The sequence below is a fragment of the Aegilops tauschii genome, chromosome 7 (assembly GCF_002575655.3).
Source record: "Aegilops tauschii subsp. strangulata cultivar AL8/78 chromosome 7, Aet v6.0, whole genome shotgun sequence".
Lineage (NCBI taxonomy): Eukaryota > Viridiplantae > Streptophyta > Magnoliopsida > Poales > Poaceae > Aegilops > Aegilops tauschii.
In genome coordinates this window covers 215,694,390-215,766,478 of record NC_053041.3, presented here as the reverse complement: position 1 = coordinate 215,766,478, position 72,089 = coordinate 215,694,390, and the positions used below count along the sequence as shown (strand labels likewise).

The following is a 72,089-nucleotide window of genomic DNA, read 5'->3' as shown; positions in this document are numbered from 1 at the left end:
GCGGTACTGCATTATGCATACCTCAAGCTCAAAATGCCAGGACCTCGCGGAGTTATAACAGTTAATGGAAACACCGAACGCTCGCTCCGCACGGGGGAGCACACTGCAGCCCTCGCAGCGGAAGCACAAAGCAGCCTTCTGAGGCCAACTGCCAATTCGGCAAAAAGGAACCCAGACACCTTCAAGCGAGTCCGAAGTAACCTGCAACAGGATCACCAGGCACGTTCAGAGCTCGGGTAGCAATTCGGCCTCCGTCATAGTCCCAGTCAAGCGGCGAAATTTGTGCCGCGCGTACATAACTACGCACTCAAGATACCATGGGCATAGGTGGAGGCACGACTATGGCACGACCCACAATGCGGCTCAACCGCCCCAGGGACCGTATACCTTTATAATTTTCTCTCTTTCAGGACCTTATTCTCTGGAAGCCCTTTCCGGCAGTCTGATCGTCGGACCCATTACGGGAAGGAAATACCAAGGAAGCAAGAAGCTCTGACGTACAACGGAATTCCCAGGTGGTCTCTGATAAACGATCGATGTACCTGTTTTTACATACCCATACGCAGCTTGCCTTGGATAGAACATGTCAAATAGTCCTATTTTTTGCTTATTACACTACTTGTATACGTATGCTTTGACGTATTATTTAAATAACAATGAATAGCGTTAGCCTATTATTGCATTTCTTTTTTTCCTTGTTTGCTTATTTACGACAAGTGGCACTCGTACATTCTGGTACGACCAGCGCGCCAGGGGCTTCAGTGTACCCCATAACACGGCATGAAAAGTCTGAACACTTTCGACAGTGCGGCACCCCGAACTTATAGCATTTTATGCATCAGCTTCGAATCATGTCTTGGGTCAATAGTTGGGTTTGCCCGGCTCCCAGGTTTTGGTACCTTACGTTCCGCTATATCGACTAAGGTAGCACTGGGAGAACTACTGCGATTGTGTCCCGGTTCTTCCGGACGAGCACCTCAGTAGAGAAAGCCGAAAACTGACTGTCATCATGCGGCGAGAGCTGGTCGCTGTTCGAGAGGTCTCAAATCCTTAAAGATTTTTCCGCTTCGGGCGAGGAGTCGGCCTTGTCCGATTTAGGCGTATATAGCGCCCCAAATTCGGCCTTCCGAATACTAGGGGCTTCGCTAAAATTTAAAATTGTAGACTTCTATGGCTAAGTGAGAGTGATAAAGCTTTATAGTACGATTGCCTGGTTCGTTGTGCTGAATACCTCCTTCGAAGGACCCAAAAAGTGGGATAAAGAGTGATCAGGTTTATCCCGAACACCCCAGTACTAACTACACGAGGGCAGAAGCCGACGACTGGCCAACTCTCAGATTTTATAAATGGCCGCACAGAAGGTAATATTTTAAATTAACAAGCGTTGCATAGCGCAGATGAACTCATTTCATATTACAGGATCACATGAGTACATTCATTCAAATATTACATCCTTAGAACATTCCTCTGCCACAAGGCGAGCACCCTTCAGGACACTGTCATAATAATTCTCGGGGTGGCGATGCTCCTTGCCCTCCGGCGGCCCCTCCTTCACCAGCTTTTCGGCATCCATCTTCGCCCAGTGCACTTTCGCCCAGGCAAAGGCCCTGCGCGCACCCTCAATGCAGACGGACCGCTTGATGACTTCAAGCCGTGGGCAGGCATTAACATGCCGCCTTACCAGTCCAAAGTAGCTGCCAGGTAGGGGCTCGCCAGGCCACATCCGGACCATGAGGCCCTTCATGGCCTGTTCGGCCGCCTTGTGAAGTTCGACCAGTTGCTTCAACTGGTCGCTCAAGGGCATCGGATGTTCGGTCCCAGTGTACTGAGACCAGAACAACTTCTCCGTCGAGCTCCCATCCTCGGCCTGGTAGAATTCCGCGGCATCCGACACACTGCAGGGTAGATCTGCGAACGCTCCTGGAGTGCCCCGAACTCGGGTAAGTAAAAGGAAAGTTTCCTTCACATGCTTGCTTTGCATAATGAATGCCTTACCCGCCGCTATCTTCTTAACCGCCTGAATCTCCTGGAGGGCCTTTTGGGCTTCGGCCTTGGCATTTTGTGTGTTCTCGAGGGCCTTCGCAAGCTCGGACCCTTGCATCTTAGAGTCACGCTCCAAGGACTCGTATTTCTTGACGAAATCCTGGAGCTCTTGCTGAACCTCGCCAACTCGGTCCTCGTGCCTCTCGCGCTCAGTGCGCTCCTTGGCCGCTTTGTCTTTGGCCTCGGACAGTGCCTTCTTCAGGGCCGCCACTTCGGTCGTGGCCCCTAGCAAAATTCATGACGATCCTATTATTTAAACCACATTTTTTTTATCAATATACAGACGGGGTATCACTTACCTTTGTTCTCTTCGAGCTGCCTGTTGGTAAGGCCGAGCTCTTCCTTCGACCGCTCAAGGTCCCGCTTCAATGCGGCGACCTCCGCGGTACAAGCGGCAGCGGCCAGCAGTGAAGCATGCTTATTCACATAGACATACTCTGATTAGACTCATGTGATTGTTATTCGATCCTCTATTTGGCCTTTCTTTACGAACGCCAAACAGAGCATCAGGGGCTACTATGTATGCTGTGACATTTTCTTATAATTTGACTACTTACCTCAAAGCCTGTTAGGAGGCTCGCACAGGCTTCAGTCAGTCCGCTTTTGGCAGACTGAACCTTCTTGACCACCGCACTCATGATAGTGCGATGCTCTTCATCAATGGAAGTGTCGCGTGTAAGTGCATCTAGCGCCCCTTAGTGATTTTTGTATATTGAAGACTTATAGGTTAAGGGACTAATGCGTTTGTGAGTGTACACAGGTCTATAAGTCTATGAGGAGTTTGATATCTACAGAGAAAGTCGACCACTACAAATGAAGTTCTTCGACTGAAGACTTTGGTATTTCTGAAGACTTTCTGAAGACTTTGAAAGTGAAGAAATTGGTGTGACCTTGAAGACTTGGTATTCATTCGAGGAACATGAAGCGTGAAGACTTTTGTTTTCGTAGTTTCAGTTTCTCTTTCTTGAGTCATAGGAAACACCGTACTGTTAAAGGGGGTCGAGGAAATACTAGGAAAAATTTCCATGTGATGCTCAACTCAAAATCCTACACCTACCAATCCCTTCGAGTGAAGCCATTGGAAATCTCATACAATACAGTCAATTTCTTCAGTGACAGAGACGAAGTTCTTCTGGCCACTGAAGAATTTGTTCTGACTGAGGAGTTAGGAATTCGCCAGTGCGGATTGCCTACACAGTGAGGAACATGATAGCCCTGAGGAATTTGAGCCTCAAATTTCCGACCGTTGCTGTGCTACGCGCCAGCTGTCCCAAAATATCTACCCACCTAACGGTCATATCATTGAAGGGCATTTATGTCTTATCATATCGGGCTGCTCCCTAGGCTATAAATAGCCGCCCCCTACAACCACTAGCTGGTTGGCTGCTCCAAGAGAAACTGACACTTGTCAATTGGGAGCATCCCATCCTCCGAGGACTTTGAGCGAAAATCATCAAGTGAGGAAAACCCAAACCCAAAAACCTACAAACCGCAAGTGATTGAGCATCACTGAAGAGATTGATCCTGCGTGGATCCGACGCTTGTTACCTTTGAAGATTGTGCTTCTTCCAGACGGTTAGGCGTAATGGTCTAGAGCATCCAAGAGGAAATTGTGGATCGCCGAGTGACCGAGTTTGTGAAGGTTTGGAAGTCACCTGAAGACTTACCACGAGTGATTGGGCGAGGTCTGTGTGACCTTAGTTCAAGGAGAATACGGTGAGGACTGTGTGTCCGGGACTGTGTGTCCTCAGGTTTAAATACCTAGCCGCTCCAACCAGACGTACAACTGAGACAGTAGTTGGAACTGGTCTACCAAATCATTGTCTTCACCAAGCCTACTGGTTCTATTTCCTCAACTCTTTCATTTCCTCATTACTATGTTGTATGCTTGTTCATATCTGTGTTTGAAGACTTTGGCTGAAGACTTTCTCAATTTCTTCAGTCTATTTGTCTTCATCCTGTGTTATCCTGTGTTTACGCTTTCTGTACTCCGTGCTTGTCTTCATTTCATCATGATGACTATGCTTGTGTTCTGCTATGCATACTTTTGAGTACTTATTCCGCTGCAAGTAGTTCTTCGCTAAGGAATTTCCTCACCCACAAATTCCTCAGTGAAGAATTCATAAAAATCGCCTATTCACCCCCCCCCCCTCTAGTCGATATAACGCACTTTCAATTGGTATCAGAGCAAGGTACTCCCTTGTTATGTGTGATTTTGGTTTAACCTCCTGGAGTTTTAGTTATGTCGACCGCAGGTATGAAGAAAGTGACATGTCCCATCTTTGACGGTCATGATTATCCCAAGTGGAAGGCCATGATGAAGAAGCGCCTCATGGCGATGAACAGCGAACTGTGGACCGTCACTGAGATTGGTCTTACCGATCTGTGCAAGACGGCGGAAGCTGATGACATTCGCAAGTACACTCTTCTCAACCTCACGGCGAAGGGCGTCATCTGCTCCTGTCTGTCTCAAAATCAGTTCAAGAACGTTATGCATCTCGATCATGTGAAGCTTATCTGGGACCGTCTTTCTGATGTCTATGAAGGTCATCGAACCTGTCATGATCCTTGGTTTGAGGACTTCAAGGAATCTCTCAAATCAATGACATTCGAACCAGAATCATCATCCTCCTCACCATGCCTTATGGCAGATGGTGAAAAGGTAACTGAATGCTATCTGTCTGAATCTAGTGATGATGAATCTGATGATGAATTAGGACCCATTTATGTCAAACTTGTTTCCCTTGCCGCTAAACAACAAAGAGCTTTGGAAAAGGTTCAAAACATGCTTAGTAAGAGCGATGATATGTTGGGTGAAGAAATGGATTAGTCAAAAGCTTTGGCTAAAAGTCTTCAGAGACTTCATACTAAGTATGACACCCTTCAAGATCAACATAACACTCTCTTATTTGATCATGAGAAGCTTTCTTATGAATTTCTTCAAAGAAAGCAAGATCTTGAGAAGCTAAAAGTGAGTTATGAAGATCTTTAGAAGGAGCGTGATTCATTACTTGCTCAATAAATCAGCGCTGCTCAGGAAGAATTTGTTCCTCCATGTTTGAAATGCATTGAACGTGAATCTGCTAATTCTTCACCTGAATGTTCAAATGCTTCTGATGCTACAAATTCCTCAACTGTCTCTGCTATCATAATTCCTCATCCGAGGACATTGCTAGTATCACTAACGATGCAGGGCTGAAGGAATTGTACATGACAGGCATGTACAAAAGCCTCAAAGGGCATCAGACTCTTTGTGATGTGCTTAAAAAGTAGATCCTCAACAGGAACCCTAGGAAAGAGGGTATTGCCTTTGAGAGGAAACTCAATGCTGATGGTACATATTGGAAGCCTGAGCAGTACCCCAAAACCTCATGGGTTGCTGCAAAGGGACCTCCAGTTGATCCATCTAATTTATCTGGCTTTACATGTGAATCTTCTCATTCTTCTGATGAGTCATTTGACTCCAACTACAAACTGTTTAAAACTCAGAATGGTGAAGTATTTGCTAGATATGTTGGCACTAACTGCAGGAACGGTTCCCCTATGAAGAAAATCTGGGTTCCCAAAAGGTGCCTTGAAAGTCTTCAGGTGAATGTCCTCATGACACCACCTGTGAAGATTAGGAACCCCAGATCAAATTATTCATATGGACCAAATTCTTCACATGGATCCAAGTCCTCATACGGACCAAATTCCTCACATGGATCATATTCCTCAAGAGGATCAAAGTCCTCATATGAACATCATCGTGCTAACAACTCTGTTTCGCAGGGAAGAGCTAAGGGCTATGAATATGAGCATTATTCTTCTAATCATTATGTTCATAAGTCCTCGAAGAATTTCTCTACTTATTCATATGCTTACCCTAACTCCTCTTATGTGAAACAAAATGGATTGGCTTCTATGCCACCTTTCTCATATGGAGCTCGCAGAGTGATGAACTCTTTGCCACCCCTTCAAATGTGGGTGGTGAAGAAAAAGAACTAATCTTTTATGCAGGGTCAGGTCTCCAGACGTACTTTAACGTCTGAAGAATTTGCTAGAGACCTGAAGAGTGCCTGAAAGGACGCAGGCTAATCATGAAGAAATGAACCTTCATTTCACATGTCCTCATACTGTTTTAACTGTTGCATTGCTTGATGAAATTCATCTGATGAATTGTGATGTCATATTCTTCACTGATGAAGTATATGAAGTTCGTAAGCTGCACTAATTCATCTGCAGGATGATCAACCCAAAGCCACTGAGTGGGTCCTCGATAGTGGATGTACAAATCACATGACTGGTGACAAGAATCTATTGATGGATGCACCTTTTTCACCATCGCATCTGAAGCATATCATCTTCACTGACAAAGGCAAAAGTCGGGTATTGGGTCTAGGTAAGGTTGCGATCACAAAGGATCGACACATGGACAAAGTCATGCTTGTCGAGTCCTTAGGACACAATCTTATGTCTGTCTCAATGCTTTGTGATCTTGATATGGTAGTTGTCTTTGGCAAGTATCGTTGTGTTGTGGTTATGGAAACTGACAATTCCAAAGTCTTCGAAGGCTTTAGGAGAGGAGACTTGTATATTGTTGATTTCTCTATAGGACCGCAACCAGCCGTGTGCCTGCTTGCAAAAGCCTCAGAAGGGTGGCTATGGCATCGTCGACTTGGTCATGCAGGCATGAGGAATTTGCACACGCTTGCGAAGAAGAAGCATGTCATTGGCATTGAGAATGTCAAATTCCTCAAGGATCACTTGTGTGGAGCTTGTGAAGCTGGAAAGATGACCAAGGCTAAGCATCCAGCGAAGACTATTATGACCACTACTCGACCATTCGAATTGCTTCACATGGACCTCATTGGTCCTAACCATTACTCAGCTGTCACAAATGACGCATCCCTCTATGGTCTTGTTATTGTTGATGATTACTCTCGTTACACATGGGTACACATTGTCACTTAAAAACATGAAGTGCAGGAAGTCTTCAAACGATTTTCCTCGAGGGCTTCAACCAACTTTGGTGTGAAGATCAAGCACATCAGAAGTGACAATGGAACTGAGTTCAAGAATTCTGGTCTTGATGACTATCTTGATGAACTTGGTATTACTCATGAGTTATCTGCTCCTGATACTCCTCAGCAGAATGGCGTCGTGGAGCACAAGAACAGAACTCTTGTTGAGATGGCTCGCACTATGCTTGATGAGTACAAGCCGCCTCGTCACTTCTGGATTGAGGCAATTTATACTGCGTGCCACATCATCAACAGGGTATATCTTCACAAATTCTTCAAGAAAACTGCCTATGAACACCTCACTGACAAGAAACCCAATGTGAGTTATTTCAAAGTCTTTGGTGCTAAATGTTGGATTAGAGATCCTCATCACAATGCCAAATTTGCACCGAAAGCACATGAAGGTTTTATGCTTGGTTACGGAAAGGACTCGCACACCTACAGAGTCTTCAACACCGTTCTTCACAAGGTTGTTGAAACTGTAGATGTGCGGTTCGATGAAACTAATGGCTCGCAAAGAGAGCACCTACCCTCTGTGATAGATGAACCAGCACCTGAGGAAACTATCAAGTTCAAGGCTACTGAGGATGTCATTCCTACCGAAGAATCAGCTAAAGAATTCATTCCAGAACGTGAAGAACGTCGAGCTAATGCACTTGAAGAAATTGCTGAAGAAAATACTGATCAAATTCCTCGACGACAACCTACTCATCCTCGCGTTGCAAAAGAAGTGCAAGTTGAGAAGATCATCGATGACATTGAAGCACCGGGTCCTCTCACACGCTCAAAAGCTTCACATTTATCTAACTTTTGTGGGCACTATGCTTTTGTCTCTATCACAGAGCCCACTAAGGTAGATGAAGCATTTCTAGAGCCTGAGTGGATTCAGGCCATGCAAGAAGAATTACATCAATTCGAGCTCAACAACGTCTGGGAACTGGTCAATCGTCCATATCCTCGCAAACACAATATCATTAGCACAAAGTGGATCTACCGCAACAAGCAAGATGAAAATGGCCTTGTGGTGAGGAATAAGGCATGGCTTGTAGCTCAAGGCTACACACAGGTTGAAGGAATTGATTTCGATGAAACTTTTGCACCTGTTGCTAGACTTTAAGCTATTCTCATATTACTTGCTTATGCTAACCATCATGATATCACTTTATATCAAATGATGTGAAAAGTGCATTCCTCAATGGTAAGCTTGAGGAAGAAGTATATGTTGCTCAACCCCCAGGTTTTGAAGATCCTAAGCATCCTGGCAAAGTCTTCAGACTCAATAAGGCCCTCTATGGCCTCAAGTAGGCCCCTCGGGCGTGGTATGATACTTTGAAGGAATTCCTCATGAAGAAAGGCTTCAAACCCGGTTCACTCGACCCTACTCTTTTCACTAAATCATATGATGATGAATTATTTGTATGCCAAATATATGTTGATGATATCATCTTTGGTTGTACTGACCAACGTTATAGTGATGAATTTGCCTATATGATGAGTGAAGAATATCAAATGCCTATGATGGGAGAGTTGAAATTCTTCTTAGGTATTCAAATTCGTCAACAGCACAATGGCATATTCATATCTCAGGAGAAATACCTCAAGGATGTACTGAGGAAATTCGGCATGCAAGATATCAAAGGTGTCAAAATTCCGATGCCCACAAATGGCCATCTGTGCACTGATGAAAATGGTATTGACTTCGATCAAAAGGTATACCGCTCCATGATTGGTTCTTTATTGTACTTATGTGCATCTAGGCCAGATATTATGCTTAGTGTTTGCATGTGTGCCCGATTTCAAGCTACACCGAAGGAATCATAGCATAAGGCTGTGAAACATATTCTTCGATATCTAGCTCACACACCAACACTAGGATTATGGTACCCCAAGGGCTCGGCTTTTGATCTCGTTGGATATTCTGACTCTAACTATGCCAGTGATCGTGTGGATCGCAAGTCAACATCTGGTACATGTCATTTCCTTGGACGATCTTTGGTCTGTTGGTCCTCGAAGAAGCAGAACTGCGTATCACTGTCTACTGCTGAAGCTGAGTACATTGCTGTTGGTTCTTGCTGCGCTCAATTGCTGTGGATGAAGCAAACTCTCAAGGACTACGGTGTCAACGTGAAGAATGTGCCTCTCTTCTGTGACAATGAGAGTGCCATCAAGATTGCTCACAACCCAGTTCAGCACTCGAAGACAAAGCACATTCAGATTCGTCATTATTTTCTCCGCGATCATGTGTTGAAGGGCGACATTTCTATGGAGCATGTGAAGACTGAAGAACAGCTAGCCGATATCTTCACAAAGCCCTTGGATGAGAAGACATTTAGCAAGTTGCGGTGTGAGCTAAATATCTTAGAATCTTCGAATGTTCTTTGAAGAGGACACTCATCCTAACACTTATGCAAAATTGATGACTTAGATGTGCAACACATGAAGAAACGTTTTTCTTCAATCAATGAAGAATAACACTCTAAGTGTGAAGAAATTAATGAACAATTTGATTCTCACAACCCTACGACAATTGTACGCGGTGTCTGAAATCATCATTCTTATACGGTGGGTCACGCCACCACAAAAGTTGAAAATCTTCAAATTGAGTTTTTCCTCACTTTTTGAAATTCCTCAGTTGTTCATATTCTTCAACTTTGCAAAATCTTCACTGTTTTCGTCGTTTTTCTTCATTGGCTATATATATATATATATATATATATATATATATATATATATATATATATATATATATATATATAAAAGTTTATGTCCTCTACAGCATTCACTTATGGCTAATTCTTCAAGTTGGTTTTTCTGTGAAGTGAATGTGATCGGACCCTTCCCCCTCTATGCTATACTCAACCCAATCTATTCAAAAATTCTTCATGTGCGTTCTATTTGAAACTCGTTCATAATCTTCACTGTGTCCTTGTCAGCTGAAGAATTTGCGAACGGGACTTTTAACTTATCTTATCCAAATTTTCGGTTTTGCCGCTCAAACCGTTCCGCTTCCCACGATATACTTATCTATTCACCCATGATCTAACACGATCTCCACTTCTCAGTACGTGGGTGACACATGTCAAGCGAATGAGAAGGGTCAGGGGCACGTTCGTCCAATTTCTTCGGGCGAACAGTTTTTTCACCGTGGCTATAAATACCCCCTCTCCCCTTCCTCACTTCTTTTACTCCGCCCGACCTCTCTCCAGCTCGAGCTTCTCAAACCCTAGCACCGCCGCTACATCATCGTCGCAGGTGAGGAAGAGCTTCACTGCCTCGACCTCGTCGCCGCCGTACTCGCGCCGGCCGCGGAAATCTTCACTCCGCCGCCGCCGTAGCCGTCTTCCTCCGCCGAGTTAGGGCATGGAAGATCTGCACAGACGAGCTTCACTTCTCCACATCCCAGTTTGTCGTGTTCTTCATTCACGGTAATTAAAAGTTACTTTTACTGCCCTCTTTGATTCAAATGATTTCTACAAAATCTTCAAAGGTGTTTATTCCTCAAAATTTGCACACACTGAACACCTCACTTGTCATCTGTTCTTGATTCGTTTCTCTAAGCATCATTTTTCTTCAAGATTCCTCAATTGTGTGGATCTTCAATCTATACAACTCTGGAACCTAAGACAAAGAACGCTTAGTGAAATTCTTCAAGACTCATCTGGTCAAATTCCTCAAACTTGTTCTTTTTGGAAAAACCTTCTAAGAACGCATATGACCTCTCCAAATTCCTCGCAACTATACTCTGTTCACAGGTACTCATGTCCGCTGCTGAATCACTAGGTTCTCATCAACTTAACTCATTTGCAGCGTTCCTTGAAGAAAAGTTGCATACTTCTTCAGAGAGTTCAATTGTTCAAATTCCTCAACCGAAGAAAATGGCTAATGAAAAGAAGCCACAGAAAGGAGGAAAGAGGCCTGAGGTCAATACTGCCTTTGAAATCCCTGAGGACATTTATGCTGGGTACTGCACACCCCCTGGGGAAGATAAGAATCAGCGCAAGGTGCGCATTCAGAGGATAGAAAGGAGATGGGCAAAAGAGTGGAGGGAGTACAGGTATGTGACTCCAAAATACATGAAGAAATTCGCTGTTACTCCTCCATGCTCAAGACCACCATTGGCACCTGGCCAAGAGGCAGATCCCACTAGCATCAAGCGCGATGAGGATTTTCCTGAAGAATGGGCCAAGCGCCAGGCCAAGTTGGCCAAACAGGCAAAAGATGCAGTGAAGAAATTCAACGAAGATTCCACTGCTGTTGCTGTTGAGGCCTTTGTAAGGCCGAAGAAATCCATGGCAAAGAAGTCTGCGCACAAGCCAAGTGCCTCTTCTTCAATGCCCTCACGGCCAGTTTCCTCAGCTCAGCCCTCACGGCCAATTCCTCAAGCCGCTCCTGCTCCTCCAAAGTCCTCAGCTGCTCCGACAAAATCCTCAGCACCTGTGCATCTCGCCACGTGCCAAAGGACTACAGGCATCTCTATTGCCTCAGGAGCCTCGGCTAGTTCCTCAGTCGCACCAAATTCTTCAACAGGACCCTCTCTGCTGAAGACAAAGACCACTGCTGGACGAGGCTCTCGCCCAAGTCCTCACAAGAAGCAGGTCGCCTTCCAAGTGCCGTCTGAAGAAGACGAAGCTAATGATGAAGAATTTGCTGAGATCATCAGAGATAGGCAAGTCAGGGCCGCTAGAGCCAAGGGCACAAATGTGCCACTGCTTTTGGATCCAAGGTTGATCCTCGACTATATTGATCTCTGGCACAAGGACCCAAACACTCCTATGCCTGATTTCAAGTTGACACCTGGCCAAAGTCACATGCTGACCCATTTCATCCAAGAAGAAAAATGGAAATATGAAAAGGCCAGGCATATCAAGAAAGCGCAATATAAGAAGGAGAAATTTCTGAAGAACAACGTTGTCACTATGACAACTGATGAACTTGTAAAGATTCAGTCTGAAATCAAAGTCCTCAGCGATGATTTCAATGCTTACTATGCTGATTGGCAAGGAGCCAAGGTCAGGTTTGTTAAACTGACTGAGAAGTTCACCACCAATGTTGCAGCCCCATCGCAACAAGAAATTCCTCAGGCTGAAGAAATTGCTTAGCCTACTGAAGAACATGCCAGCACCGCTGATGACAATCAGGCTGCTGAAGAAAATGTGAGTTCCAAGGCTGATGACTGCATTCCAGCCACTGAAGAAATTGCCAGGGCACCCACTAGTGGTGCGCCTGAAGAAAATGAAGAGGTCAGGGCAACTGCATCAGTTGTGCCTGAAGAAAATCAACCACATTCCTCTGCTCCTCCTGTGCCTACTCCAACTCCAATCCTTCCATCTGCATCAGATGTAAAGAATACCAAGGTTGCAGAGCGTGCAGCAGTGAAGAAAAGGAAAGCATCAGCTCCTTCAGATTCTTCACCACCGAAGAAGATGAAGAAATTGACAAGCTCATTTGCTCATCCAATTGATGATGTTCCAGTTTCCTCCATGCCATCAAAGGAAATCATCCCTTTTGATGAAGAATATGAGATCCCTAGCGGATCTAATGAAGAAAATCCTTCTGCTGCTTCGTCAGAGCAGATGGATGAAGAAATTGAAGCGGATCAAATCCCTTCAACACCAGTTGTTTCCTCGTCTATGCCTCAGTTCACAGCTGAAGAGGCTGGCGTTGAAGAAATTGAAGATGAAGATGTGGACATTGGCTGTACCACACCAGTGATGAATGATGACTTTTGGGAAAGTCAGCACCCCAATTCTCCACTCTTCACTCCACTGCAGCAAATTCCTCAGTCCCCAGTCACTACAGTTCAAATGGGATCTGATGAAGCTCATGAAGACATTCCAGCCGCTAGTGCTGAAGAAAATGAAAATGAAGAATTCAAGAACCAGGCTGCCACTGAAGAGGAACCAGAAATTCCTCAGCCTGAAGAACCTGAGATTGCGATTCCTGAGGTCATCATGCAACTGACTGACACTCCACTGCCCAAGCCAAAGGATCCATTCTCAAGGAAGCAAAAATTCAAGGTTGATGCCTTCTTTGGCGAGCACGTATTCTTCACCGAGTACAACCCTTATGACTCTGCTCACATAAGGAAGAGGCGTTTCTGGACTGCCAGCCATGCAAATTTCTATTCCTCAGTGCTGTTCAACAAAGACAAAGTCTTCGATCATGAGCACATTCCTCATGTGGATATGGAATCTATGCCGTGCTTCGAGCCAGTCCTCAGTGTTCTTCACGACGCTGGATTGTTAAATTTCTGCACTGACATCTGTGATTGGAATGAAGAACTTATTCTTTAATTTTATGCGACGCTGCACATCACCGGAAACTCTGAAGATGTGAATTCATGGGTGCTGGACTGGATGTCTGAAAACACTCACTACAAAGCACCAGGTACTGAATTGCTTCGTGCTTTGCCTCTCAGTCCGCCCCTTGAAGGTGCTTGTTGCGTCTACAATGAACCTGAGCTTACCGATCACTACATGCAAGTGCTGATGAAGCCTTTGAAGCCAGGTCAGGCCCCAATAACAACATTCCTTGTGAAGGAATTACTGTATGTGCCTCGGACTGTCTATCGCATTTTGACGAAGACATTGAGTCCTATCAAGGGCCACGACTCAAATGAAGAAGAAGTCGTTGGCATCATGAAGAATCTGCTTTTCAATATTATTCATGGCGTTCCCGTCAACTTCCATGATTTCTTCATGAGGACTCTGGCCAATGTCGCAATGTCACCATTTGAGTTGAAGCCTTATGCTCCATGGATTATGAGATTCATCAGAACAAGGTCTTCACTCAACTACAAAGCTGATACACTGAACCATTGCAGCTACCTGCCCCCGATTGAAGTCCTCAAACGGACATATTCCTCAGCTGATGAAAAGGGCAAGGCTACTGCTGTCATTGATGAAGGCATTCGTCCATTGGATGGTCAATTTCGCAAGGCTGCATCCTACTCCACCAATGATGACTCTGCCACCCATGACTCTGCCGCCAACGCACCCAAGCAAAATCCTCAAGGCACAGCTCCCAGGGTGATGACTGACCGTGAGCTTCTCCTCAGTCTTCATCAGAAGGTTGATCGCAATCATAAATGGGTCAAGCGTCAGTTTGGTTCAATTCTTCACAACATGACTGCTACCCCCAATGCAGTGAAGAAAAACCACTACTAACTTCATGAAACCCTCAACCGCACCTGGGCTGTTCTGTCTCAAGTCTATAGTGAAAAAGATCTGAAGAAAATGGGTCTCAAGGAATATCTTGACTGGGTTGCACCTCCTCCGAAGAAGTACAAGAAGGTCAAGGTTCCTTCCTTGGTGGCCAGCTCCTATTCTTCATCACGTGACACTAATGAACATGAAGGCTTGGACGACACTGCGGCAGGCCCAACATCAACAAACGACCCCAACAACACTGGCGCTCCTTCATCAACTTGATATTCTTCAGGGGCGTTAGTCCTCATTTTCGATCCTTTTGGTCATTCGATGACAAAGGGGGAGAAATTTGAGTTAGTCTTCAAGCGGGTCTATTATATGGGCATTTTTTCTAAGTTACAACTCTCGTTCTTCTGATGACTTTGCTGGATCGAGTTGTAAACTTAAACTCTATGGTGACCTGATACTTTTGTTGTGTTCTTCTGCATGCTTATTCCTCGTTAATGTTATTGCACGCATGCTGAATTACATCAGTCACCATATTTCATCATGCATTTCAAATTCTTCATATTATATGTCAAATGCGTGTATGAATTACAAGATATAGGGGGAGATCTCCATGATTCAATTCTTTAAAGTGTGCATTGCTTCAAAAGCAAATTCCTCACTATGCACATCTTCAGGGGGAGTTCTTCTATATCTTGCAATCAAATTCCTCAATATCTGTATTTACACTTCATATGTTTATCCCCGCTGAAAACTTAACCTATATTGTCATCAATCACCAAAAAGGGGGAGATTGTAAGTGCATCTAGTGCCCCTTAGTGATTTTGGTGTATTGAAGACTTATAGGTTAAGGGACTAATGCGTTTGTGAGTGTACATAGGTCTATAAGTCTATGAGGAGTTTGATATCTACAGAGAAAGTCGGCCCCTAAAAATGAAGTTCTTCGACTGAAGACTTTGGTATTTCTGAAGACTTTCTGAAGACTTTGAAAGTGAAGAAATTGGTGTGACCTTGAAGACTTGGTATTCATTTGAGGAACATGAAGCTTGAAGAATTTTGTTTTCGTAGTTTCAGTTTCTCTTTCTTGAGTCATAGGAAACATCGTACTGTTAAAGGGGGTCGAGGAAATACTAAGGAAAAATTTCCATGTGATGCTCAACTCAAAATCCTACACCTACCAATCCCTTCGAGTGAAGCCATTGGAAATCTCATACAGTACAGTCAATTTCTTCAGTGACAGAGACGAAGTTCTTCTGGCCACTGAAGAATTTGTTCTGACTGAGGAGTTAGGAATTCGCCAGTGTGGATTGCCTACACAGTGAGGAACATGATAGCCCTGAGGAATTTGAGCCTCAAATTTCTGACTGTTGCTGTGCTACGCGCCGGCTGTCCCAAAATATCTACCCACCTAACGGTCATATCATTGAAGGGCATTTATGTCTTATCATGTCGGGCTGCTCCCTAGGCTATAAATAGCCGCCCCGTACAACCACTAGCTAGTTGGCTGCTCCGAGAGAAACTGACACTTGTCAATTGAGAGCATCCCATCCTCCGAGGACTTTGAGCGAAAATCATCAAGTGAGGAAAACCCAAACCCAAACACCTACAAACCCCAAGTGATTGAGCATCACTGAAGAGATTGATCCTGCGTGGATCCGACGCTTGTTACCTTTGAAGACTGTGCTTCTTCCAGACGGTTAGGCATCATGGTCTAGAGCATCCAAGAGGAAATTGTGGATCACCGAGTGACCGAATTTGTGAAGGTTTGGAAGTCACCTGAAGACTTACCATGAGTGATTGGGCGAGGTCTGTGTGACCTTAGTTCAAGGAGAATACGGTGAGGACTGTGTGTCCGGGACTGTTTGTCCTCAGGTTTAAATACCTAGCCGCTCCAACCAGACGTACAACTGAGACAGTAGTTGGAACTGGTCTACCAAATCATTGTCTTCACCAAGCCTACTGGTTCTATTTCCTCAACTCTTTCATTTCCTCATTACTATGTTGTATGCTTGTTCATATCTGTGTTTGAAGACTTTGGCTGAAGACTTTCTCAATTTCCTCAGATCAATTTCTTCAGTCTATTTGTCGTCATCCTGTGTTATCCTGTGTTTACGCTTTCTGTACTCCGTGCTTGTCTTCATTTCATCATGATGACTATGCTTGTGTTCTGCTATGCATACTTTTGAGTACTTATTCCGCTGCAAGTAGTTCTTCGCTAAGGAATTTCCTCACCCACAAATTCCTCAGTGAAGAATTCATAAAAATTGCCTATTCACCCCTCCTCTAGTCGATATAACGCACTTTCACCGCGAAGCGCTTCCAGCAAGTTGTCTGATGCCTCTGGATGGACAGAGGTCATCAGCGCAGACGGCTCGCCCCCCTTAGTGAGGGGTCGCCTGACAGAATCCGGAACCACTGGAGGTTCCGGCGCAGTATTCGGCTAGGGGCTAGACTTGCTGCCCCCGGCATTAGTGCCCATGGAAGTCTTGCCCCTCATGCGCCTAGAGTCCGGGATGTCGCCTTGGGGCGCCTCCAGGACTATCTCCCCTTGGATCAATACCCTTTGAGACAACACCTCGGCATCGTTCGTAGGGCGGGGAGAGGTGGCAGTCGGGAGTGAATCGCTGTTCATCGCCGACGGGCCCAAAGACCCATCCGAAGAGGATACGTCGATATGGCCTTTGGAGGGACTGCATGATCATGTTCGGCATTATGAGAAGCAACACAACAGAACATACCAGGGCTATTGTGGTATCCGAATACTTATGACTTCGCCAGGGGCTTGTCCCTGGGCAACCACTCCTCGTCGCTGTAAGCGGCCGTTGTGGAGTAGGCCGGAAGGAGGGTCCTCCCCTTCTTGGACCCTTCGGCCTCCCCTGATGGGGCGGCCTTCCTTTTCCTGTCCCCCCCCCCCCCGGCCGGGGGGGGGGGGGGGACTTTCCTCTTCCTCCTCCTCGTTTTCATGGGAGGAGTGCGCCTTGGTGTTTTCGGACGATGAGTCCAATATAACCTTGCGCCGGAGACCTTTCCTGGTCCCCGTGGCCTTCTTCTTGGCCTTCTTCTCCGGCGCCTCATAAGGCGCTGGAACCAGCATCTCCGTTAGGTGAGCATCTGCTGGATCTTTGGGCAGGGGGCTGGACAATCGATCTGCTCCGCTGTCGCTACCCAGACCTGTTAAAATGGCGGGGAAGCTTAGATCCCCCACATGATTTTACTGGGGGAAAAGAACATCTTGTGAGATGTAAAAGACTTACCGGATTGGCAGGGCGCTTTGCGCTGAGTCCGCGATCCTCGGTAAGAGGGGAGGCACCTCGACGCCCTTGAACAGCACCTTCCAGACGTCTTTGTGCATCGTGTCGAAGAGCTCTCGCAGCGTCTGGTGCTCGGCCGGGTCGAACTCCCACATATTGAATGCCCGTCTTTGACACGGGAGGATCCGGTGGAAGAGCATGACCTGGACCATGTTGACGAGCTTGATTTTCTTGCTCATCATGTTTTTGATACATTTCTGGAGTCCGATCAGCTCCACCAACGAGCCCCAGGATAGGCCCTTCTCTTTCCAGGAGGTGAGCCGCATGGGGATGCCGGATCGAAATTTGGGGACCGCCACCCAGTTGGTATCGCGCGGCTCGGTGATGTAGAACCACCCCGATTGCCACCCCTTCACGGTCTCCACATAGGAGCCTTCGAGCTAGGTGACGTTGGGCATTTTGCCCACCATGGCGCATCCGCACTCCGCCTGCTGACCAACTACCACCTTTGGCTTCACGTTGAAGGTCTTCAGCCATAGGCCGAAGTGGGGCTTGATGCGAAGGAAGGCCTCGTACACGACGATAAACGCTGAGATGTTGAGGATGAAGTTAGGAGCCAGATCATGGAAGTCCAGCCCATAGTAAAACATGAGCCCGCGGACAAACGGGTGGAGGGGAAATCCCAGTCCACGGATGAAGTGGGTAAGAAATACCACCCTCTCATGGGGTTCTGGAGTAGGGACGATCTGCCCTGCGTTTGGGAGCCGGTGCGCGATGTCTGCGGCAAGGTATCCGGCTCCCCGGAGCTTCGTAATGTCCTCCTCCGTAACGGAGGAGACCATCCATTTGCCTCCCGCTCCGGACATGTTTGGAGTGGTTTTGTGGAGAAAATGCGAACTTGGGCGCTGGAGCTCGAGTGCGTGGGAATGGATGGGCAAGGAAGAAGAAGGCGTGGGAGAAAAAGAGGACTCCTTGTCCCTTTATAAAGGCAGTAGAAACTGCGCCCCTCCCCACTTGCCTGGTAAACCCGCTTATTCCCCAAGCGCCGTAATTGATGGCACGGTTGGGTTACCCACACCCGTATTGATGAGAATCCCGTGATAAGGGGACACGATCTCTGCTTCGACAAGACGTGCCAAGAAAACCGCCTCGCAATATGTGCAGTAGCTGGTTGGGAAAAACGGTTCGAATAATGACCGCGTCGTGGCATGATGTCACGCTATAAAACTTGTCAGTAGATTATATTTGTGGAATATTGTACTCTCTACGGTGGTATGTGGAATTTGTTTTGCGGAGCTGGACACGATCCTTGTGTTCAAAATCTTCTATGGAGTATTCGGAGGAGGAACCCGCCTTGCAATGCCGAAGACAATCCGTGCGCCGGGCTCATCGTCATTGAAGCCTGGTTCAGGGGCTACTGAGGGAGTCCTGGATTAGGGGGTCCTCGGACAGCCGGACTATATACTTTGGCCGGACTGTTGGACTATGAAGATACAAGATTGAAGACTTCGTCCCGTGTCCGGATGGGACTCTCCTTTGCGTGGAAGGCAAGCTTGGCAATTCGGATATGTAGATCTCCTCCCTTGTAACCGACTCTGTGTAACCCTAGCTCCCTCCAGTGTCTATATAAACCGGAGGGTTTAGTCCATAGGACAACAACAATCATAATCATAGGCTAGCTTCTAGGGTTTAGCCTCTACGATCTCGTGGTAGATCAACTCTTGTAATACTCATATCATCAAGATCAATCAAGAAGGAAGTAGGGTATTACCTCCATCGAGAGGGCCCAAACCTGGGTAAACATCGTGTCCCCCGCCTCGTGTTACCATCCGCCTTAGACGCACAGTTCGGGACCCCCTTCCCGATATCCGCCGGTTTTGACACCGACAATGCACACATGAACTCTTGAAACAATGGCGAAATGAAATAAGAGAAAAAAATTATTGGGCACATCCTTCAGCACACCATCAATCCATCAATATAATTTGTTCAACCATGATGGAAAAACAATGGATTTGGGAAACTTGAGATGCAAACAAAAATGTTCAACCTTTTCTTTCCTTAGTTATTTTCTAGTGTCCTAGTGCTATAATTTTGTAGACCGAGTAAAGTCGAGGATGACTTTTCTCCAAGAGAGGGAGGATAATATGGACATGCTCATGGTTGGTTATAAATTTGTGCTCCATGGAAATGTTTTCTAGAAGGAACTCCTAAGTCGAACAAAATATCATGTTGGCATCATCCATAAGATAGCAAACTTGAAAACTGAAAATCTCTATATCATGAAACCTTTGCATTATGATTTGGTATTGCCCTGCTTTCTTTCGTGTGATGACCAGGTAGAGTCGAGGACAACTCTTTTTCAAGAGAGGGGGGATGATGAGGACATCTCAATCATTGAAACAACACCGATCATCCCTGGACAAACTCCAAGTTGTGATAAACAAATGCAAGATCAGATGCAACACAATTTTAAGGTGAAAGCTACAAATGTGGATTGCATTATTCCTTTCCATGAATATTATCTACTTCCCTTCCACCTATCTTTTGTAGATCAACGAGAGTCGAGGACGACTCTTCATCAAGGGAGGGAGTATGATGAGCACATGGGTACATCATACACAACTTTTCATAAATGTGCAAAATGTAGTTGGAAAGAATTACTAAGCCGAATCAAGCAAACACATGCCCAGGTGAACGCTAAATTAAGTTCATACTATATTCTTGAATACATGGTTGCACTTTTATCCCCATTGTTGTTGGTTGAACTTAGGTATCACATGGAACAAATCCAACAAACAATGAGCTCTTGAAGCAACCGATTTGGAGGAACAAATTTGGCGATAACAATTTTCAAGTGAAGCTGATGCTATCAGTTTTTACCTCTGATGTTTTGTTGTGCCACACCCATGTGGTGGAGAGACGGGGCCTGATACGTCTCCAATGTATCTATAGTTTTTGCCTGTTCCATGCTGTTATATTATCATTCTTGGATGTTTTACAATCATTTTGTAGCAACTTTATTTGATTTTTTGGGAGTAACCTATTGACATAGTGCCCGGTGCCAGTTCCTGTTTTTTCCTTGTTTTTTACTTCGTAGAGAATCAATACCAAACGGAGTCCAAACACAGCGAAACTTTTTGGAGATTTTTTCTGGACCAGAAGGGACAAGTTGGGCAAAAGAAGTACCAGAGGGGTGCCCCGAGGGGGGCACAACCCACCTGGGCACTCCTGGGGGCCTGGGCATGCCCTGGTGAGTCGACAAAACACAATTCCGGCCGCCGCAAGTTCAAGAACCACCAGGTCCAATCTAGACTCCATCACAGAGGGGTTCATCATCTCATTGGTGCCTCTCCGATGATTCGTGAGTAGTTCATTGTAGACCTACGGGTCCGTAGGCAGTAGCTAGATGGCTTCCTCTCTCTCTTTTGATTCTCAATACAATGGTCTCTTGGAGATCTGATATAACTCTTTTTGTAGTGTGTTTGTTGGGATCCTATGAAGTTTGAGTTTATGATCAGATCTATTTTATCGATGAAAGTTAATTGAGTTTTGATCTCTTATATGCATGATTACTTATAGCCTCGTATTTCTTCTTCAAATATTTGGTTTAGTTAGGCCAACTAGATCGTTTTTTCTTGCCATGGGAGGAGGTGCTTTGTGACGGGTTAGGTCGTGCAATGTTCTTTCCCAATGACAGAAGGGGCAGCAAGACACGTATTGATCGTTGCCATTAAGGATAACAAGATGGGGTCTATTCCTACATGAATAGATCTTGTCTACATCATGTCATTGTTCTTATTGCATTACTCCGTTGTTCCATGAACTTAATACACTAGATGGATGCTGGATAGCGGTCTATGTGTGGAGTAATAGTAGTAGATGCAGGAAAGAGTCGGTCTACTAATCCTGGACGTGATGCCTATATAATGATCATTGCTTGGATATCGTCGTAATTATTTGAAGTTCTATCAATTGCCTAACAGTAATTCGTTTACCCACCGTATGCTATTTTTCTCGAGAGAAGCCACTAGTGAAATCTACGACCCCCGGGTCTCTTCTTTATCATATTTGCTTTTCCGATCTATTATTTGCCTCTTTTATTTTCAGATCTATTAATCCAAAAACCCAAAAATACCTTGCTACCATTTTTCGTTATTTATTTTATCTCGCGTTCCCGCGAGATCTATTTATCCAATCTACTACAATTTTATCTATCTTTTACCCGGGAGGGATTGACAACCGCTGTTACGCGTCGGGTTGCAAGTATTCGTTCTTTGTGTGCAGGTACCGTTTACATAGTGTTGTGTGGTTATCCTACTGGTTTGACAACCTTGGTCTCATCACTAAGGGAAATACCTACCGTAGCTGTGCAGCATCATCCCTTCCTCTTTGGGGAAAATACTGACACGGACACGAGCCATCAAGGCCATAGGGGTACATCACGAGAACCTACATCAAATTATCTTTCCAATGCAAGAAAAACCTTACATCATTTGGAGTTGTGAGTCAAAAGTTCTAGCCAATCCTTGGGAAGGTGTCCAGGCTGTCATGGCTTCGCAAATTTCTGAGGAGCTCTCCAACCACTCCCAAAGTTGACTGCTTATTCCCACAAGGAAGCCATGCGAACCTGTTTACTTTTGAAACCATTTTCACACCTAGCTAAAGGGGGTTGTCCCTGTTATAAAACCCCGCCTCCCCCATCCTCTAGAAAGAACCTTTTGTCAAATCATTCAGCTACAAGCTTATGTAGCAAGCTTGCTAGAGAGATCCGAGAGATATATCAGCATCCCCAAGCTTAATTCCTACTCGTCCTTGAGTAGGTAAATGAGAATTTTTGATGTGGAATGCTACCTAACATGTTCATCACATATTCTTTTCTTTTCTAGCATGGACATTTGGACTTTTATATGATTCAAAGCAATAGTCTAGTTTTGACATGAAGATTTCAATACTCAAGCATATCAACAAGCAACCATGTCTTTCAAAATATCGATACTAAAGCAAGTTATCCCTAGCCCATCCCGCTCAATCATTGATCCATTCATAAAACACACTCGTATATTAGCTATACCTCATGCTCAAGTACAATCATAGTGCCCCTTAGTTGGTGCTTTATAAGAGAAGATGGAGACTCAAAATAAAAATAAAAATTGCATAAAGTAAATAGAACGGCCCTTCGCAGGGGAAGTAGGGATTTGTAGAGGTACCAGAGCTCGAAGCGAAAAGGATAGAGATAAAACATTTTGGGTGGCATTCTTTTCCTGTCAACGAAAATGATCGAGTAGTTCCCAATACTTTCCATGCTAGATATATCATAGGCGGTTCCCAAACAGAAATTAAAGTTTATTCCTTTTTCCACCATACTTTCACATTCCATGGCTAACCGTATCCACGGGTGATGTCCATACCAACACCTTCCAAGGAATTTATTAGTTGACAACATAAAGTAACATCATTTATCATTTCGGGTCTGGACATCCCTAAAACCTTTGTCATACTCTCGTGCAATGACAAGTGATAAACACTCATCTTGAGAATAACACACCCAGCATGGAAAAATATCAGACACCCCCTACTGTTTCATGAGCGGTACGAGCACACAAAAGAGAAATTATTTTGAAAATTAGAGATGGCACATACAAATTTGCTTAGAACGGCAAGAGAATACCGCATATAGGTAGGTATGGTGGACTCATATGGCAAAACTGGGTTTAAGGATTTGGGATGCACAAGTAGTAATCCCACTTAGTACAAGGGAAGGCTAGCAAATAGATTGAGAAGCATCCAACCAAGAAACAAAAAATCACATAAACGAGCATTAAGCATAACTAACACCGAATAATGCACCATAAGTAGGATGTAATCTCATTGCATAACTATTGACTTTCGTGCTTGCATAGGGAATCACAAACCTTAACACCAATATTCTTACTAAAGCATAATTACTCATCAACATGACTCACATTTATATCATCATATCGCAAAACTATTACAAGTAATCAAGTTTATTTTGTCCAATGATCTTCATGATAGTTTTTATTATATCCCTCTTGAATATCTATCACTTTGGGACTAATTTCATATGTTGCTTTTGATAGTTCAAACAAATCTAAGTGAAGAACATGAGCATAATTTTTTTTCTTGTCTCAAAATAATATAAGTGAAGCAAGAGAGAATTTCTTCAAAATTTTACTAACTCTCAAATAAATCTAAGCGAAGCAATGAGAGCATTTCTTCAAAAATACTAAAGAACACCGTGCTCAAAAAGATATAAGTGAAGCACTAGAGCAATTCCAAAGCTCAAAAAATTGAAGTGAAGCATAAAGAGCAATTCTAACAAATCATAGCATAATTTTGGCTCTCTCAAATAGGTGTGTCCAGCAAGGATAGAGGACACAAAATAAAAAGCAAAACAAGCAAAGACTCATATAATACAAGACGCTCCAAGCAAAACTAATGATATGTGACGAATAAAAATATAGTTCCAAGTAAAATACCGATGGTCGTTAGAAGAAAGAGGGGATGCCACTCGGGGGCATCCCCAAGCTTAGTTGCTTGCTTCTCTTTGGATAATAACTTGGGGTGCCATGGGGCATCCCCAAGCTTAGGCTCTTCTTACTCCTTATTCCTTCATCCATCATGATTTCATCCAAAACTTGAAAACTTCAATCACACAAAACTCAACAAAACCTTCATGAGATCCGTTAGTATAATAGAGCAAATCACTACTCTAAGTATTGTTGCAAACCCATTTATATTTTATTTTTGCATTATATCTACCATATTCAAACTTTTCTATGGCTTATACCCCCTGATAAAGTCCATAGATTCATTAAAATAAGCACACAACACAAAGAAAACAGAATCTGTCAAAAACAGAACAGTCTGTAGCAATCTGAAAACTTCGTATACTTCTCCAACTCCAAAAATTCTGAAAAATTAGGACGATGTAGGCAATTTGTATATCAATCTTGTGTACAAAAATCAGGATTTATCACACATCTGAAAATTGTTTTACTGGACGCAAAGGTTTGTGTTTTTCGACAAGATGAAATCAACTATCACCCAACATGATCCCAAAGGCTTTGCTTGGCCCAGACACTAATTAAAACATAAAGACACAATCATAACAGTACCATAATTGTGCAAACACTCAAGAACAGAAAGAAAGAAATAAAAAATAAAATGTATTCATTGGGTTGCCTCCCAACGAGCGATATCATTTTATGCCCCTAGCAAGGCATAATAATTTTAATGATGCTCACATGAAAGACAAAAAAGTGAAGCACAAAGAGAGCATCATATAGCATGTGAAAAACGAGTTTTAAGTCTAACATACTTCCTATGCATAGGCATTTTATAGGGAAAAATTTTATCAAGACAAGAAACATCTAACGTATGCAAAGAAGAGGAATAAAACATTGACGATCTCAACATAACAAGAGGTAATTTAGTAACATGCAAATTTTGATAACCATATTTTCCTCTCTCATAAAAATTACAGGTAGATCATAATCAAATTCAACAATATAACTATCACATAAAATATTCTCTTCATGACCCACATGCATGCAAAGTTGACACTCTTCCAAAATAGTGGGATTATCATCAAATACAGTTATGACCTCTCCAAGCCCACTTTTATAAAAAAATCATAAGATTGACCACTCTCCAAATATGTGGGATTATGTTTAGCTAAAGTTGACACCCTTCCAAACCCACTTTTAATATTATCACAAGCATATTCATCATGAGGTTTAAATAAATCTTCAAGATCATAAGAATCATTATCACCCCAATCATGATCATTGCAATAAGTAGTGGATCTAGTGAACTCAATTCACTAGCAATTGGTTCATCATAATTGGATCTTTTGAAAAGATTAGCAAGTGGATGAGGATCCATATCAATAGATTTTTAGCAAGCGAAGATGCAAGCAAATAGAAGGCACATGGCAACACAAGCAAAGATAGCAAACAAGAAAACACGCAAAAAGGAAAACGAAAAAGAAGGCGAATAAAAAGGCAAATTTTGTTGTGAAGTGGGGGAGATGAAAACGAGAGGCAAATGGCAAATAATGTAAATTGCGAGGATATGAGATTTGTGATTAGGAACCTAATAGATGTTGATGATGTCTCCCCAGCAACGGCACCAGAAATCCTTCCTTGAAGGCTCATGTCTGCGGCAGTATTTTCCTCGAAGAGGAAGGGATCATGCAGCACATCTACGGTAGGTGTTTCCCTCGATGATGAGACCAAGGTTATTGAACTAGTAGAAGAACCATAAAACACTATGTAAACGGTACCTGTACACAAAGAACAAATACTTGCAACCCGACACGTAAGAGGGGTTGTCAATCCCTCCCGGGTAAAAGATAAATAAAATTGTAGTAGATTGGATAAATATATCTCGCGGGAACGCGAGATAAAATAAATAACAAAAAAATGCAGCAAGGTATTTTTGGGTTTTTGGATTAATAGATCTAAAAATAAAAGAGGAAAATAATAGATCGGAAAGCAAATATGATAAAGAAGAGACCTGAGGGCCGTAGATTTCACTAGTGGCTTCTCAAAAGAAAAATAGCATACGGTGGGTAAACAAATTACTGTTGGACAATTGATAGAACTTCAAAAATTATGACGATATCCATGCAATGATCATTATATAGGCATCACGTCCAAGATTAGTAGACCGACTACTGCCTGCATCTACTACTATGAATCCACACATCGACCGCTATCCAGCATGCATCTAGTGTATTAAGTTCATGGAGAAACGGGGTAATGCAATAAGAACGATGACATGATGTAGACAAGATCTATTCATGTAGGAATAGACCCCATCTTGTTATCCTTAATAGCAACGATACATACGTGTCATGTCCCCTTCTATCACTGTGATTGAGCACCGTATGATCGAACCCATCACAAAGCACCTCTTCCCATAGCAAGAAAAATCGATCTAGTCGCCTAACTAAACCAAAGATTCAAAGAAGAAATACGAGGCTAAAAGTAATCATGCATACAAGAGATCAAAACTCAAATAAATTTCACGGATAAAGTAGATCTGATCATAAACTCAAAGTTCATCGGATCCCAACAAACACACCGCAAAAAGAGTTACATCAAATAGATCTCCAAGAGACCATTGTATTGAGAATCAAAAGAGAGAGAGGAAGCCATCTAGCTACTAACTAGGGAACCGTAGGTCTACAATGAACTACTCACGCATCATCGAAGAGGCACTAATGAGGATGATGAACCCCTCCGTGATGGTGTCTAGATTGGATCTGGTGGTTCTGGAACTTGCGGCGGCTGGAATTGTGTTTCGTCAACTCCCCTAGGGTTTTTGGATATTCGGCGTATTTATAGAGCAAAGAGGCGGTGCGGGAGGCCACCGAGGCGGGAAGAACCCACCAGGGCGCGCCTGAGCCCCCAGGCGTGCCTAGGTGGGTTGTGCCCCCCTCGGGGCACCCCTCTGGTACTTCTTTTGCCCAACTTGTCCCTTCTGGTCCAGAAAAATCTCCAAAAAGTTTTGCTGCGTTTGGAATCGGTTTGGTATTGATTTTCGGCAAAGTAAAAAACAAGGAAAAAACAGGAACTGGCACTGGGCACTATGTCAATAGGTTAGTCCCAAAAAATGATATAAAGTTGCTATAAAATGATTGTAAAACATCCAAGAATGATAATATAGCAGCATGGAACAAGAAGAAATTATAGATACGTTGGAAACGTATCAAGCTCTCGAACAACTTCCTAAGTTGACTACTTATTCCCACAAGGAAGCCATGCAAACCTATTTACTTTTGAAACCATTTTCACACCTAGCTAAGGGGGGTTGTCCGTGCTATAAAACCCCACCTCCCCCATCCTCTAGAACGAACCTTTTGTCAAACCATTCAGCTACAAGCTTATGCAGCAAGACTGCTAGAGAGATCCGAGAGATCCTTGCTACCTTTGCTCTTGTGAGTTCATCCGGATTCGCAAGAAGGAGCCTCTGGTTCCCCCTAATTCGTGCTCTACGGATCCGGCCGTTTTGTGTGGGTTAGTCCCAGTAGTTCTACGATTGTTCGGACAGCGGGTTGGAGTTCTTGTAGCTTCGATCAGCCATCCCCAATGTACGGGTTGCATCCAACCTTGGTAGGTATAAAGCTAGTTATCCCGGCTGCTTGCAGCTAGTTATCCCTCCCGATTCGATCCTACGACGTGAAGATCGGGCCACCCTCGGGCGTGAACTCGTTCATCGGGTTCCCACCTATCCTGGCATCAGAGCTTTCGTTGACACGGTAGGATCTGTTATCCAAGTTTATCTTGCTATCATCCCTTTAGATCGAGTGTTTTTCATGCTATATTTTCTGTTCTAGAAGTCCAAAGCCCCACCAAAAATAAATACAAGCCTTGTTGGTACTGAGATCTTGTTGTTGTCGCATATCTTTCATGTTCTTCATCTTTTAGATCTGCACCAAGTTCATCTTCGTAATTGTTTTTAGTTTGGTTGTTGTGCTTTGGAAAAAGAGTGAAAAAAGGGTGGCAAAAAAATTAAAGAAAGAAAGAAAAAGAGTGGCAAAAAAAGTCAAGAGAGAAAAAGAAAGTGTTGTGTAAGATCCAAAAGTTTCAGCTTGGTAGAAAAATTTCAGAAGCTTGTGTGTTGTGTGTTTTTCAATCTTGGTGCAAAGGTGCAGCAGAACTATCCCCATATTTTCTTTGTTTGCATCAACTTGATTTCAGCACAAACCCCTTTTTTTACCCCATTGACCTCCACCGAAAACCGAAGCTAGTTCTTTGATCCTTGTCTTTCAACCGCTTTAACACATCCGGGAAAAGCACAATCTGATGTGAACTCATAAGAACTTTGGTGAGTAAGCGGTGAGGTTGTGTGATACCACAAAAATTATCCTATTCCACTTTTGTAGCACCACTAACATGGCAGGATCTACACCAAGTACGTGTCGAAAGAATCATGGAGGAGAAAATTGTTTGGCCACCCGCTCTGATGTGCAGGAACTCAAGAACAACATACTCTCAGCCATGGAGCGGATGCTTCACGAGCGTCCTCCAGCAGGTGGTGATAGGGTTCTACACCGACAATACCCTCGTGCTCATGAAGTGCAGCAAAGAACAAATGCTCAAGGGCATGGTGTCGCTACTGCTCGTGGGTGTGCTGCTGTTGCTCCTGAAATGCGGTAAGGACGACATGCTCGAGGGCAAGCTACTTCTGCCCCTAGGCGTGTCGTTGCTGCTCGTGAATCATAGCAAGGACATCATGGCAGACAACAAAGTTATGGCACCCATCGGCACAGCGACGACCCACTGCAAAGCATGACCGTGGTTGATGAACCGACTCCGGTGATTCATAGCCCATGTTTACATGAGAAGTTCATTCCTAATGTTCCCATCTTGACCACCACTATTGTCCCAACATCCAGGAAACATGTGCCCAAATTCCATATGAGGAAGAGAGTTCACAATCCAAAATCCCACAACTTGAGAGTGATAAGAAAAGCAAGCTGAGTGACTCCGCCAAAAGTGAGGAAGAGTGTCCACTTTGAAAAATCCCAACACTTGAGAGTGAAAAGAAAAATGAGTTGAGTGACTCCACCAAATGTGAGGAAGAGTGTCCACTTTCCACAATTCCATATATTGAGTGTGATAAGAAAAGTGAGGTGAGTGAGTCCACAAAATGTGAGGATTAGATTGTTCATCATGAGATTAGAGAAATGCAAGATCCCCACCTAGATATACCACACATTTACGGAGAGAGGATTAATGAGTTGTGTGAGTCCACTAATTGTGAGGTTGATATTTTTCAACAAGATAATAGCGAGATGAGTGATCCACCACCATGGGGAATTAGTAGTCCACCAAATGAAAAGAGAGAGGAACATTCAATAACTAACCTTTCACAAAATTCTCCGTCTTTGAAATATGTGCAGGTGCAAAAGGCATACCTATCAGCCGACTTGCAATGATGGGAGATCGAGATCCAAGAACAAATATGGAGGACATGGAGTACCACTACACAAGGTGCGTGTGTGAAGATTGATTTTCAGAAAGGCATTCAAGTACTCGATGAGGTAAACAAAAAGGATCTTCCATTTTGATGCACCCCGAGGTATGCACATATAAACCATTGAAACAATGGCGAAATGAAATAAGAGAAAAATTATTGGGCACATCCTTCAGCGCACCATCAATCCATCAATATAATTTGTTCAACCATGATGGAAAAAAATGTATTTGGGGAACTTGAGATCCACACAAAAATGTTCAACTTTTTTCTTTCCCTAGTTATTTTCTAGTGTCCTTGTGCTATAATTTTGTAGACTGAGTAAAACCGAGGACGACTTTTCTCCAAGAGAGGGAGGATGATATGGACATGCTCATGGTTGGTTATAAATTTGTGCTCCATGGAAACGTTTGCTAGAAGGAACTCCTAAGTCGAACAAAATATCATGTTGGCATCATCCAATAAGGTAGCAAACTTGAAAGCTAAAAATCTCTATATCATGAAACCTTTGCATTATGGTTTGCTATTGCCCTGCTTTCTTTTGTGTGATGACCAGGTAGAGTTGAGGACGACTCTTTTTCAAGAGAGGGGGCGATGAGGACATCTCAATCATTGAAACAACGCCAATCATCCCTGGACAAACTCCAAGTGTGATAAACAAATGCATGATCAGATGCAACACAATTCTAAGGTGAAAGCTACAAATGAGGATTGCATTATTCCTTTGCATGAATATTATCTACTTATCTTTTTTAGATCAACGAGAGTCGAGGACGACTCTTCATCAAGGGAGGGAGGATGATGAGCACATGGGTACATCATACACGACTTCTCAGAAATGTGCAAAATTTAGTTGGAAATAATTACTAAGCCGAATCAAGCAAGCACATGCCCAAGTGAATGCTAACTTAAGTTCATACTATAATCTTGAATACATGGCTGCACTTTCATCCCCATTGTTGTTGGTTTAACTTAGGTATCACATGGAAGAAATCCAACAACCTATGAGCTCTTGAAGCAACCGGTTTGGAGGAACAAGTTTGGAGATAACAACTTTCAAGTGAAGCTGATGCTATTAGTTTTTACCTCTGATGTTTTATTGTGCCACACCCATGTGGTGGAGGGACGGGGCCATAGGGGTACATCACCAGAAGCTACATCAAAGTATCTCTCTAATGCAAAAAAACCTCACATCATTTGGAGTTGTGAGTCAAAAGTTCTAGCCGATCTCGTGGAAGGTGTCCAGGCTGTCTAGGCTTCACGAATTTCCGAGGAGCTCTCCAACAACTCCCAAAGTTGACTGCTTATTCCCCCAAGGAAGCCATCCAAACCTATTTACTTTTGAAACCATTTTCACACCTAGCTAAGGGGGGTTGTCCCTGCTATAAAACCCCACCTCCCCCATCCTCTAGAAAGAACCTTTTGTCAAGCCATTCAGCTACAAGCTTATGCAGCAAGACTGCTAGAGAGATCCGAGACATCCTTGCAACCTTTGCTCATCGAGTTCATCCGAATTCGCGAGAAGGATCCTCTCGTTCCCCCTAATTCGTGCTCTACGGTTCCGGCCATTTTGTGTGGGTTAGTCCCCGTTTGTGGTTCTGTGATTGTTCGGACGGCAGGTTGGAGTTCTTGTAGCTTCGGTCAGCCATCCCCAATGTACGGGTTGCATCCAACCTTGGCAGGTATAAAGCTAGTTATCCCGGCTGCTTGCAGCTAGTTATCGCGCCCGATTCGATCCTACGACGTGAAGATCGGGCCACCCTCAGGCGTGAACTCGTTCATCGGGTTCCCACCTATCACATCATAGGCCACCTTGCACAAACGTTTTCACATAAAAACTGTGTGTGATGGACAGCCTATGCCATACAGTTTCTTCTAGGTACCGTGTGTGATGCATCCAACAACACAAACGATAAAATTATGAATATCGTCTGTCATGGCAACGCTATCACAGATGATGTGATGCGGAAAATCGTGTGTGGTGTACACATGAACGGAAACGTTTGTTTGGGATTCATTGCGTGGGTTACTAAGAACATCTCACATGATTTGCTCTGTATAATTGTTTGTGATGGCTCATCCGATCGCCATGAGCTCTTTTTGCCCCGCGTGGGTGACCGGAGGAACTACCGGCGATTATTTCTGGGTCGTGTGGGATGGACCCACCTATCGCACACACAGGGAAAGCGACGGTTTAAACCTCCGTCGTGGAAAGGGGCTAAAAACAGTTTGTATAGGACCCACCTGCACTATTGGTATCTTCTCGCACGAGGTATCCTTCCACCATGAATAACCAAACAAGCAGGACGTAGGGTATTACTCTTCTGAGGCCCAAACTTGGATAAACCCCTTGTGTGACCTTCAATCTAAGACTTCCAGCTGTGCTTGGACCCCTACCGAGGGATCTGACTGTATTTCACACTGTCAGCCATCTTCCTTGTCGTGATTGCCAAGTCTTCCAGACCCCTCCTTCTAGAGAGCCCACATGCCAAGATGACGACCCAAGGCATATACCAACCTAATGGCCATACGTCGGCCTGTTAGGCCGACTTTCTATATGGTGAGGCCCCCCTGAGTCGTAACATTGTCACCCGTGAGGGGGCCTATGTTATTATTGAACACTAGCAACCCCTCCCTCTTCCACACACATTTGAACACTAGCCACTCTAGACTCTACTTTGTTGTTGTCGCATTGAAGTGCATTAACTCCAACTCGATTTGTCGCATTCTCACAAGTTCTAGAAATGAACAAGGCAAGAGGAGCAACAAACAAGAGAACAAAGAAAAATTGTCATGCAAAACATTTTGGTATTGCCATATTTGAAAAAAAAAATCATATGTATATATAAGCACATATGTTTCTATGCCAAATTAGCATTGTTGTTTTTGGAATATATTGTTACATGGAATCCAGATGTTTACATATAACTTTACTATTTTGGTGACATGCCATTATTTGTTGTGTGGACATAAACAAGTTATATTTTGAGCCATCAGATATAAATCATGTGGTCTTCTCACTCAGTACCCATACTATATATTTGCTAGTGATGCCTTCCCTGCCCGAACAACCCTAGTACCATCTAACATCCATATATCGCCGCCACCTCTCCTCTAGGACCGACAAAGTCCGTCGGTCCTAACCTCCTGACCCCGCCTTGCCGTGGGCGCTGGCGTTGGGGAGACCTGCTCCGACGTTATTCCTCCACAGCAGCCACCTAGCACGACGGTTCGACGAGCAGGGTCGTCACCGGATCCGGCGAATCCAAGAATGACTGCCACCGGATCTGGTGAGTCATGAAGCCCACGACCATATGCCTCCACCCCCGAGTAAGCACAACTCCCCTAATATCTTTATCTCTGTGTTTACTTCCTGATTTTTGTTTTATGGTACATGTTTTGAGATCCCCCCTTGCTTCTTCACTAGATGGACAACTCCCCTGCTTGTGTGATATATTGAACTGTTATATTTGATGGAAATGAAGGTGTCTAATTGAAATCGATGGGAAGATCTATAGCAGATTGTGTGATATATGTGATATTGTTGTACCGAAATCGAAATAGATATGTCAAACTGCTATATCTGATGTGAAATGCGGATTTGTGAAACTAACATTCGTGATGTGAAACAGAGTTGTAATTGGAAAGTATTTTTTTTGTTGAAATGCATTTTTTTCAGAAATTGGAATGCATGTTTCTCTTTGTGAAATTGTTGTTTCTTCATTATGTGAATGAGAACTTGTGGGTTCATTTTTTTTAAATGGTTTATGTCAGTACTTTGAAATAATGAGTTTCACTCTTTTGTGCAATAAGATACCCGAATAACCGAAATATACTTCGTTCATTTAGAAGTGAAAAAATAGTGAAACTGGTATGTGTATGAAATATTTCGCTTATTAAAATTAAAAAAATTATGAAATTACTTGTCTGAAATATTTGAAATTGGTATTTTCTAAGTGTGTGTTTTGTTATTTCAGTGTGATATGTATTGCAAAAGTTGTCGAGATATAAATTGAAATTGTTTGTGTCACATTTGCTACAATGGATTTCACTCTTTTTGAGTAAAAATGAATTTGGAGTAGCTAAAATCACCTTTTTTCTAAGAAATTGAAATTGTTTATGTCACCCATTTGAATAATCAGTTTCACTTATTTGTGAAAATATATGAAATTACTTGTCTGAAATATATGAAATTGGTATTTCTTATATGTGTAATTTGTTATATCAGTGTGATTTGTATTGAACAAGTTATGGTAATATAAATTGAAATTGTTTGTGTCAATTTTTTCTTATATGTGTAATTGGTATAACAGAAATCATGATTGAAATATAAAAAGATTGATTTTTTTGTTGTTGTTTCTGTAGTACACTCATTTTTTAAATAATAAGTTTTGCTGAAACTATTGAAATTATTTTTTAAAATGAGTGAAATTAGTTTGTTGAAATAATTGAAATATGTGATAGAAAGAATTCAAATCAGCATTGTTAAATTTACTGAAACAGAAATTGATATGTGTATCAAAGTTAATAAAACTGGAAGTTTAAAATGCGAAACAGAAATTGATATGTGTATCAACTTTTTGGCAGGATTTCAAACCAGTTTAAATTGAGAGGTTGATCCTTTTAAATGCATGCCTGTACGTGTGTGAAATGGGAGACTTGCCTCTGTCCCAGTCGTATGATTAAAGCGAGTGGCATGGCTGAAATCATGTGGGTGGGCTCCAGCTATTTAAATACAGTGGCTTCAATGAAGAAAACGGTGAAATACAGAGATACAACAAAGGACAGGTTTTGAGTTGGCAGGATTCTATTGGTTGGTCAATCACAGCTAGCTGTCGGCTCTGTTAAAAACAACTTTGCGTGTCATGGATCCCGATGTCGTCGCTATCTCTCAAGAGTCAAACTCCTCATCTGACGCAATCCGGCTCAGGGGAGGTAATAGCACCCCAGGTACCCTAACTTGCACAGAATGTGATGATTTAGTCCCAAACTTGCAAAACTTTACTTCACCATATCCCAACTTGCACCTCATGTGATGATTTAGTCCCAGGCCAATCACAGCTCGACAATTGGCAGCCAGGTGGCTGGACCGGTCAGCGCACGCACTTTTGCAGAAAACCCCCTGCCATTTTCTTTAATCAACCCGCACTCACCTCCCATAATTTTGTTCCCAGGTGTTCCCTATCATGATCTGAGCTCAGCAAACAACTCAACCGGTCCCATGTTCGATCGTTATAGTAGCGGCCCGGGTGGTTTGTTCACACAGAACAAGATGAGGAGGTGTAACCCTGTGGCTTTCGGCATGACACCGGCTGTCAAGGTCTAGAATGTTTGTCTGAATGCCTGCGCTCCACAGGTGCGTGCCTATCAGGCTATGAGAAAAAAAAATTGTAACTGGGATGTGCAGATCCTTGAATAGTAATTTGGTTCGGAAACTAACGACAATTTAAATGAACAAAATTTCAGCCAACCCACTGCACCAGATGCTGATGGTCGTTGAGTTTGGATCTTCACCGTTCGATGTTGGCATGGGACATGAGGAGAGCGACGACGAGTTGTCATTAGTCTTCTATGAAGCTGTGCAGCAGTGCAGAGACAAGAAGGAACTCGGCGGGTACGTGCTGAGTGGCGTGCTCCGTTTTAGTACATTTGTACATTCGTTTACTTTGCTTAATGATTGCTGATTTGCTTGCTTTGCTGTTGACTGTTTCAGACAATGGTTCCGCCACACTATTCCTTTCCTCGTGGAGGTGACAGGGCACCGGTTTAGAGTTTGGTTCGAGTACACGGTTGACTTCAGCTTCATGTGCATGGAAGGCGCCGTTCGATGCTTCAACGAGAAGGACCGTGTCATGAGTTGGAACCAGCCAGTGTGGAGGCTGCTGGTCTCTCTTCAAGTTTGGGTACGTGCACTGGTGAACAGGAGCCGTAGTGCGTGCTGTCCCATGGTACAAAAACAAGAGATCATCTATTGACTCCAAAGCTATGGGACGTACTCCGTGCTAAAGAAGTACTATTCGGTTGGGAAGTACCAATGCGCGCAAAACATTCTGGCACCCCAGCCCGCTCTGCAGTCCACTTCGAGAAGCCCGTCCCGCCGCCGCCCCAACACCAGCAGAAGCCGCCGGCGCCGCAGCCCGGCACGTACGTGGTGCAGGTGCCCAAAGACAAGGTCTTCCGCGTGCCGCCGCCGGAGAACGCGCGCCTCTTCCAGCACTACACCCGCCGCGCTGACTGCTCCTGCCTCCGCGCCTCTACCTCGCCGTCGTGGTCCTCTCCCTCGCCGTCCTCCTCGCCGCCGCCGTCGGGGTCGTCTACCTCGCCTTCAAGCCTAGGCAGCCGGCGTACTCGGTCGTGTCCCTCGCAGTGTCGGGCCGCGCCGGCGTCAGCAACGCCTCGGCCCCCGGCCCGCTCTCGCCGGGGTTCGCCGCGACCGTCCGCGCCGACAACAGCGCCAACGGCAAGGTCGGCGTGCACTACGACGGCGCCGGGAGCCGCGTCGCCGTGTCGTACGAGGGCGTGAGCCTGGCGGACGGCGCGTGGCCGGCCTTCTACCAGGCGCCGTGCAACATCACGGTGTTCGTGGCGAAGGCGAAGGGCACCGGGATACGGTTCTCGGAGCGCGAGCGCGGGCAGATGGCCGCGGCAGAGCGGCTCCGATCGGTGCCGTTTGACGTGGACATCACGGTGCCCGTGCGGCTGCAGCTCGGCGGCGTGAGGACGTGGGCCGTGCCGGTGACGGTTCGGTGCGCCATGACGGTGGACAGGCTCGCCGCCAGCGCCAAGGTGGTGTCCAGGCCGTGCGACGTCAATGTGCCGTTCTGGAGGAACTGACGCCGCCGATGCAAGAAAAAATGGCTAATGGCTGATTAGGAGAGCAGTTCTTGCAGGTAGCGGCCAAGGATTCATGCTGCTTCCGTGATTCTTTTTTCTCCCCATTAATTTGTATGTTGGTTTGATCGAGCAATGTTAATTCTTTTCTCCTTTGAGAACTTGAAATCATGTATGTTCTGCCGCGAAATTGTGCTGCGGTAAAGATGTTCATGGGGTGCAACCTCTCTTCTCCTGAAAGACTGAAAGAAAATGGTGTTGTGCACTGATACATGTTCTGTTACAGTCTGAACAGTTTTATCATGTGGTTTTCAGTAGAAACTACACATTTTATTTTGGAACAGTAGCAACTACATGTCGTTCTGAATATGAAATACATGAACATTCGTAGTTCCAAGCAAACTTGGAATCTTGGATGTACTCCACTTTACACTAGGTTATTTATGCTTTTGCAGTCAATGGGAGGTGAGTGTGGGTTGATTAAAGAAAACGGTAGGAGGTTTTCTGCAAAAGTGCGTGCAAGTTGGGGTATGGTGGAATGAAGTTTTGCAAGTTTGGGACTAAATCATCACATTCTGTGCAAGTTAGGGTACCTGGGGTGCTATTACCTCGGCTCACGGTACAGAGCATCGACGGCAAGACGACCGTGGTCGTGGCGGGTCCACAGGACACTTTTAGGCGAGGTGCTTGGTCGCTTCGTGGACGTGGGACCCAGGAGGAGAAGTGACCTCCATGCCGTGCACGAGTGTCGGAACCTCCACCTCGAGGCGAAAATCGGCGAGCTGGACCTCCCGCGCGACGCCACTTTGCACTTAACCCGATATCCCGACGCATGGAGCCGCACATCTCAGATTGCCGCGGCGGCCACAACCGACATGGGCGTCTCTAACGAAACTGCCGAGTTGTTCAAGAGGTTCATACACGACGGCAAAGTCCAAATTGATCCACTGGCACAACATCTCGGTGTCCCCAACTGCTCACCGTGGACCGACTTTGAGCATGTCACCAAGATGCTTTACACCAGGGACATCGTCCTGCTCGTCAAGAAGTTCCTTGCCGGCGCCAAAGCCACCAACGAGAGACAAGCAGGGACGGCCGTGGAGTACCTCGACGTCCTCCTGCGCAGCGGTGTCATCGGGGTTCTGGTCCGCCTCTACTCCACCGGCTCTATGCTGCATTACTTAAGAGCCAATTCGGTGATCATCTGCCTCCTGTATCCGGAGATAAGCGGCATACTCCCTCGCCTTGAGGTGTGCTTTCTCCCACTCTTGTTGGAGTTATGTCGGTTGATACCCGCCGCCTCCGGCAAAGGCAGAAGCAACCTGCTCTACGAGAAGTGTAGGCACAGGCTGGTGGCAGTGCTCTCTTTGTTCGAGCGGACGCCGTCGCTACGCATGCCGAAGATGCCTCAAGAGTGGTTGATCAAGTAGTTAATACCAATTGCCAAAGACGCGACGGACGTGATCATTCGCTACATGGCAGCAGGGTGGGCGGCCCCGGATGATAAGCTATTTGTGTTCAGAGTATTCTTTGCACTGATGTGCTACTTCCGGCGCCGAGAGGTTTACGCACAGCGCACAGACGGTCCTGTGGGAGCGGTGCTGTCCCGGACGGTGATGTCCCTGCTGATTTCGGTCGATGCATTCATGAGGAGGTTGGAGGGAGCCTCGCCGTCGAGCGAGCGGAGGTCAAGTTTGGCGACCAAGGAGCAACACCAGCAGGACGCGACTCACAACATCTTGCCGGGTTTGGTGACCTTGGAGCAGCACCAGCGGGATATGGTTGACGACATCTGGGTGGTGCTAGGCCAACTAGATATGTGGTCCGTGACGGACCGCCACTTGGCCGGCGCCATCCTGGCCACCTGCACGGCGCACGCGGCGTGCCTGAATGCGCTCGTGCTCGGTACCAGCGCCGACAGGAGCCGGTGCAAGGACATCAGCCGGATTGTCGTCAAGCACAAGGACCTCCTCGGGTTCGACCGACGTGCGGATGCATTTCGCCAGAGCGATGCTACCGGAAATGGACGCAACGTCGTCAGCGCTCATGCTGTTTGACGATGAGCCTCATGCGCTTGAGATGCTCATTGATTGGTCGCAGCTGCTGCCCGACTCCTTCAGATATGTCTCCGAGGCGGCGAGCCACGTGCTCCATGGTCGCCTGTTCGTGGAGTTCCAGGACGAGGAGGCCATTGGCGAGGGGGTAGCAAGGGAGTGGATCTCCCTGGTGTGTCGTGCGCTGTTCGACCCGCGGCATGGCCTCTTCTCGTCCTGTCCGCGTGAGCGGCGAAGGTTCTTCCTGAATCGAGGTGACAACATCCTGTTTAATTTTCTTTACTTCCTTCATTATCTAGAAAATAGTACATTCAAAATCATGTTCACATCAAATCAAATGCCATTTTTCATGACTAATGTATTCAATCGTTCATTTCGGCTGGAAGCAGCATCTAGAGTGGATCCACTGCAGCTGAAGTACTACGATTTTGCGGGACGGATGATCGGACTGGCCCTGATGCACAACGTCCAGTGGGGGTTCGGTTTGACCGGACCCTCTTCTTTCAGCTAGCCGGGAGGCCTCTCACCCTGGACGACGTTGCAAACGCAGACCCAAGTGCGCATGCAAGCTGCAAGAAAATCCTAGAGATGGATCCTGATCTCGTCGATTCAGACGCGCTGGGTCTCACATTTGCGAGGGAAGTTGGGGTATTTGGCTCAGGGGAGGTCATTGAGCTCCTTCCGGGAGGGAGAGATATCGTTGTCGATAGCAAAAACAGAGGCCGGTACATCGATCTGCTAATCCAAAGTCTCTTCATGGCCAGCACCAAAGATCAACTAACTCATTTCGCTAAGGGATTTTCCTACATGCTCGTAAAGCCGGAATTGCGGAAACATTTCTTCCTGAGCTTGCATTTGGAAGATCTTGACAGTATGCTGGGCGGGCGCATCGGCAACATTGATGTGCAGGAATGGAAAGAATATACCAGATATGATGGGGGGGGGGTACACCCAACAAGATGATCAGATCAACTAGTTCTGGGAGGTATATGATATCTCCAATCTTAGTTTATTCGTTGCTCTAGATTTTACTACCATGTTCTAGTGCAAATTTTATACTAATTGAAATCCTCATATTTCTAGGTCGCATGAGAATAGTTCTTTTTTACATCATACCAAGTTGTAATAAATTTTAATAGTTTATCTGGACATAGGCACGTGAAAACGAAATTTGGGTCATTCCATTTCTGTTGGGAAGGAAGCAGGAGGCATGCGAAGCATCGAGACCACCAGGGACAGGTTTCATCTTGTCTACATTAGGGGGTATCGGGGGTGCAGGTTTGTTAAGGAAGCAGCAACCTCGGTGCCTATCTTAAGGGTCTGGGGGATACAGGTTCTTCGGGGAAGCAGCAGCCTCAGTGTGTATCTTAGGGGCGCGGTTGCGGGTTCGCCTGGAAATTTTAGGTGGTTCGCAAGATTAGCGGGACGACCGAGGGTTGTGGCAAGCCCGACAGTGGGAGGAGTTCGAGGGGAGGGTGGGCCAGCCAAGCAATCCCTGGAGCACCGCTGGAGGAGGCATGCAATTAGGCCTGAGATGGATCGGCGACGGTAAGAGGAAGAAGAGAAACATTGCGTACCGGTTCAAGGTTGAAGATGAAGTACTGTCTGTTGAATCTTTAACCAACAGTTGAGATAATAGGGGCGTAATCGACTGAATCTTTGCTAATTTTCAAGCCGCTAGCGCCTAGCCGCTCCCAAAATTTTAAAATGAGCACCTACTTTATTTTTGTTCGGATACACTTCCCAATAAGAAACTTAGTTTTTCTTGGATATGTTTTTTCTCAGATAAGGCAAGATTTCACTTACTCTTAAATCTGCATATTATGTTCTTTGCAACTAGTAATAGCCACCTCCTATTTTTATCTCACAGGCCGTGAAGAGCATGATGGTTGAAGAGCAGAGACGATTGCTCTTCTTCTGGACCTCTGTCGAATATTTGCCATTTGACGGTTTCCGCGGGCTAGACCTAGGTAGTGGTCTAGTCATATCTAAAGCATCATCGAAGACCTCGGAGCATCTCCCTTCATCGTCCACCTACATTTATCGACTGAACCTGCCAGTGTATACCTCCTTCGCCATGATGTTGAGCCGGCTACAGAAGATCACCCAGGAGCATGTGAGCAACAGCTTTGGTGAGATATGATCTTCGGTGCTGATCTTATCCGTGAAAGAATTCAAAAGGTGTTCACATGTATTTTCACACTAAATTAAGAGTGAATTTTAGTTTCCCCCCTAATTTGACCGTTGTGACATTAAGCATCCCTTTAGTATAATTTCATTTGTTATACTTCATTTAGGAAAAGTGTGTCACTTTTACACCCTTCTACTTTTGTGAGCATTCGAAACGAGAGTTCTCGGCTCTCAGGTCCGTGTGGCACGCGTCAAATGGCCGGTTTTCACAACGGATAACTTGAGACGCGCCTATAGCTTTTTCTTTCCCCTATCACAAGACGACTAGGGAGAGCATTCCTCGCCTTGGTCTCCGCCGGCGAACCGTGGATTCGTCTCCCCTCCACCTGCCACTCTGTCGGTCGATGGCGGAGAGAATATTCCTAGTGCCACGACTTAGATAGGTAGAGTTTTAGGCGGCGCTCGAGCGGATGGTGATGCTTCTTCTTTGAGTCAGTCTTTCGAGTTTCAATCCTTCTCAAGTTCGTTTATCGGGACAAATTAGACGAAGCTTCGGCGTAGATTCTTGCCAGCTTCTCGGAGCGATGAGGTTAGAGTTTCTTGTCGTGCGTACGCAACGACGAGATTTGGTGTGAGGTTCTTCACATCTATTCAAGAATTCAACGACAACAACTGCGGCTCCGGGACGCTGGTCCTTAGGGGCACGTGAACGAAGACTTCCCCGTTGTCATCGACAAGATTAGTCCGGCTTTGGTATGGGAGCGGCGACGGCGGCGCGTCCGTGGCTCATTCTGGCGGCGGTCAGGCTATGCATTCGGTTTTTTCGGTTTGATTCGGTTCAATTTATACGGTTTTTGGTTTATATGGTTTTTATACTTTGGTTTATATGATTTTATACATGGATACGGTTCGATTTCGGTAATAACCATTTAATTTTGGTTTGGTTTCGGTAATAACCAAAATTATTAAAGTTGAAGCGAATTTTTGAACAACAAAAATTTGTGTGGTCACATGATTCGGTCTGTGTATGTAGGTTAGATTTTTCTTGTGTGAATTGTGTATGTACATAGGATCCTTAGATGGCAGACATGATTGGCAGCAGATACGAGGGATTAGGCAGGTTTCGAGGGTACATGTGCTTTGGTCGTAGGCATTGGAATTTATAGATGGCAGTACACGAGGGAGCAAGCAGAAAAAAAAGAACGTCAATCCTGCACATCTCCCACGACCACGAAACCACAACCCACCTTGATGTCAAAACAAAAGCCACGACCCACTTGGTGGGGCCCTCTCCAGGCCGATCATCATGAGTATCGACAAAAGTGATCGACAGATTGTTTTTTTTATAGTTTTTTTAGAGTGATTGTTTTTTTAGTTTGATCGACGGGATGGAGTCGTCTGCGCGTGGATCGCTCGACGAAAGCGGCCGTATGGGCGGGACAATTTGAGGCCCAACTAAGTATCGCGCGCGCCAGGTGCCCTGGTGAGATTTCTGAAAAAAAAAATTAAAATTTCTCAAAAAAAAGGTGCCCTGGTGAGTTCAAGCTCCAGCGGTTTAGATGTTTAGTACCATATCACCTACGGAGCTGCAGCGCACTGGGCGAGGGGCTATAAAATAAGTGGAGGCTGAAGGGTTAGGTACAGATTTTAGCTCAATCCGAGCTATTTTTGGTTCTATTGGTTTAACTGAAACCGTTTGGTTTCTAACTGAAAAACCGAAGATCAAATGGTTTCTAACCGAAAAAACCGAGTATATTTGGAAACTGAAACCGAAAACCTGAAATTTTGGTTTGTTTTTTTGTTATGTTTTTGGTTTTTGTTTTTGTTTTGCACATTTTAAGGCGGTGGCAATGGTCGTTCAGTGGTCCATGGACCTTAATGTAGTTTTAATTATATTTGAAGTGTTTTGTACTTTCAGTAAATCTTCATCCTTTTTGCAAAAATGGCCGGTTTTCACTACTAAATGAGAAGCCATTTATGACACTACTACTATAGAAGTAGTAACTTAGATTAGGACACCTCCGTTCCAAATTACTCGTTGTGGTTTTTTTAAAACCACGACAAGTAATTTGGAATGGAGAGAGTATAAGTAAAGAAATAGAAGAAAAACATCATCTTTGGTAGGTACAACCAATTAAGATCGAACTTAGAGCTCACGAAAACACCAGCTTATAGAGCTCAAGGATACCTCTCCCCCGGAGGCTGTTCATCCACTGTACTAGTTCATCCTTAGCCCTCGAGGCAATCCACCACCACCACACTGGAGGAGGGTATTACACCATAACGGTGGCCCGAACTAGTATAAACCTCTGCGTCTCGTGTTCTTTGGGTTCATCGAGCTAGGCCGTGAGATTGTTGAGCGGCGAACTAGAGAGAGAGTTCTTTGTGCGCACCCCAGAGTTCGAACCTCATAAGGGTTTGCCAGAACCCAGAATCCGACAATGACCGTGGTTGATGAACCGACTCCGGTGATTCATAGCCCATGTTTACATGAGAAGTTCATTCCTAATCTTCCCATCTTGACCACCAATATTGTCCCAACATCTAGGAAACATGTGCCACAAATTCCATGTGAGGAAGAGAGTTCACAATCCAAAATCCCACAACTTGAGAGTGATAAGAAAAGCAAGCTGAGTGACTCCACCAGAAGTGAGGAAGAGTGTCCACTTTCAAAAATCCCACCACTTGAGAGTGAAAAGAAAAATGAGTTGAGTGACTCCACCAAATGTGAGGAAGAGTGTCCACTTTCCACAATTCCATATATTGAGGGTGATAAGAAAAGTGAGGTGAGTGAGTCCACAAAATGTGAGGATCAAATTGTTCATGATGAGATTAGAGAAATGCAAGGTCCCCACCTAGATATACCACACATTCAGGGAAAGAGGATTACTGTGTTGTGTGAGTCCACTAAATGTGAGGTTGATATTTTTCAACAAGATAAAAGCGAGATAACTAATCCACCACCATGGGAAATTAGTAGTCCACCAAATGAAAAGAGAGAGGAACATTCAGTAACTAACCTTTCACAAAATTCTCTGTCTTTGAAATATGTGCAGGTGCAGAAGGCATACCTATCAGCCATCTTGCCATGATGGGAGATTGAGATCCAAGAACAAATATGGAGGACATGGAGTACCACTTGTTGGAGATCGTAGCAGAAATTAAAAAAATTTCTACGCATCACCAAGATCAATCTATGGAGTAACTAGCAACGAGAGAGAGGAGAGTGCATCTTCATACCGTTGAAGATCGCCAGACGGAAGCGTTGCAAGAACGCGGATGAGGGAGTCGTACTCGTAGCGATTCAGATCGCGGTGGATTCCGATCCTAGCGCCGAACAACGGCACCTCCACGTTCAACACACGTGCAGCCCGGTGACGTCTCCCGCCCCTTGATCCAGCAAGTAGGAGGGAGAGGTTGAGGAAGAAGGCTCCAACAGCAGCACGACGGCGTGGTGGTGATGGAGTGGCAGTTCTCCGGCAGGGCTTCGCCAAGCTCACGCGGAGGAGGAGAGGTGTTGGGGAGGGGAGGGGTTGCGCCTTGGATGTGGTGCTGCAGCCCTCCCCTCACCCCTCTATTTATAGGGAGAAGGGGAAAGGGGGCCGGCCCCTCTAGATGAGATCTAGAGGGGGGCGGCGGCCAAGGGGGAGGGGGCTTGCCCCCCAAGCAAGGGGGACGCCCCCCTTTAGGGTTCCCCCAACCCTAGGCGCATGGGCCCTAGGGGGGTTGGCGCCCAGCCCACTAGGGGCTGGTTCCCTTCCACCTACAACCCATAAGGCCCTCCGGGGCAGGTGGACCCTCCCGATGGACCCCCGGAACCCCTTCGGTGGCCCCGGTACAATACCGGCATACCCCCGAACACTTCCGGTGACCGTATGATGACTTCCCATATATAAATCTTCACCTCTGGACCATTCCGGAACTCCTCGTGACATCCGAGATCTCATCCGGGACTCCGAACAACATTCGGTAATCACATACAAACCTTCCTTATAACCCTAGCGTCATCAAACCTTAAGTGTGTAGACCCTACGGGTTCGGGAATCATGCAGATATGACCGAGACACCTCTCTAGCCAATAACCAACAGCGGGATCTGGATACCCATGTTGGCTCCCACATGTTCCACGATGATCTCATCGGATGAACCATGATGTCGAGGATTCAAGCAATCCCGTATACAATTCCCTTTGTCAATCGGTACGTTACTTGCCTGAGATTTGATCGTCGGTATCCCAATACCTCGTTCAATCTCGTTACCGGCAAGTCACTTTACTCGTTCTGTAATGCATGATCCCGTGACTAACTACTTAGTCACATTGAGCTCATTATGATGATGCATTACCGAGTGGGCCCAGAGATACCTCTCCGTCATACGGAGTGACAAATCCCAGTCTCGATCCGTGCCAACCCAACAGACACTTTCGGAGATACCTGTAGTGCACCTTTATAGCCACCCAGTTACGTTGTGACGTTTGGTACACCCAAAGCATTCCTACGGTATCCGGGAGTTGCACGATCTCATGGTCTAAGGAAATGATACTTGACATTAGAAAAGCTTTAGCAAACGAACTACACGATCTAGTGCTATGCTTAGGATTGGGTCTTGTCCATCACATCATTCTCCTAATGATGTGATCCCGTTATCAATGACATCCAATGTCCATGGTCAGGAAACCGTAACCATCTATTGATCAACGAGCTAGTCAACTAGAGGCTCACTAGGGACATGTTATGGTCTATGTGTTCACACATGTATTACGATTTCCGGACAACACAATTATAGCATGAACAATAGACAATTATCATGAACAAGGAAATATAATAATAACCATTTTATTATTGCCTCTAGGGCATATTTCCAACAGTCTCCCACTTGCACTAGAGTCAATAATCTAGTTACATTGTGATGAATCGTACACCCATAGAGTTCTGGTGTTGATCATGTTTCGCCCGTGGAAGAGGTTTAGTCAACGGATCTGCGACATTCAAATCCGTATGCACTTTACAAATATCTATGTCTCCATTTTGAACATTTTCACGAATGGAGTTGAAGCGACGCTTGATGTGCCTGGTCTTCTTGTGAAACCTGGGCTCCTTGGCAAGGGCAACAGCTCCAGTGTTGTCATAGAAGAGAGTCATCGGCCCCGATGCATTGGGAATAACTCCTAGGTCGGCAATGAACTCCTTCATCCAGATTGCTTCATGTGCTGCCTCCGAGGCTGCCATGTACTCCGCTTCACATGTAGATCCCGCCACGACGCTTTGCTTGCAACTGCACCAGCTGACTGCCCCACCATTCAAAATATACACGTATCCGGTTTGTGACTTAGAGTTATCCAGATCTGTGTCGAAGCTAGCATCGATGTAACCCTTTACGACGAGCTCTTCGTCACCTCCATAAACAAGAAACATATCCTTAGTCCTTTTCAGGTACTTCAGGATGTTCTTGACCGCTGTCCAGTGTTCCATGCCGGGATTACTTTGGTACCTTCCTACCAAACTTACGGCAAGGTTTACATCAGGTCTGGTACACAGCATGGCATACATAATAGACCCTATGGCCGAGGCATAGGGGACGACACTCATCTTTTCTCTATCTTCTGCCGTGGTCGGGCATTGAGCCGTGCTCAATTTCACACCTTGCAATACAGGAAAGAACCCTTCTTGGACTGATCCATATTGAACTTCTTCAATATCTTGTCAAGGTATGTGCTTTGTGAAAGACCTATGAGGCGTCTCGATCTATCTCTATAGATCTTGATGCCTAATATGTAAGCAGCTTCTCCAAGGTCCTTCATTGAAAAACACTTATTCAAGTAGGCCTTTATGCTTTCCAAGAATTCTATATCATTTCCCATCAATAGTATGTCATCCACATATAATATGAGAAATGCTACAGAGCTCCCACTCACTTTCTTGTAAACACAGGCTTCTTCATAAGTCTGTGTAAACCCAAACGCTTTGATCATCTCATCAAAGTGAATGTTCCAACTCCGAGATGCCTGCACCAGCCCATAGATTGAGCGCTGGAGCTTGCATACCTTGTCAGCATTCTTAGGATCGACAAAACCTTCCGGCTGCATCATATACAATTCTTCCTTAAGGAAGCCGTTAAGGAATGCCGTTTTGACGTCCATTTGCCATATTTCATAATCGTAGAATGCGGCAATTGCTATCATGATTCAGACGGACTTCAGCTTCGCTACGGGTGAGAAGGTCTCATCGTAGTCAACTCCTTGAACTTGTCGATAACCCTTAGCGATAAGTCGAGCTTTATAGATGGTAACATTTCCATCCGCATCTGTCTTCTTCTTAAAGATCCATTTATTTTCTATCGCTCGCCGATCATCGGGCAAGTCTGTCAAAGTCCATACTTTGTTTTCATACATGGATCCTATCTCGGATTGCATGGCTTCAAGCCATTTGTTGGAATCTGGGCCCGCCATTGCTTCTTCATAGTTCGAAGGTTCACCGTTGTCCAACAACATGATTTCCAGGACAGGGTTGCCATGCCACTTTGGTGCGGAACGTGTCCTTGTGGACCTACGAAGTTCAGTGGTAACTTGATCATGATCGTCATCATTAACTTCCTCTCTAGTCGGTGCAGGCACCACAGAAACATTTTCTTGTGCCGCGCTACTTTCTGGTTCGAGAGGGGTCATCCATCAAGTTCCACTTTCCTCCCACTTACTTCTTTCGAGAGAAACTCTTTCTCCAGAGACCCGTTCTTGGCAACGAAGATCTTGCCTTCGGATCTGAGGTAGAAGGTATACCCAATGGTTTCCTTAGGGTATCCTATGAAGACGCATTTTTCCGACTTGGGTTCGAGCTTTTCAGGTTGAAGTTTCTTGACATAAGCATCGCATCCCCAAACTTTAAGAAACGACAGCTTAGGTTTCTTTCCAAACCATAATTCATATGGTGTCGTCTCAACGGATTTCGACGGAGCCCTATTTAAAGTGAATGTGGCAGTCTCTAAAGCATAACCCCAAAATGATAGCGGTAGATCGGTAAGAGACATCATAGATCGCACCATATCCAATAGAGTACGATTACGACGTTCGGACACACCATTATGCTGAGGTGTTCCAGGCGGCGTGAGTTGTGAAACAATTCCACATTTCCTTAAGTGTGTGCCAAATTCGTGACTCAAATATTCCCCTCCAGGATCTGATCGTAAGAACTTTATTTTCCTGTCACGTTGATTTTCAACCTCACTCTGAAATTCCTTGAACTTTTCAAAGGTCTCAGACTTGTGTTTCATTAAGTAGACATACCCATATCTACTCAAGTCATCAGTGAGGGTGAGAACATAACGATAGCCACCGCAAGCCTCAATGCTCATTGGACCGCACACATTAGTATGTATGATTTCCAATAAGTTGGTTGCTCACTCCATTGTTCCGGAGAAGGGAGTCTTGGTCATTTTTCCCATGAGGCATGGTTCGCACGTGTCAAATGATTCATAATCAAGAGACTCCAAAAGTCCATCTGCATGGAGTTTCTTCATGTGTTTGACACCAATGTGACCAAGGCGGCAGTGCCACAAGTATGTGGGACTATCATTATCAACCTTACATTTCTTGGCATTCACACTATGAATATGTGTAACATTACGTTCGAGATTCATTAAGAATAAACCATTGACCAGCGGGGCATGACCATAAAACATATCTCTCATATAAATAGAACAACCATTATTCTCGGATTTAAACGAGTAGCCATCTCGCATCTAATGAGATCCAGATACAATGTTCATGCTCAAAGATGGCACTAAATAACAATTATTGAGGTTTAAAACTAATCCCATAGGTAAATGTGGAGGTAGCGTGCCGACGGCGATCACATCGACCTTGGAACCATTCCCGACGCGCCTCGTTACCTCGTCCTTCACTAGTCTCCGCTTATTCCGCAGCTCCTGCTTTGAGTTACAAATATGAGCAACCACACCGGTATCAAATACCCAGGAGCTACTACGAGCGCTGGTTAGGTACACATCAATAACATGTATATCACATATACCTTTGGTATTGCCGGCCTTCTTATCCGCTAAGTACTTGGGGCAGTTCCGCTTCCAGTGACCGTTTCCCTTGCAATAAAAACACTCAGTCTCAGGCTTGGGTCCATTCTTTGTCTTCTTCCCGGCAGCTTGCTTACCTGGCGCGGCAACTCCCTTGCCGTATTTCTTGAAGTTCTTCTTACCCTTGCCTTTCTTGAACTTAGTGGTTTTATTCACCATCAACACTTGATGTTCCTTTTTGATCTCCACCTCCGCTGATTTCAGCATTGAATATACCTCAGGAATGGTCTTTTCCATCCCCTGCATATTGAAGTTCATCACAAAGCTCTTGTAGCTAGGTGGGAGCGACTGAAGGATTCTGTCAACGACCGCGTCATCCGGGAGATTAACTCCCAGCTGAGACAAGCGGTTGTGCAACCCAGACATTTTGAGTATGTGTTCGCTGACAGAACTATTCTCCTCCATCTTACAACTGTAGAACTTGTCGGAGACTTCATATCTCTCAACCCGGGAATGAGCTTGGAAAATGATTTTCTGCTCTTGGAACATCTCATATGCTCCGTGCTGCTCGAAACGCTTTTGGAGCCCCGGTTCTAAGCTGTAAAGCATGCCGCACTGAACCAGGGAGTAATCATCAACACGTGTTTGCCAAGCGTTCATAACGTCTTGGTTTGCTGGGACGGGTGCTTCACCTAGCGGTGCTTCAAGGACATATGCTTTCTTGGCAGCTATGAGGATGATCCTCAAGTTCTGGACCCAGTCTGTATAGTTGCTACCATCGTCTTTCAGCTTGGTTTTCTCTAGGAACGTGTTGAAGTTGAGGTTGACATTAGTGTGGGCCATTTGATCTACAAGACATATTGTAAAGATTTTAGACTAAGTTCATGATAATTAAGTTCATCTAATCAAATTATTAATGAACTCCCACTCAGACAGACATCCCTCCAGTCATCTAAGTGATACATGATCCGAGTCAACTAGGCCGTGTCCGATCATCACGTGAGACGGACTAGTCATCATCGGTGAACATCTTCATGTTGATCGTATCTTCTATACGACTCATGTTCGACCTTTCGGTCTTCCGTGTTCCGAGGCCATGTCTGTACATGCTAGGCTCGTCAAGTCAACCTAAGTGTATTGCGTGTGTAAATCTGGCTTACACCCGTTGTATGCGAACGTTAGGACCTATCACACCCGATCATCACGTGGTGCTTCGGAACAATGGACTTTAGCAATGGTGCACAGTTAGGGGAACACAATTCTTGAAATTTTAGTGAGATATCATCTTATTTAGGCTACCGTCGTTCTAAGCAAATAAGATGTAAAACATGATAAACATCACATGCAATCAAATAGTGACATGATATGGCCAATATCATTTTGCTCCTTTTGATCTCCATCTTCGGGGCGCCATGATCATCATCGACACCGGCATGACACGATGATCTCCATCATCGTGTCTTCATGAAGTTGTCTCGCCAACTATTACTTCTACTACTATAGCTAACGGTTAGCAATAAAGTAAAGTAATTACATGACGTTCCAGTTGACACGCAGGTCATAAATAAATTAAGACAACTCCTATGGCTCCTGCCGGTTGTCATACTCATCGACATGCAAGTCGTGATTCCTATTACAAGAACATGATCAATCTCATACATCACATATATCATTCATCACATCCTTCTGGCCATATCACATCACATGACACATGCTGCAAAAACAAGTTAGACGTCCTCTAATTGTTGTTGCAAATTTTTTACGTGGCTGCTATAGGTTTCTAGCAAGAACGTTTCTTACCTACGCCAAAACCACAACGTGATATGCCAATTTCTATTTACCCTTCATAAGGACCATTTTCATCGAATCCGATCCGACTAAAGTGGGAGAGACAGACACCCGCTAGCCACCTTATGCAACTAGTGCATGTCAGTCGGTGGAACCTGTCTCACGTAAGCGTATGTGTAAGGTCGGTCTGGGCCGCTTCATCCCACGATGCCGCCGAATCAAGATAAGACTAGTAAAGGCAAGTAAATTGACAAAATCGACGCCCACAACAACTTGTGTTCTACTCGTGCATAGAAACTACGCATAGACCTAGCTCATGATGCCACTGTTGGAGATCGTAGCAGAAATTCAAAAAATTTCTACGCATCACCAAGATCAATCTATGGAGTAACTAGCAACGAGAGAGAGGAGAGTGCATCTTCATACCATGGAAGATCGCAAGACGGAAGCGTTGCAAGAACGCGGATGAGGGAGTCATACTCGTAGCGATTTAGATCGCGGTGGATTCCGATCCTAGCGCCGAACAACGGCACCTCCGCGTTCAACACACGTGCAGCCCGGTGACGTCTCCCGCGCCTTGGTCCAGCAAGGAGGAGGGAGAGGTTGAGGAAGAAGGCTCCAACAGCAGCACGACGGCGTGGTGGTGATGGAGTGGCAGTTCTCCGGCAGGGCTTCGCCAAGCTCACGCGGAGGAGGAGAGGTGTTGGGGAGGGGAGGGGCTGTGCCTTGGATGTGGTGCTGCAGCCCTCCCCTCACCCCTCTATTTATAGGGAGAAGGGGGAAGGGGGCCGGCCCCTCTAGATGAGCTCTAGAGGGGTGGCGGCGGCCAAGGGGGAGGGGGCTTGCCCCCCAAGCAAGGGGGCGCCCCCCTTTAGGGTTCCCCCCAACCCTAGGCGCATGGGCCCTAGGGGGGTTGGCGCCCAGCCCACTTAGGGGCTGGTTCCCTTCCACCTACAGCCCATAAGGCCCTCCAGGGCAGGTGGACCCTCCCGGTGGACCCCCGGAACCCCTTCGGTGGCCCCGGTACAATACCGGCATACCCCCGAACACTTCCGGTGACCGTATGATGACTTCCCATATATAAATCTTCACCTCCGGACCATTCCGGAACTCCTCGTGACGTCCGGGATCTCATCCGGGACTCTGAACAACATTCGGTAATCACATACAAACCTTCCTTATAACCCTAGCGTCATCAAACCTTAAGTGTGTAGACCCTACGGGTTCGGGAACCATGCAGACATGACCGAGACACCTCTCTAGCCAATAACCAACAGCGGGATCTGGATACCCATGTTGGCTCCCACATGTTCCACGATGATCTCATCGGATGAACCATGATGTCGAGGATTCAAGCAATCCCGTATACAATTCCCTTTGTCAATCGGTACGTTACTTGCCCGAGATTCGATTGTCGGTATCCCAATACCTCGTTCAATCTCGTTACCGGCAAGTCATATTACTCGTTCCGTAATGCATGATCCCGTGACTAACTACTTAGTCACATTGAGCTCATTATGATGATGCATTACCGAGTGGGCCCAGAGATACCTCTCCATCATACGGAGTGACAAATCCCAGTCTCGATCCGTGCCAACCCAACAGACACTTTCGGAGATACCTGTAGTGCACCTTTATAGCCACCCAGTTACGTTGTGACGTTTGGTACACCCAAAGCATTCCTACGGTATCCCGGAGTTGCACGATCTCATGGTCTAAGGAAATGATACTTGAGATTAGAAAAGCTTTAGCAAACGAACTACACGATCTAGTGCTATGCTTAGGATTGGGTCTTGTCCATCACATCATTCTCCTAATGATGTGATCCTGTTATCAATGACATCCAATGTCCATGGTCAGGAAACCGTAACCATCTATTGATCAACGAGCTAGTCAACTAGAGGCTCACTAGGGACATGTTATGGTCTATGTGTTCACACATGTATTACGATTTCCGGACAACACAATTATACCATGAACAATAGACAATTATCATGAACAAAGAAATATAATAATAACCATTTTATTATTGCCTCTAGGGCATATTTCCAACACCACTACACGAGGTGCGTGTGTGAAGATTGATTTCGGAAAGGCATTCAAGTACTCAATGAGGTAAAACAAAAAGGATCTTCCATTTTGATGCACCCCGAGGTATGCACATATGAACTCTTGAAACAATGGAAAAATGAAATAAGAGAAAATTTATTGGGCACATACTTCAGCACACCATCAATCCATCAATATAATTTGTTCAACCATGATGGAAAAACAATGGATTTGGGAAACTTGAGATCCACACAAAAAAGTTCAACTTTTTCTTTCCCTAGTTATTTTGTAGTGTCCTTGTGCTATAATTTTGTAGACCGAGTAAAGTTGAGGATGACTTTTCTCCAAGAGATGGAGGATGATATGGACATGCTCATGGTTGGTTATAAATTTTGCGCCATGGAAACGTTTGCTGGAAGGAACTCCTAAGTCGAACAAAATATCATGTTGGCATCATCCATAAGATACCAAACTTGAAAACTAAAAATCTCTATATCATGACACCTTTGCATTATGATTTGGTATTGCCCTACTTTCCTTTATGTGATGACCAGGTAGAGTCGAGGATGACTCTTTTTCAAGAGAGGGGGGATGATGAGGACATCTCAATTAATGAAACAACACCGATCATCCCTGGACAAACTCCAAGTGTGATAAACAAATGCATGATCAGATGCAACACAATTCTAAGGTGAAAGCTACAAATGAGGATTGCATTATTCCTTTGCATGAATATTATCTACTTCCCTTGTACTTATATTTTGTAGATCAACGAGAGTCAAGGACGACACTTCATCAAGGTAGGGAGGATGATTAGCACATGGGTACATCATACACGACTTTTTAGAAATGTGCAAAATTTAGGTAGAAAGAATTACTAAGCCGAATCATGCAAACACATGCCCAGGTGAACGCTAACTTAAGTTCATACTATAATCTTTAATACATGGCTGCAATTTCATATCCATTGTTGTTGGTTGAACTGAGGTATCACATGGAAGAAATGCAATAATCTATGAGCTCTTGAAGCAACCGGTTTGGAGGAACAAGTTTGGAGATAACAAGTTTCAAGTGAAGCTGATGCTATTAGTTTTTACCTCTGATGTCTTGTTGTGCCACACCCATGTGGTGGAGAGACAGGGCCATAGGGGTACATCACCACAAGCTACATCAAATTATATTTCCAATGCAAAAAAACATCACATCATTTGGAGTTGTGAGTCAAAAGTTCTAGCCGATCTCGTGGAAGGTGTCCAGGCTGTCAAGGCTTCACGAGTTTCTCAGGGGCTCTCCAACAACTCCCAAAGTTGACTGCTTATTCCCCCAAGGAAGCCATCCAAACCTATTTACTTTTGAAACCATTTTCACACCTAGCTAAGGGGGTTGTCCCTACTATAAAACCCCACCTCCCACATCCTCTAGAAAGAACCTTTTGTCAAACCATTCAGCTACAGGCTTATGCAGCAAGACTGCTAGAGAGATCCGAGAGATCCTTGCTACCTTTGCTCTTGCGAATTCATCCAGATTCGCGGGAAGGAGCCTCGGTTCCGTCCGTTTTGTGTGGGTTAGTCCATGTTTGTGGTTCTGCGATTGTTCGGACATCGGGTTGGAGTTCTTGTAGCTTCGGTCAGCCATCCCCAACGTACGGGTTGCATCCAACCTTGGCAGGTATAAAGCTAGTTATCCTGGATGCTTGCAGGTAGTTATCCCTCCTGATTCGATCCTACAACGTGAAGATCGGGCCCCCCTCGGGCGTGAATTCGTTCATCGGGTTCCCACCTATCATCTGGCATCAGAGCTTTCGTTGACATGGTAGGATCTGTTATCCAAGTTTATCTTGCTATCATCCCTTTGGATCGAGTGTTTTTCATGCTATATTTTCTGTCCTAGAAGTACAAAGCCCCACCAAAAATAAATCCAAGCCTTGTTGGTGCTGAGATCTTCTTTTTGCATACCTTGCATGTTCTTCATCTTTTAGATCTGCACCAAGTTCATCTTCGTAATTGTTTTTAGTTTGGTTGTTGTGCTTTGGAAAAAGAGTGAAAAAAAGTGTGGCAAAAAATTTTAAGAAAGAAAGAAAAAGAGTGGCAAAAAAGTCAACAGAGAAAAAGAAAGCATTGTGTAAGATCCAAAAGTTTCAGCGGTAGAAAAATTTCAAAACCTTGTGTGTTGTGTGTTTTTCAATCTTGGTGCAAAGGTGAGGCAGATCTATCCCCATATTTTCTTGGTTTGCATCAACTTGATTTTAGCACAAACCCCTTTTTTACCCCACCGAGCTCCACCAAAAACCGAAGCTAGTTCTTTGATCCTTGTCTTTCAATCGCTTTAACACATCCAGGAAAAGCACAATCTGATGTGAACTCATAAGAACTTTGGTGAGTAAGAGGTGAGGTTGTGTGATTCCACAAAAGTTATCCTATTCCACTTTTGTAGCCCCACTAACATGGCAGGATCTACACCAAGTACGCGTCAAAAGAATCATGGAGGAGAAAATTGTTTGGCCACCCGCGTTGATGTGCAGCAACTCGAGAACAACATACTCCGAGCCATGGAGAGGATGCTTCACGAGCGTCCTCTAGCAGGTGGTGATAGGGTTCAATACCGACAATACCCTTCTACTCATGAGGTGCAGCAAAGAACACATGCAGGGCATGGTGTCGCTACTGGTCGTTGGTGTGCTGCTGCTGCTCCTGAAATGCGGCAAGGACGACATGCTTGAGGGCAAGCTACTGCTGCCCCTAGGCATGTTGTTGCTGATCATGAATCGCAGCAAGGACGTCATGGCCGATAGCAAAGTTACGTCACCCGTCGGCACACCGACGACCCACCATAAAGTATTACCGTGGTTGACGAACCGACTCCAGTGATTCATAGCCCATGTTTACATAAGAAGTTCATTCCTAATGTTCCCATCTTGACCACCATTATTGTCCCAACATTCAGGAAACATGCGCCACAAATTTCATGTGAGGAAGAGAGTTCACAATCCAAAATCCCACAACCTGAGAGAGATAAGAAAAGCAAGCGGAGTGACTCCACCAAAACTGAGGAAGAGTGTCCACTTTCAAAAATCCCACCACTTGAGAGTGAAAAGAAAAATGAGTTGAGTGACTCCAACAAATGTGAGGAAGAGTGTCCACTTTCCACAATTCCATATATTGAGTGTGATAAGAAAAGTGAGGTGAGTGAGTCACAAAATGTGAGGATCAGATTATTCATCATGAGATTAGAGAAGTGCATGATCCCCACCAAGATATACCACACATTCAGGGAGAGAGGATTAATGAGTTGTGCGAGTCCACTAAATGTGAGGTTGATATTTCTCAACAAGATAATAGCGAGATTAGCGATCCACCACCATGGGAAATTAGTAGTTCACCAAATGAAAAGAGAGGAACATTCAATAACTAACCTTTCACAAAATTCTCTCTCTTTGAAATATGTGCAGGTGCAAAAGGCATACCTATCAGCCCTCTTGCAACGATGGGAGATTGAGATCCAAGAACAATTATGGAGGACATGGAGTACCACTACACAATGTGCGTGTGTGAAGATTGATTTTAAGAAAGGCATTCAGGTACTCAATGTGGTAAAACAAAAAGGATCTTCCATTTTGATGCACCCCGAGGTATGCATGAGGGAGTCCTGGATTAGGGGGTCCTCGGACAGCCGGACTATATACTTTGGCCGGACTGTTGGACTATGAAGATACAAGATTGAAGACTTCGTCCCATGTCCGGATGGGACTCTCCTTTGCTTGGAAGGCAAGCTTGGAAATTCGAATATGTAGATCTCCTCCCTTGTAACCGACTCTGTGTAACCCTAGCTCCCTCCGGTGTCTATATAAACCGGAGGGTTTAGTCCGTAGGACAACAACAATCATAATCATAGGCTAGCTTCTGGGGTTTAGCCTCTATGATCTCGTGGTAGATCAACTCTTGTAATACTCATATCATCAAAATCAATCAAGAAGTAAGTAGGGTATTACCTCCATCGAGAGGGCCCGAACCTGGGTAAACATCGTGTCCCCCGCCTCCTGTTACCATCCGCCTTAGAAGCACAGTTCGGGACCCCCTACCCGAGATCCGCCGGTTTTGACACCGACATTGGTGCTTTCATTGAGAGTTCCACTGTGCCGTCGCGATAAAGGCTAGATGGCCCCTTCAATCATCGGTAACGATGCGATCCAGGGTGAGATTTTCCTCCCCGGACAAATCTTCGTTTGGCGGCTTCGTACTGCGGGCCAACTTGCTTGGCCATCTGGAGCAGATCGAGAGCTACGCCCCTAGCCATCAGGTCAGGTTTCGAAGTTTGAACTATACCGCCGACATCCACGGAGACTTGATCTTCGACGGATTCGAGCCCGTGTCAGGTGCGCCGCACAGTCACGATGAGCATGACTTAGCTCTGCCATCGGACAATGTTCGGGAAATCACACCTGCGGCTACTCCGGCCCTCAATCCGGAGCAGATCGTGCCATCCGAGGACGGGTGGATAGACCCCGCCACGGAGGCCGCGCACTCAGCGGCGATAGAGCCGAATGCTGACTTCACCTCCTATGAGACCCGTGTTGCTGGACACTTGGATTCGTCCCAGGCCACGGGCTCCGAACTGCCTGCGTCCGTGCCTATTGAATCTGATTGGGCACCGATCATGGAGTTTTCCTCCACGGATATATTTCAGCACTCGCCCCTGGGCGACGTGCTAAATTCATTGAGGTCTCTCTCCTTGTCAGGAGACCCTCGGCCGAACTATGTCCGGCTTGAGTGGGATGCGGACGACGAAGAAATTCGTTCCCCACCCACCACCCACTTAATAGCCACTGTCGACGACTTAACCGACATGCTTGATTTTGGCTCCGAAGACATCGACGGTATGGACGATGATGCTGGAGACGAATAGGAACCACCGCCCATAGGGCGCTGGACTGCCACCTCATCGTATGATCTATACATGGTGGACACCCCCAAAGAAGGCGATGGCGATAAGGCAACGGAGGACAATCCCTCCGAGAAGCAACCCAAGCACCGGCGTCAGCGGCGCCGCTCTAAGCCCCGCCATAGCAAAAGCAGCGATACCGGCACAAGAGACAATAACGCTGCAGATAATGTCGAAGACAACAATCCCCTCCAGCCAGGTTTCGAGCAGTAGGACGGGCAAGCTAGCCCTAAGGAGCAGGCAGCTGGCGGAGAATCTGAGGATGACAATTACATGCCCCTCTCCGAAGACGAGGTGAGCCTCGGCGACGAAGAATTTATCATGCCTGAGGATCCCGTCGAACAGGAGCGCTTTAAGTGTCGGCTTATAGCCACAGCAAAAAGCCTGAAGAAAAAGCAGCAGCAGCTTCAAGCTGACCAAGACCTGCTAGCAGATAGATGGACTGAGGTCCTGGCGGCCGAGGAATACGAACTCGAACGCCCTACCAAGAGTTACCCAAAGCGCAGGTTGCTACCCCAACTCGAGGAGGAAGCATTAAAACCTACATTACCAGCATATGATGCGGCTGATCGGCCACTTCATGGCCGAGACAGAGTGGCATATCAGCCCGAAGTCCAGCCCGCACCCGTCGCCAGTTAAACAAAAACACCAAGGCCCGGGGCAACACGCAGGACCTGCGAGACGTATTGGAAAACAAAGAAGGACATAAAAGATCGACCTACGGATCACGGGGGCGCGCCCCAACGCGTGACGATGATCATCACGCCGGATACACTAAAAGCAAATCCGGCCAGGCCGAATATAGCAGACAAGACTCGTATGAACTGCGTCGTGACATAGCCCAGCACAGAGGCGCCGCACACCCCCTATGCTTCACTGATGAAGTGATGGATCACGAATTCCCAGAAGGATTTAAACCCGTGAACATTGAGTCATGTGATGGTACAACAGACCCCACGGTATGGATCGAGGATTTCCTCCTCCACATCCACATGGCCCGCGGTGACGATCTACATGCCATCAAGTACCTCCCACTAAAACTCAAAGGACCAGCTCGGCATTGGCTGAATAGCTTGCCAGCAAACTCCATTGGCAGTTGGGAAAATTTGGAAGATGCATTCCTTGACAACTTCCAGGGCACTTATGTGCGACCACCGGATGCTGATGACTTGAGCCACATAACCCAACAGCCAGGGGAATCAGCCAGGAAATTTTGGACTCGGTTCCTAACTAAAAAGAACCAAATTGTCGACTGTCCGGATGCCGAGGCCTTAGCGGCATTCAAGCATAATATCCATGATGAGTGGCTCGCCCGACACCTCGGCCAAGAGAAGCCAAAGTCCATGGCAGCCCTCACAACACTCATGACCCGCTTTTGAGCGGGCGAAGATAGCTGGCTGGCTCGCAGCAACAACACATCAAGAAATCATGGCAATTCAGATGCCAAAGATAGTAACGGCATACCACGTCGCAACAGACACAAGCGCCGCAACAACGGCGACAACGCCAAAGACACGGCAGTCAATGCCGGATTCAGTGGCTCTAAATCCGGTCAGCGGAAAAAGCCGTTCAAAAGACGCAATCCGGGCCTGTCCAGTTTGGACCGCATACTCGATTGCTCGTGTCAAATTAACGACACCCCGATAAGCCAGCCAACCACACCAACAGAGAATGCTGGGTGTTCAAACAGGCCGGCAAGTTGAATACCGAAAACAAGGAAAAGGGGCTGCATAGCGACGATGAGGAAGAGCCCCGGCCGCCAAACACAGGAGGACAGAGGAAATTTCCTCCCCAAGTGAAAACGGTGAACATGATATACGCAACCCATATTCCCAAGAGGGAACGGAATCGTGCACTAAGGGACGTCTATGCGATGGAGCCAGTCGCCCCAAAGTTCAACCCATGGTCTTCTTGTCCGATCACTTTCGATCACAGGGACCACCCCACTAGTATCCGTCATGGTGGTTCTGCCGCATTGGTTGTTGATCCCATCATTGACGGATTTCACCTCACTCGAGTCCTTATGGACGGTGGCAGCAGCCTGAACCTGCTCTATCAGGATACAATGCGCAAAATGGGTATAGACCCCTCGAGGATCAGATCAAACCCACAAAAACCACCTTCAAGGGTGTCATACCAGGTGTAGAGGCCTGTTGCACGGGCTCAATCACACTGGAAGTGGTCTTCGGATCTCCGGACAACTTCCGAAGCGAGGAGTTAATCTTCGAAATCGTCCCCTTCCGCAGTGGCTATCACGCACTACTCGGACGAACCGCATTTGCTAGATTCAATGCGGTACCGCATTATGCATACCTCAAGCTCAAAATGCCAGGACCTCGTGGAGTTATAACAGTTAATGGAAACACAGAACGCTCGCTCCGCACGGAGGAGCACACTGCAGCCCTCGCAGTGGAAGCACAAAGCAGCCTTCTGAGGCCAACCGCCAATTCGGCAAAAAGGAACCCGGACACCTTCAAGCGAGTCCGAAGTAACCTGCAACAGGATCTCCAAGCACGTTCAGAACTTGGGTAGCAATTCGGCCTCCGTCATAGTCCCAGTCAAGCGGCAAAATTTGTGCCGCGCGTACATAACTACGCACTCAAGATACCATGGGCATAGGCGGAGGCACGGCTATGGCACGACCCACAATGCGGCTCAACCGCCCCAGGGACCGTATACCTTTATCATTTTCTCTCTTTCAGGACCTTATTCTCTGGAAGCCCTTTCCGGTAGTCTGATCGTCGGACCCATTAAGGGAAGGAAATACCAAGGAAGCAAGAAGCTCTGACGTACAACGGAATTCCCAGGTGGTCTCTGATAAACGATCGATGTACCTGTTTTTACATACCCATACGCAGCTTGCCCTTGGATAGAACATGTCAAATAGTCCTATTTTTCGCTTATTGCACTACTTGTATACGTATGCTTTGACGTATTATTTAAATAACAATGTATAGCGTTAGCCTATAATTGCATTTCTTTTTTTCCTTGTCTGCTTATTTACGACAAGTGGCACTCGTACATTCTGGTACGACAAGCGCGCCAGGGGCTTCAGTGTACCCCATAACACGGCACGAAAAGTCCGAACACTTTCGATAGTGCGGCACCCCGAACTTATAGCATTATATGCATCAGCTCCGAATCATGTCTTGGGTCAATAGTTGGGTTTGCCCGGCTCCCATGTTTTGGTACCTTACGTTCCGCTATATCGGCTAAGGTAGCACTGGGAGAACTACTGCGATTGAGTCTCGGTTCTTCCGGATGAGCACCTTAGTAGAGAAAGCCGAAAACTGACTGTCAAGATGCGGCGAGAGCTGGTCGCTGTTCGAGAGGTCTCAAATCCTTAAAGATTTTTTCCGCTTCGGGCGAGGAGTCGGCCTTGTCCGATTTAGGCGTTTACAGCGCCCCAAATTCGGCCTTCCGAATGCTAGGGGCTTCGCCAAAATTTAAAATTGTAGACTTCTATGGCTAAGTGAGAGTGATAAAGCTTTATAGTCCGATTGCCTGGTTCGTTGTGCTGAACACCTCCTTCGAAGGACCCAAAAATTGGGATAAAGAGTGATCAGGTTTATCCCGAACACCCCTGTGCTAGCTACATGGGGGCAAAAGCCGACGACTAGCCAACTCTCAGATTTTATAAACGGCCGCACAGAAGGTAATATTTTAAATTAACAAGAGTTGCATAGCGCAGATGAACTCATTTCATATTACAGGATCACATGAGTACATTCATTCAAATATTACATCCTTAGCACATTCCTCTGCCACAAGGCGAGCACCCTTCAGGACACTGTCATAATACTTCTCGGGGTGGCGATGCTCCTTGCCCTCCGGCGGCCCCTCCTTCACCAGCTTTTCGCCGTCCATCTTCGCCCAGTGCACTTTCGTCCAGGCAAAGGCCCTGCGCGCACCCTCAATGCAGACGGACCGCTTGATGACTTCAAGCCGTGGGCAGGCATTCACAAGCCGCCTTACCAGTCCAAAGTAGCTGCCAGGTAGGGGCTCGCCAGGCCACATCCGGACCATGAGGCCCTTCATGGCCTGTTCGGCCGCCTTGTGAAGTTCGACCAGTTGCTTCAACTGGTCGCTCAAGGGCATCGGATGTTCAGTCCTAGTGTACTGAGACCAGAACAACTTCTCTGTCGAGCTCCCATCCTCGGCCCAGTAGAATTCCGCGACATCCGACACAATGTGGGGTAGATCTGCAAACGCTCCTGGAGAGCTCCAAACTCGGGTAAGTAAAAGGAAAGTTTTCTTCACATGCTTGCTTTGCATAATGAATGCCTTACCCGCCGCTATCTTCTTAACCGCCTAAATCTCTTGGAGGGCCTTTTGGGCTTCGGCCTTGGCATTTTGTGCGTTCTCGAGGGCCTTCGCAAGCTCGGACCCTTGCGTCTTAGAGTCACGCTCCAAGGACTTGTATTTCTTGACGAAATCCTGGAGCTCTTGCTGAACCTCGCCAACTCGGGCCTCGTGCCTCTCGCGCTCAGTGCGCTTCTTGGCCGCTTTGTCTTCGGCTTGGACAGCGCCTTCTTCAGGGCCGCCACTTCGGTCGTGGCCCCTAGCAAAATTCATGACGATCCTATTATTTAAACCACATTTTTCTTTATCAATATACAGACGGGGTATCACTTACCTTTGTTCTCTGGATGGGACTCTCCTTTGCGTGGAAGGCAAGCTTGGCAATTCGGATATGTAGATATCCTCCCTTGTAACCGACTCTGTGTAACCCTAGCTCCCTCCGGTGTCTATATAAACCGGAGGGTTTAGTCCGTAGGATAACAACAATCATAATCATAGGCTAGCTTCTAGGGTTTAGCCTCTACGATCTCGTGGTAGATCAACTCTTGTAATACTCATATCATCAAGATCAATCAAGTAGGAAGTAGGGTATTACCTCCATCGAGAGGGCCCGAACCTGGGTAAACATCGTGTCCCCCGCCTCCTGTTACCATCCGCCTTAGACGCACAGTTCGGGACCCCCTACCCGATATCCGGCGGTTTTGACACCGACAATGCACACATGAACTCTTGAAACAATGGCGAAATGAAGTAAGAGAAAAAATTATTGGGCACATCCTTCAGCACACCATCAATCCATCAATATAATTTGTTCAACCATGATGGAAAAACAATGGATTTGGGAAACTTGAGATGCACACAAAAATGTTCAACCTTTTCTTTCCTTAGTTATTTTCTAGTGTCCTAGTGCTATAATTTTGTAGACCGAGTAAAGTCGAGGACGACTTTTCTCCAAGAGAGGGAGGATAATATGGACATGCTCATGGTTGGTTATAAATTTGTGCTCCATGGAAATGTTTTCTAGAAGGAACTCCTAAGTCGAAAAAAATATCATGTTGGCATCATCCATAAGATAGCAAACTTGAAAACTGAAAATCTCTATATCATGAAACCTTTGCATTATGATTTGGTATTGCCCTGCTTTCTTTCGTGTGATGACCAGGTAGAGTCGAGGACGACTCTTTTTCAAGAGAGGGGGGATGATGAGGACATCTCAATCATTGAAACAACACCGATCATCCCTGGACAAACTCCAAGTTGTGATAAACAAATGCAAGATCAGATGCAACACAATTTTAAGGTGAAAGCTACAAATGAGGATTGCATTATTCCTTTGCATGAATATTATCTACTTCCCTTCCACCTATCTTTTGTAGATCAACGAGAGTCGAGGACGACTCTTCATCAAGGGAGGGAGTATGATGAGCACATGGGTACATCATACACAAATTTTTAGAAATGTGCAAAATTTAGTTGGAAAGAATTACTAAGCCGAATCAAGCAAACACATGCCCAGGTGAACGCTAAATTAAGTTCATACTATATTCTTGAATACATGGTTGCACTTTTATCCCCATTGTTGTTGGTTGAACTTAGGTATCACATGGAAGAAATCCAACAAACAATGAGCTCTTGAAGTAACCGATTTGGAGGAACAAGTTTGGAGATAACAATTTTCAAGTGAAGCTGATGCTATCAGTTTTTACTTATCTCCAAAAACCTAGGGGAGTCGACAAAACACAATTCCAGCCGCCGCAAGTTCAAGAACCACCAGGTCCAATCTAGACTCCATCACAGAGGGGTTCATCATCTCATTGGTGCCTCTCCGATGATTCGTGAGTAGTTCATTGTAGACCTACGAGTCCGTAGGCAGTAGCTAGATGGCTTCCTCTCTCTCTTTTTATTCTCAATACAATGGTCTCTTGGAGATCTGATGTAACTCTTTTTGCAGTGTGTTTGTTGGGATCCTATGAACTTTGAGTTTATGATCAGATCTATTTTATCGATGGAAGTTAATTGAGTTTTGATCTCTTATATGCATGATTACTTATAGCCTCGTATTTCTTCTTCGAATCTTTGGTTTAGTTAGGCCAACTAGATAGATTTTTCTTGCCATGGGAGGAGGTGCTTTGTGACGGGTTAGGTCGTGCAATGTTCTTTCCCAATGACAGAAGGGGCAGCAAGACACGTATTGATCGTTGCCATTAAGGATAACAAGATGGGGTCTATTCCTACATGAATAGATCTTGTCTACATCATGTCATTATTCTTATTGCATTACTCCGTTGTTCCATGAACTTAATATACTAGATGGATGCTGGATAGCGGTCTATGTGTGGAGTAATAGTAGTAGATGCAGGCAAGAGTCGGTCTACTAATCCTGGACGTGATGCCTATATAATGATCATTGCTTGGATATCGTCATAATTATTTGAAGTTCTATCAATTGCCCAACAGTAATTCGTTTACCCACCGTATGCTATTTTTCTCGAGAGAAGCCACTAGTGAAATCTACGGGCCCCGGGTCTCTTCTTTATCATATTTGCTTTTCTGATCTATTATTTGCCTCTTTTATTTTCAGATCTATTAATCCAAAAACCCAAAAATACCTTGCTACCATTTTTCGTTATTTACTTTATCTCGCGTTCCCGCGAGATCTATTTATCCAATCTACTACAAATTTATCTATCTTTTACCTGGGAGGGATTGACAACCGCTCTTACGCGTCGGGTTGCAAGTATTCGTTCTTTGTGTGCAAGTACCGTTTACATAGTGTTGCGTGGTTATCCTACTGGTTTGAGAACCTTGGTCTCATCACTAAGGGAAATACCTACCGTAGCTGTGCTGCATCATCCCTTCCTCTTGGGGGAAAATACTGACACGGACACGGGCCATCAAGGCCATAGGGGTACATCACGAGAACCTACATCAAATTATCTTTCCAATGCAAGAAAAACCTTACATCATTTGGAGTTGTGAGTCAAAAGTTCTAGCCAATCCTAGGGAAGGTGTCTAGGCTGTCATGGCTTCGCAAATTTCCGAGGAGCTCTCCAACCACTCCCAAAGTTGACTGCTTATTCCCATAAGGAAGCCATGCAAACCTGTTTACTTTTGAAACCATTTTCACACCTAGCTAGAGGGGGCTGTCCCTGTTATAAAACCCCGCCTCCCCCATCCTCTAGAAAGAACCTTTTATCAAATCATTCAGCTACAAGCTTATGTAGCAAGACTGCTAGAGAGATCCGAGAGATATATCAGCATCCCCAAGCTTAATTGCTACTCGTCCTTGAGTAGGTAAATGAGAATTTTTGATGTGGAATGCTGCCTAACATGTTCATCACATATTCTTTTCTTTTCTAGCGTGGACATTTGGACTTTTATATGATTCAAAGCAATAGTCTAGTTTTGACATGAAGATTTCAATACTCAAGCATATCAACAAGCAACCATGTCTTTCAAAATATCGACACTAAAGCAAGTTATCCCTAGGCCATCCCGCTCAATCACTGATCCATTCATCAAACACACTCGTATATTAGCAATACCTAATGCTCAAGTACAATCATAGTGCCCCTTAGTTGGTGCTTTATAAGAGAAGATGGAGACTCAAAATAAAAATAAAAATTGCATAAAGTAAATAGAACGGCCCTTCGCAGAGGGAAGTAGGGATTTGTAGAGGTACCAGAGCTCGAAGCGAAAAGGATAGAGATAAAACATTTTGGGTGGCATTCTTTTCCTGTCAACAAAAATGATCGAGTAGTTCCCAATACTTTTCATGCTAGATATATCATAGGCGGTTCCCAAACAGAAATTAAAGTTTATTCCTTTTTCCACCATACTTTCACATTCCATGGCTAACCGTATCCACGGGTGATGTCCATACCAACACCTTCCAAGGAATTTATTAGTTGACAACATAAAGTAAGATCATTTATCATTTCGGGTCTGGACATCCCTAAAACCTTTGTCATACTCTCGTGCAATGACAAGTGAATAAACAATCATCTTGAGAATAACACACCCAGCATGGAAAAATATCAGACACCCCCTACCGTTTCATGAGCGGTACGAGCACACAAAAGAGAAATTATTTTGAAAATTAGAGATGGCACATACAAATTTGCTTAGAACGGCAAGAGAATACCGCATATAGGTAGGTATGGTGGACTCATATGGCAAAACTGGGTTTAAGGATTTGGGATGCACAAGTAGTAATCCCACTTAGTACAAGGGAAGGCTAGCAAATAGATTGAGAAGCATCCAACCAAGAAACAAAAAATCACATAAACGAGCATTAAGCATAACTAACACCGAATAATGCACCATAAGTAGGATGTAATCTCATTGCATAACTATTGACTTTCATGCTTGCATAGGGAATCACAAACCTTAACACCAATATTCTTACTAAAGCATAATTACTCATCAACATGACTCACATTTATATCATCATATCGCAAAACTATTACAAGTAATGAAGTTTATTTTGTCCAATGATCTTCATGATAGTTTTTATTATATCCCTCTTGAATATCTATCACCTTGGGACTAATTTCATATGTTGCTTTTGATAGCATAATCTTTTTTCTTGTCTCAAAATAATATAAGTGAAGCAAGAGAGAATTTCTTCAAAATTTTACTAACTCTCAAATAAATCTAAGCGAAGCAATGCGAGCATTTCTTCAAAAATACTAAAGCACACCGTGCTCAAAAAGATATAAGTGAAGCACTAGAGCAATTCCAAAGCTCAAAAAATTTAAGTGAAGCATAAAGAGCAATTCTAACAAATCATAGCATAATTTTGACTCTCTCAAATAGGTGTGTCCAGCAAGGATAGAGGACACAAAATAAAAGGCAAAACAAGCAAAGACTCATATAATACAAGACGCTCCAAGCAAAACTAATGATATGTGACGAATAAAAATATAGTTCCAAGTAAAATACCGATGGTCGTTAGAAGAAAGAGGGGATGCCACTCGGGGGCATCCCCAAGCTTAGTTGCTTGCTTCTCTTTGGATAATAACTTGGGGTGCCATGGGGCATCACCAAGCTTAGGCTCTTCTTACTCCGTATTCCTTCATCCATCGTGATCTCATCCAAAACTTGAAAACTTCAATCACACAAAACTCAACAAAACCTTCATGAGATCCGTTAGTATAATAGAGCAAATCACTACTCTAAGTACTGTTGCAAACCCATTTATATTTTATTTTTGCATTATATCTACCATATTCAAACTTTTCTATGGCTTATACCCCCTGATAAAGTCCATAGATTCATTAAAATAAGCACAACACAAAGAAAACAGAATTTGTCAAAAACAGAACAGTCTGTAGCAATCAGAAAACTTCGTATACTTCTCCAACTCCAAAAATTCTGAAAAATTAGGACGATGTAGGCAATTTGTATATCAATCTTGTGTACAAAAATCAGGATTTATCACACATCTGTGAATTTTGAAAATTGTTTTACTGGACGCAAAGGTTTGTGTTTTTCAACAAGATGAAATCAACTATCACCCAACATGATTCCAAAGGCTTTGCTTAGCCCAGACACTAATTAAAACATAAAGACACAATCATAACAGTAGCATAATTGTGCAAACACTCAAGAACAGAAAGAAAGAAATAAAAAATAAAATTTATTCATTGGGTTGCCTCCCAACGAGCGATATCGTTTTGTGCCCCTAGCTAGGCATAATAATTTTAATGATGCTCACATGAAAGACAAAAAAGTGAAGCACAAAGAGAGCATCATATAGCATGTGAAAAACAAGTTTTAAGTCTAACATACTTCCTATGCATAGGCATTTTATAGGGAAAAAATTTATCAAGACAAGAAACATCTAACGTATGCAAAGAAGAGGAATAAAACATTGACGATCTCAACATAACGAGAGGTAATTTAGTAACATGCAAATTTTGATAACCATATTTTCCTCTCTCATAATAATTACAGGTAGATCATAATCAAATTCAACAATATAACTATCACATAAAATATTCTCTTCATGACCCACATGCATGCAAAGTTGACACTCTTCCAAAATAGTGGGATTATCATCAAATACAGTTATGACCTCTCCAAGCCCACTTTTATAAAAAAAATCATAAGATTGAACACTCTCCAAATATGTGGGATTATTTTTAGCTAAAGTTGACACCCTTCCAAACCCACTTTTAATATTATCGCAAGCATATTCATCATGAGGTTTAAATAAATCTTCAAGATCATAAGAATCATTATCACCCCAATCATGATCATTGCAATAAGTAGTGGACATAGCAAAGCAAGCATCCCCAAGCTTGGGGTTTTGCATATCACTAACACAATTGACATTAATAGAATTTATAATAACATCATTACAATCATGCTTTTCATTCAAGGAGCTATCATGAATCACTTTATAAATTTCTTCATTTAACACTTCATCACAATTTTCAGATTCATAAATCTCAAGCAAAATTTCATAAATATAATCTAGTGAACTCAATTCACTAGCAATTGGTTCATCATAATTGGATCTTTTGAAAAGATTAGCAAGTGGATGAGGATCCATATCAATAGATTTTTAGCAAGCGAAGATGCAAGCAAATAGAAGGCACATGGCAACACAAGCAAAGATAACAAACAAGAAAACACGCAAAAAGGAAAACAAAAAAGAAGGCAAATAAAAAGGCAAATTTTGTTGTGAAGTGGGGGAGATGAAAACGAGAGGCAAATGGCAAATAATGTAAATTGCGAGGATATGAGATTTTTGATTAGGAACCTGATAGATGTTGATGATGTCTCCCCAGCAACGGCACCAGAAATCCTTCCTTGAAGGCTCATGTCTGCGCCAGTATTTTCCTCGAAGAGGAAGGGATCATGCAGCACATCTACGGTAGGTGTTTCCCTCAGTGATGAGACCAAGGTTATCGAACCAGTAGAAGAACCATGCAACACTATGTAAACGGTACCTGTACACAAAGAACAAATACTTGCAACCCGACACGTAAGAGGGGTTGTCAATCCCTCCCGGGTAAAAGATAAATAAAATTGTAGTAGATTGGATAAATAGATCTCGCGGGAACGCGAGATAAAATAAATAACAAAAAAACGCAGCAAGGTATTTTTGGGTTTTTGGATTAACAGATCTAAAAATAAAAGAGGAAAATAATAGATCGGAAAGCAAATATGATAAAGAAGAGACCCGAGGGCCGTAGATTTCACTAGTGGCTTCTGAAAAGAAAAACAGCATACGGTGGGTAAACAAATTACTGTTGGACAATTGATAGAACTTCAAATAATTATGACGATATCCAGGCAATGATCATTATATAGGAATCACGTCCAAAATTAGTAGACCGACTACTGCCTGCATCTACTACTATTACTCCACACATCGACCGCTATCCAGCATGCATCTAGTGTATTAAGTTCTGGAGAAACGGGGTAATGCAATAAGAACGATGACATGATGTAGACAAGATCTATTCATGTAGGAATAGACCCCATCTTGTTATCCTTAATAGCAATGATACATACGTGTCATGTCCCCTTCTATCACTATGATTGAGCACCGTATGATCGAACCCATCGCAAAGCACCTCTTCCCATGGCAAGAAAAATTGATCTAGTCGCCTAACTAAACCAAAGATTCAAAGAAGAAATACGAGGCTAAAAGTAAGCATGCATACAAGAGATCAAAACTAAAATAAATTTCACGGATAAAATAGATCTGATCATAAACTCAAAGTTCGCCGGATCCCAACAAACACACCGCAAAAAGAGTTACATCTAATAGATCTCCAACAGACCATTGTATTGAGAATCAAAAGAGAGAGAGGAAGCCATCTTGCTACTAACTATGGAACCGTAGGTCTACAATGAACTACTCACGCATCATCGAAGAGGCACTAATGAGGATGATGAACCCCTCCGTGATGGTGTCTAGATTGGATCTGGTGGTTCTGGAACTTGCGGCGGCTGGAATTGTGTTTCGTCAACTCCCCTAGGGTTTTTGGATATTCGGCGTATTTATAGAGCAAAGAGGCGGTGCGGGAGGCCACCGAGGCGGGAAGAACCCACCAGGGCGCGCCTGAGCCCCCAGGTGTGCCTAGGTGGGTTGTGCCCCCCTCGGGGCACCCCTCTGGTACTTCTTTTGCCCAACTTGTCCCTTCTGGTCCAGAAAAAATCTCCAAAAAGTTTTGCTGCGTTTGGAATCCGTTTGGTATTGATTTTCGGCAAAGTAAAAAACAAGGAAAAAATAGGAACTGGCACTGGGCACTATGTCAATAGGTTAGTCCCAAAAATGATATAAAGTTGCTATAAAATGATTGTAAAACATCCAAGAATGATAATATAGCAGCATGGAACAAGAAGAAATTATAGATACGTTGGAAACGTATCAAGCTCTCCAACAACTCCCTAAGTTGACTACTTATTCCACAAGGAAGCCATGCAAAACTATTTACTTTTGAAACCATTTTCACACTTAGCTAAGGGGGTTTGTCCGTGCTATAAAACCCCACCTCCCCCATCCTCTAGAAAGAACCTTTTGTCATACCATTCAGCTACAAGCTTATGCAGCAAGACTGCTAGAGAGATCCGAGAGATCCTTGCTACCTTTGCTCTTGTGAGTTCATCCGGATTCGCGAGAAGGAGCCTCTGGTTCCCCCTAATTCGTGCTCTACGGATCCGGCCGTTTTGTGTGGGTTAGTCCCAGTTTGTGGTTCTACGATTGTTCGGACAGCGGGTTGGAGTTCTTATAGCTTCGGTCAGCCATCCCCAACATACGGGTTGCATCCAACCTTGGTAGATATAAAGCTAGTTATCCCAGCTGCTTGCGGCTAGTTATCCCTCCCGATTCGATCCTACGACGTGAAGATCGGGCCACCCTCGGGCGTGAACTCGTTCATCGGGTTTCCACCTATCATTTGGCATCAGAGCTTTCGTTGACACGGTAGGATTTGTTATCCAAGTATATCTTGCTATCATCCCTTTAGATCGAGTGTTTTTCATGCTATATTTTCCGTTCTAGGAGTCCAAAGCCCCACCAAAAATAAATACAAGTCTTGTTGGTACTGAGATCTTGTTGTTGTTGCATATCTTGCATTTTCTTCATCTTTTAGATATGCACCAAGTTCATGTTCGTAATTGTTTTTAGTTTGGTTGTTGTGCTTTGGAAAAAGAGTGAAAAAAGGGTGGCAAAAAAATTAAAGAAAGAAAGAAAAAGAGTGGCAAAAAAAGTCAAGAGAAAAAAGAAAGTGTTGTGTAAGATCCAAAAGTTTCAGCTTGGTAGAAAAATTTCAGAAGCTTGTGTGTTGTGTGTTTTTCAATCTTGGTGCAAAGGTGCAGCAGATCTATACCCATATTTTCTTGGTTTGCATCAACTTGATTTCAGCACAAACCCATTTTTTACCCCATTGACCTCCACCGAAAACCGAAGCTAGTTCTTTGATCCTTGTCTTTCAATCGCTTTAAGACATCCGGGAATAGCACAATCTGATGTGAACTCATAAGAACTTTGGTGAGTGTAGCGACCAGACCTCAAATGGTCTGTGCTGCTGTGCACCAGTGTCATCCCTGGATCAGTAATGCTGACACACACAGTTCAAATGGAGGATTTATAACAGAGTAGCAATCACACACTTATTACATCGAATATCTCCAAAGAGATGAAGTATGATAAATATGGCTTAAGGCCATCTAAATACGATAACAGCGGAAGACTTGGAAGATAAGTGAGTCCATCAACTCCAGCGGCATCACTGAGTATAAGACCACGACCTAAGGCACCTTACTCGTCGTCTGAAAAGTCTGCAACATGAAACGTTGCAGCCCGAAAACGGGTCAGCACATAGAATATGCTGGCAAAGTAACACATAGAGAATAATGAACAATAATAAGGCTATACTTCATGCATATATGGCTGGTGGAAAGCTCTACGGTTAAGTTTTTGCGAAAAGCCAATTTTTCCCTACTTCAAAGGAATAACATTTATTTAACTATCATGGTGGTTGTGAAACATTGAGATGGTTGACAGCATCTCAATCCCAATTAAGAATCATCATTAACCCAGCAAAATTAATTAAAAGTAACATGGTGATGAGATTCAAATGATAATCCAGGTACTAGATACTCAAATTGTCCATAACCGGGGACACGGCTAACCATGATTAGTTTGTACACTCTGCAGAGGTTTGCGCACTTTTCCCCACAAGACTCGATCGCCTCCGCTTGATTCTCGCACTGCATGATGTTTGAGAAACGGATGACCGAGACACAGTCTTTCAGGAACAATCACTCTTTACTCCGGGTGGACCGGTACACCTACTTTCCCCTACATCTGCTAGCCCACCTCTTCAAGAGATCATGTAACCTACTCAACTATGCTAGAGCCCATAATGGCTTGTGGCTGCACACGGAAGTTTCTAGCATGAATAATCTTATGATCCCTTTGAGCCTGGGTGGCGGTCCTTATACATACAGACAACACTGGATTCTCCAGGTGCCTCAATCCACCCAGATGTG

General features: G+C 44.8%; 1 protein-coding gene and 1 pseudogene across 1 annotated transcript; one reads left to right on the top strand and one right to left on the bottom strand.

The window, feature by feature from the left end:
• Nucleotides 1-32,544: 32,544 nt before the first annotated feature.
• Nucleotides 32,545-41,184, top strand: LOC109734486 (uncharacterized). Its single transcript, XM_073505959.1, has 12 exons — nt 32,545-32,790; nt 34,048-34,395; nt 34,927-35,074; nt 35,174-35,363; nt 36,747-36,803; nt 36,876-37,717; nt 37,946-38,266; nt 38,298-38,517; nt 38,853-39,290; nt 40,216-40,461; nt 40,643-40,710; nt 41,100-41,184. The coding sequence occupies exons 2-12, from the start codon at nt 34,326-34,328 to the stop codon at nt 41,182-41,184; spliced, it is 2,685 nt and encodes an 894-aa protein (XP_073362060.1). The 5' UTR covers nt 32,545-32,790; nt 34,048-34,325.
• LOC141028079 (uncharacterized) lies at nt 35,343-36,595 on the bottom strand (annotated as a pseudogene).
• Nucleotides 41,185-72,089: the final 30,905 nt, after the last annotated feature.

Coding starts and splice junctions, on each gene's coding strand:
- LOC109734486 (XM_073505959.1), top strand. CDS start 34,326: ATGGATCCCGATGTCGTCGCTATCTCTCAAGAGTCAAACTCCTCATCT. Junction 37,718..37,945: donor CCTCAAGAGTGGTTGATCAA/GTAGTTAATACC, acceptor ATTCATGAGGAG/GTTGGAGGGAGCCTCGCCGT. Junction 40,462..40,642: donor AGAAGATCACCCAGGAGCAT/GTGAGCAACAGC, acceptor TACTTCATTTAG/GAAAAGTGTGTCACTTTTAC.